This window comes from Poromitra crassiceps (genome assembly GCF_964638095.1).
Source record: "Poromitra crassiceps genome assembly, contig: HAP1_SCAFFOLD_248, whole genome shotgun sequence".
Taxonomy (NCBI): domain Eukaryota; kingdom Metazoa; phylum Chordata; class Actinopteri; order Beryciformes; family Melamphaidae; genus Poromitra; species Poromitra crassiceps.
The window spans coordinates 195,662-267,579 of record NW_028152148.1 but is presented as its reverse complement, the minus strand read 5'-3'; the positions used below and the strand labels follow the sequence as shown (position 1 = coordinate 267,579).

The 71,918-nt window shown below is 44.3% G+C and overlaps 5 protein-coding genes across 6 annotated transcripts in view; all 5 read right to left on the bottom strand.

The window, feature by feature from the left end:
- LOC310770858 (H-2 class II histocompatibility antigen, E-S beta chain-like) overlaps window positions 1–4,724 on the bottom strand; it is a 6,446-nt gene extending 1,722 nt beyond the window's left edge. For both annotated transcript variants that reach the window (XM_083663562.1, XM_083663563.1), the window contains exons 1-4: window positions 4,642–4,724; window positions 4,247–4,519; window positions 3,302–3,515; window positions 1,914–1,981 (exon numbers count right to left, since the gene is read on the bottom strand). In XM_083663562.1, coding sequence (XP_083519688.1) covers window positions 1,914–1,981; window positions 3,302–3,515; window positions 4,247–4,519; window positions 4,642–4,696 — 610 coding nt within the window. In that variant the 5' untranslated portion in view covers window positions 4,697–4,724. The remainder of the gene's footprint in view (window positions 1–1,913; window positions 1,982–3,301; window positions 3,516–4,246; window positions 4,520–4,641) is intronic.
- A 9,595-nt stretch (window positions 4,725–14,319) lies between these two features.
- On the bottom strand, window positions 14,320–16,659 carry LOC310770859 (rano class II histocompatibility antigen, B alpha chain-like). The gene is made up of 4 exons (XM_083663564.1): window positions 16,551–16,659; window positions 15,990–16,235; window positions 14,733–15,014; window positions 14,320–14,617 (listed from the first exon to the last, which is right to left on the bottom strand). Exons 1-4 carry the CDS (start codon window positions 16,606–16,608, stop codon window positions 14,496–14,498), a joined length of 708 nt encoding a protein of 235 aa, XP_083519690.1. The 5' UTR covers window positions 16,609–16,659; the 3' UTR covers window positions 14,320–14,495.
- Window positions 16,660–24,858: 8,199 nt separating this feature from the next.
- On the bottom strand, window positions 24,859–26,948 carry LOC310770850 (C-X-C chemokine receptor type 3-like; the record flags this gene model as incomplete). The annotated part of the gene is made up of 2 exons (XM_083663554.1): window positions 24,859–25,629; window positions 26,613–26,948. 2 exons carry the CDS (start codon window positions 26,946–26,948, stop codon window positions 24,934–24,936), a joined length of 1,032 nt encoding a protein of 343 aa, XP_083519680.1. The 3' UTR covers window positions 24,859–24,933.
- A 37,701-nt stretch (window positions 26,949–64,649) lies between these two features.
- Window positions 64,650–69,110, bottom strand: LOC310770855 (H-2 class II histocompatibility antigen, E-S beta chain-like). The gene is made up of 7 exons (XM_083663558.1): window positions 69,043–69,110; window positions 68,646–68,918; window positions 67,574–67,787; window positions 66,900–66,967; window positions 65,366–65,479; window positions 64,883–64,909; window positions 64,650–64,795 (listed from the first exon to the last, which is right to left on the bottom strand). Exons 1-6 carry the CDS (start codon window positions 69,095–69,097, stop codon window positions 64,884–64,886), a joined length of 750 nt encoding a protein of 249 aa, XP_083519684.1. The 5' UTR covers window positions 69,098–69,110; the 3' UTR covers window positions 64,650–64,795; window position 64,883.
- A 2,402-nt stretch (window positions 69,111–71,512) lies between these two features.
- The window catches only part of LOC310770862 (rano class II histocompatibility antigen, B alpha chain-like), a 2,473-nt gene continuing 2,067 nt past the window's right edge, over window positions 71,513–71,918 (bottom strand). Inside the window, exon 4 of the mRNA XM_083663567.1 lies at window positions 71,513–71,918. This exon is cut by the window's right edge and continues 333 nt beyond it. The gene's annotated coding sequence lies outside the window, so the exon portion shown is untranslated.

Sequence of the window (71,918 nt, the reverse complement as noted above, 5' to 3'; positions counted from 1 at the left end):
CCCAGGAAGACTAGCGGTCGTGTAGGCGTCAGCTAATGTGGATCTGTTTTAATAAACAAATAAACAAATACTGATCAGTAATATCTGATCACTGATATGACAGATTAGGATGAATAATAGGATTATTAATTATAAGTGTTATAGTGACACAGTAATGTCACACAGTACAATCCAATGGGAGGCTAAAGAAGAGTGATATGCCAGAATCTGACCTGCATGCACTACATGAGTCTCTGATTAAAGTGTCACAGTTTACAAATACAGAGGCATTTAACTTTCAAATTCTTTGTAGTGACGTTGATGCCCTTAGACCCCCTAGTGGCGACAGGTGGTAGACCCGGTGTGACTGGTGTTGATGAGGGAAACAACACTGGTGTCAAAATGGTAGCCTCCTGTGACAACTCTTAGTGAGTGTGCAGCAGTGATACTCAACTTGTGGCCCGGGGGCCAGATGCAGCCCGTGATACGGTGCCAAGTGGCCCCCTGGCCATTTTCTAATTCACAATGAAAACTATAAAGTTCGACTGAGCTCCAGATAAATTCTCAAATATCACCACCTGCTCACCACCCAGGTACTTCAATGTACTATTCTAACTTAAAGGAGGACTTACCCCCTAGATATGTATTAGAACAGTAATTTGTGAAAAAAGTGTTTTGGAGGTAAGTTCTCCTTTAACTTAACCTATCCTGTGGCTGTGTGCACCAAATTGTCAGACTAAACTCCGGCTGACACCCCAAATACCTACAATCCACTACAGAAAAATTAATATTATTAATGATCAATAAACTAATTAACAGAGATGCTCACAAGTCATTTTTTGCAAGTGTAAGTCAAGTCTCAATTCTTTGAGCTCAAGTCCAAGTCAAGTCTTAAGTCTCTTATGGATGAGCATTCTATCATCTGCTGCATGCCATCCGGTCTGCTACACTGCATAGCTAAAACCAAGGAATTCAAAGCATGTACTGTATTATCCTCACGCCTTTATCTATTAGCATACAGCAGCAGCATTGATTGGACGACATCAGTATAGATTTCCTTGATGTTAATGCACCAAAAGTATTAAATAAAAAAATTAAGATTGTTCATAAGTCCCAAAACTCAAGTCCAAGTCAAGTCTCAAGTCTTTGAGGACGAGTCTCAAGTCACTGTGAGTGAGACTTAAGTGCGACTCAAGTCCAAGTCCCAAGTCCAAGTCCCAAGTCCAAGTCCCAAGTCCAAGTCCCCATCTCTGCTAATTAATGATTATTAGTTTGTTTATTAACTGGCCCCTGGCCTCCTGTCATTTTGTAAAAGTGGTCTCCGGGCAAAGCAAGTTAGTTGAGTATCCCTGGTGTACAGTATGAAGAACCAAGATGACAAGACACACAGGCAGACAGGCAGACAAACAGGCAGACAGGCAGACAGACAGGCAGGCATGCAGACAGACAGACAGACAGACAGGCAGACAAACAGGCAGACAGACAGACAGGCTGGCAGGCAGGCAGGCAGGCATGCAGACAGACAGACAGACAGACAGACAGACAGGAAGGCAGACAGACAGGCAGGCAGACAAACAGGTAGGCATGCAGACAGACAGACAGACAGACAGACGGACGGACGGACGGACGGACGGACAGACAGACAGACAGACAGACAGACAGACAGACAGACAGACAGACAGACGGACGGACGGACGGACGGACAGACAGACGGATGGACAGACAGACGGACAGATGGACGGACAGACAGACAGACAGACAGACAGGCAGACAGGCAGACAGACAGACAGACAGACAGACAGACAGACAGAGAGGCAGACAGACAGACAGACAGACAGACAGACATACAGACAGACAGACAGACAGACAGACAGACAGACAGACAGACAGACAGACAGACAGACAGACAGACAGACAGACAGACAGATAGTTACCCCAGTCCTTGATAACAGGCTCGAACAGGCTGGGGTGCTTCACGATGCAGGAGATCTTCTCTCCAGACCTGTTCAACACACACACACACACACACACACACACACACACACACACACACACACACACACACACACACACACACACACACACACACACACACACACACACATTCTGCTGGAAGTATAAACATATATTGTTGCCACCGATGGAATATGATCATGGTCGGTCGCAGCAACCACCATAAATCTCTGTATTATAAACTGCCCTTAATAACTAACAAACTAAATCATCACAGATTAATAAAATAAATTGCACATTTCTCTCTAGAAATGTATCAAAACACATTTTAATTCCGAAACTCTCTTCGGACATTGCATTTCCACTGGTACTCGATGGAATGTCCTGAAACACCTGAGTGTGTACTCCAGCGGATCTGGACTCACCTGGGGGTGTACTCCAGATGGATCTAGACCAGTGGTGACCAATTTGGGGCGCACTGTTTGTTTTGGCCCGCCACGGATTTGGGAGTTTTTTTTTTCCTTTCTTTTTTTTAACTCTCCCCCCCCCCCCGATTTTTTATCCCATATTTTATCCCCCATTAGTGCTAACTTCATTTATTTATCCTGGTTGCTACTCCATTCTCTGCCGATCTGGGGAGAGCCGAAACTGGCTCCATGCTTCCTCCGAGACATGGGCAGTTAGCCAGCCGCTTCTTTTCACCTGCCAGGGGAAGCTTCACCGGTAGGACATAGCACGTGGGAGGTTCACGCTATTCCAACCAGTTCCCCTCCCTCTGAACAGGCGCCTTCAACGACCAGAGGAGGAACCACATTAGCAACCAGGATATTGCATGTTTTTGTCAAATTGTCATGGCAAATTGTTTACAAAAGATGGACAATAAAGCTGATTTTCAAAGTACCTTGAGGATTTTTCAAGTTGTGAATTAAGTCAAATTTATCTCTTGATTACAAAGGTGGAAAATACAACTGTTTTTAACGGGGTGTTTACTGATTAAATGTTTAAGTTGTTGATGTTTTTTTAAATATATATAACCAATTGCAAATTATTACAATTACCAAACAGATAAAAAGTAGATTATTATATTCAAATGTTATTTTAGATTTAGAATGTTAGAATTTTCTATAAAACACAATACATTTTAATGTAATTCCACAACGTTTATTTTTGGCCCTCGGCCCTCCACCCAGATTGAGTTTTGGCCCTTCATGAGAAAGAATTTGGGCACCCCTGATCTAGACTCACCTGGATGTCTACCCTACAGTGATCTATAAACACCTGGGTGTCTAGCCTACATGTGGATCTGGACTCACCTGGGTGTGTACTCCAGGTGGATCTGCAGGACTCACAAAGGTGGATCTGCACTCACCTGGGTGTGTACTCCAGGTAGGAGTGGAACTGGGAGTACCAATCGCCGTCGACCATCTCTTCAGTGGAAGAGACATCAGAGGTGACTTCCTCGTCGTCTCTCAGCCAAGTCACATCGATTTGTTTTGGGTAGAAGTCGTAGGCGCTGCACATCAGCATGGCTGTGTGTCTCCCACCATCGGGCGTCACTGACCTCAGCGTGACAGAGGGTTTCACTGCAGGACACAGTGTTAGTGTTATCATCTTCATCATCATCATCATCATTATTATTATTATCATTATTGTTGTTCTTATTATTATTAATGTTGTTGTTGTTGTTGGTGGTAGTAATAGTAGTAACTGCAGTAGTATTACACAGAAACAGTACACTAATACCACAATAATACTCCTAGTTGCAGCATCAGTGCTTTGCCCCCAGATGGCGTCACTGAGCTCCGTCTGGTTCAGAGTTTATCCGAACCAGAATCAGAATCACTTTTATTGCCACACTATGCAAAATTACATAGGGAATTTGTCTTTAATGACAAAATGAATTTAAATTGTGAAGACATTTGATATAGGCTATAGACATTTAATTTTCCTGTAATCATATTTACATTTTTCTTTCAAGTGAATATTTCCATAGATGCATACTGTCAAAAATATTTCAGTGTGGTGAATTGTAGACACAATTTTACATTTTATGATGACTGATCAATAGATAAGCTATAAACCAATACAGATGTTTAATCGAAGGTTGACAGCAGATACACGCATAGAACGATTTCATATAGACTGCATCTACATGTGAAAAAAACTCAAAATGAAACAGTAAAAACATTTAAATCTGACGGAAAGGTTTGTAAGTGTGGAAATGTAGAATGAAAGTAGTTGTTTATGTGTTAATGTGTTTATTATTATGACTGAGATTAATTTGATGTGTTTATTGACGAGAGCAGCAGCTCACCTGTCTTAGACAGAACAACTTGGTAGTCATTGTCAGCGTTGGGTTTGCAGAAGCTGTACTTGGCCAGCGTCCTCCTCCTGATCTCTGCAGGATTGTTGTTGAAGGCCTCTGCGTTCTTCAGCCCCTGCTCAGTGTAGCCGACAAACTTCCCCACACTGCTGCTGAACCTGACGTCCTCAACCTTGTTGTAATAGTGAGAGTAAATGTACTCTATGTCCTTCAGCTCAGTGGAGTTGAACACACAACGGCTCACCGTATATTCCTCAAATCCATCTGGAGATCAAAGACAAAGTCTGTTTAGTCTCACAGATGTAAATATAATTTATATTCCAACTGAAGAGTATTATCTCTGAGCTAGTTATTGATCAGTTCAGGTATTGATGTATTGATCCTACCTGCTCCATACAGACTGATGAAGAAGAGGGAGAAGAGCAGAACAGATGAAGCCATGTCCCTCTTTTGAGTTCACTAACTGACAGACTCAACCTGAGTCCTGCTATAAAAACCAATGTAGGAGCCACACACTGGTCACATGACCAGCATCACCTGTTGCCAGGCAGACAGTCCGGCCTAAAGGCTGCTGGTGGCAGAGAGTAGCCTGGTATCTAGACCCATATGAATCACAGTTGTCACTCTTCATACATCTGGACCTATGCCCATGCACAATGTTTTGGGGCTTTTTGGTGGTCCAGGGGGGTCCACTCAGTCCGGTCTCAGTGCACTTGGGTCAGGAGAAATCCAGGTTCAGGCAGATCCAGCCTATTCATTAGTCACATACACTGTGGAGGCGGTAGGTGAGGGCGAGGGCGAGGGAGAGGTCACAGTAATGCTTTAGAACACAGCCCGCAAAAATAACCATGTAAGTACAGGGTAACAAGATCTGTGTTGTACCCTGTACTTACAGGGTACTTACGGGGTACAAGGTGTTTTTCCCTGTAGTGGACCAAATATGTACTTACAGGGTACTTAAGGGGTACAATGTGTTGTACCCTGTACCTACAGGGTACTTACAGGGTACAAGGTGTTGTTCCCTGTAGTGGACCAATTATGTACTTACAGGGTACTTACGGGGTACAAGTTGTTGTACCCCGTACTTACAGGTCAAGGTGTTGTTCCCTGTAGTCACTACAGTGTAGTGGACCAATTATGTACTTACAGTTTACTTATGGGGTACAAGGTGTTGTACCCTGTATTTACAGGGTACTTATAGGGTACAGGGTGTTTTTCCCTGTACTGGACCAAATATGTACTTACAGCGTACTTAAGGGGTACAATGTGTTGTACCCCATACTTACAGGGTACAAGGTGTTTTTCCCTGTACTGGACCAAATATGTACTTACAGGGTACTGTTGGGGATTACATTCTCTTATGGAACTATACATTAGATAAGAATATGACTTAACAGTTCTCTCCAGGTTGAAACACATTTTGACCTGTCCTGATCAAAGGCAGTCTACTCAGGAACCAGGCTGATCTAATCAGGAGCCCCCTCCTCACATCCTGAGATCAGTCAGAGGGCCAGACTAAATCTAATCAGCACCAAGATGCTGATTAAGTCATCCCTCAGGTGACTTCACACCTCTGAATGGTTCAAAGCACAGCTCACCACAGGTGGGGTCGCTCCCTCCCAGTCCTCAGACTGAAAGGAGCCGGGCCACCCCTCCCCTCGAGGGATCGGGGGGGGCCCTAAGGACACTCCCTCCCTCTTAGCAAAAGAGGGTTCGGTCGAACCTTCTAACCAGACGCCATTGGCCAATCAGGTGTACGCCCACATCCACCGATTGGTCAAACTACCACAACAAAACCGCTGCACACAGCAGAGTTCAACGAGCTACCAGAAGTTTCCAGGAGCCTCGAGAGGTCTTCAAGTCTCCATCCAGCTTCACCCGTCTTCACGGGGAGGGGGGGGGGGAAAGGGGGGGGGGGGCAGACCGTGATGGAACCCTCCACGGCTCGCTCCCTCCTTTCCTTCCCCTCCAGAGGAGAGAGTTTGGGGTTTGGGTAAGCGCTGGGAGCCGCCGCCGCCCAACCTCTCTCTCTCCTGAAGATCCGGGCATGAACCAACCAAGCTGAACGACCAAACACACCGGCATTCTGACTCAGTCTAAACCCAGCTCGTTTTATTTTGTTTAGTTAATAGTAAGTCGCAGGGAGACAAGCTCGTTTGTGCCGTTAACCAGCCTAAGTGGCTTGCGTAAATACTGGAATAGTTCTACTTAATTCCAGTATAGATATTACCCGCTAGTTTTAGTAAGTCGCAAGGAGAGAAACTCGTTTGCGCGTTTTAACCAGTGTCAGAGGTTTGTCAACGCCGCCCCACAGGGCAACCAGGAGAAAAGCCGAAAGCCCACACGAAGCGCACCGCGGCCTGAATCGAATCGGCCGCTGGGGTCCTCGAGGATCCACGCTGTTACCTTGGTTCCACGACGGAGCCCGGAGGACATTCCACTCCTCCGAGTGGAATGACGTGAGACCTTCTGGTTAAATTACCTGGGCAGAGTTGTGGTTAGATACAATTGAAATGCATTATCATGTATGTTGATTACAGTATCATGTATGTTGATGTACAATGTTTCGCACACTGTTGAATGATCTAGACGCCTAAAGGTGTTGTAGGCAGCGCTGATGAGCGCCAAGTTCGGACGAACTTGGCAGCCATCTGCGGCCACTTCCCTCTCTCTCTCTCCCTCTCACTCCCCCACTCTCTCGTCTTCCCAGCTGAGCCCGTTCTAGCCGGTCAACCGGAAGGGCTAAGCTCGGAACGGTCTGGAGGTCTCAGGACTCCCACCCGCTAGAATACAGTTAAGCTGAATTAGAGAGTTTGATTAGTCACTCACACAGAGTGACTTAGGCTAAACTGTCCCCTTTTTGGCTGACCCAGTCAGTCTAACCCGGTCTGACCAGGTCAACCCTTTCCTAAATTTGGCAGAACCGCCATTTTGAAAAAGAGGCGGTCTACACACGATCAGCCCTCATAACTCATATAATGTTTATTCATATTAGTTGTTAGCTATAGATGTGGTACATTATTAGTTGTAGAATAAATGTGATGAACTGATATTTTAATCATTGTGTTATTGGCCATTGATACTGTGATTGATTAAATCTTTTTATTACATAATTCTATGAATCTTGGTTATTATTCATGAGGTATTTTATCTGTGGAAATCTGTGACAGAAGCTTACGGACTTTGACCCTTCAATTAACTGTACAATGTACATTATATCATTATGAGACTGATATGACAATTTGTTTTGGTGTCTGAAATAGTCATAACTTGACTTTTAGACAGGTCTGTAGCCTTAACTACAGTGGTGCCCCGAATCTTACAGAGAATACAATATTTTCTGTCAAATCTAATACATTTATGAATATTAATAATTCATAATTATTAATAATCATATTTCACAACCAAACCAGCTCCTACGAGCACAACAGTACTTATAGGGTACAAGGTGTTTTTCCCTGTACTGGACCAAATATGTACTTACAGGGTACTTAAGCGGTACAATGTGTTGTACCCCATACTTACAGGGTCCAAGGTGTTGTTCCCTGTACTGGACCAATTATGTACTTACAGGGTACTTACGGGGTACAAGGTGTTGTACCCTATATTTACAGGGTACTTATGGGGTACAAGGTGTTTTTCCCTGTACTGGACCAAATATGTACTTACAGGGTAGGCCTACTCAAGGGGTACAAGGTGTTGTACCCCGTACTTACAGGGTACTTACAAGGTGTTGTTTCCTGTACCACCCTTTAGGATGCATTCAGGTCCACTGCAAAAATTGCACTGATTGAAAACTCACGGTTACATGCTGACTGTTGCTGCTTCCCACTGTCCACTTCATGACAAAGGTAATAGCTTCAGTTCTTATCAATCTAAGTTCTTTGGTGCAGAATTGTCGAAGTAGTTCGAGGATTGACACAGACAGAAACCAATCAGTTGGGACTGAAAAATATGTCACCGAATCAGCTAGGCAATCTAATAGTAGGGCGCTTTGGAGGGGTCCACGCGCACCCCCCTTAATTTTTTTTCTAGTCTGGATTTTTGGCATCCATAGGACCTCTAAAATAAAGATTTTCATGATACCAAGAAAAAAAACAGTCCAAAATGTGTTTTTTTTCATTGTTTTATTTACTCCTATGCGGGATTGCCGGCAGGAACGCCGGTGAGACTGTCTTTCAGAGGCTGTGGCATGCTTAAGGTTATCTATTCATATTATAGGGACAGACAGACAGACACACAGACAGACAGACAGACAGCCAGACAGACAGACAGCCAGACAGACAGACAGCCAGACAGACACACACAGACAGACAGACACACAGACGGTCAGACAGACAGACAGACAGCCAGACAGACATACAGACAGACAAACAGACAGACGGTCAGACAGACAGCCAGACAGACAGACAGACAGACAGGCAGACAGAGATACAGACAGACAGACAGATAGACAGACAGACAGACAGACAGACAGACAGACAGACAGACGGTCAGTCAGACAGACAGACATACAGAGTCTGTAGACAGACAGACAGACAGACAGCCAGACAGCCAGACAGCCAGACAGACAGCCAGACAGACGGTCAGACAGACAGACAGACAGACAGACAGACAGACAGGAAGACAGACAGACAGGCGGGCAGGCTGACAGAGACAGACAGGAACGCAGGTAGACAGACAGTCAGACAGCCAGACAGGAAGGCAGGTAGACAGACAGGCAGGCAGACAGGTAGACAGACAAGACAAGCAGGTAGACAGACAGGCAGGCAGACACAGTGGCGTGTCCAGACTTTTTTTACCAGGGTGGCACAAGTGGGGCACAGACTTACGAAGGGGTGGCCACGGCGCCACCCGCAAGGGCGGTGCAGAAGAAAATCTTACGTTTTTTGGACTTTTAGCAAAAAAAACACGCACTCGCTCGCACTGTGCACGCACACGGCACACGTCAGAATAGCGTTAATTTACCATGTTCGTCCCAACTAGACTACATATATCTACTTTAATTAGTAACATTACAGTGTCTTACGTTCCTGTGTTTAAAGCATAATTTAAGAGAAATAGACCCATCAATCACACAGAGTAGCACCATACAAATGTAATATAAAGCTTCCCAGTTCTACACACATAATTGACAAGTTTCAACTTTAGTTGCAATGTCTGGCAATTAACCACAATTCCATTGACATCAAGGCAATATCAAGATAACTGTTTAGGTTACTAAAGATAAATCTATTAGGATTTGACAGTATATACATACAGTACGCACACATACAGCTGGGGGCTCCTGCTGTCAAGCTGCTGGCTTGACTCATCTGACTGACAAGGAGGAGAGCTTGTTGCTGCTCTCTCCTGCAGCTCTGACTGTGACTGACTGGTAGCAGTGCTGCTGGCTGCTCTGTCCTGCTGTGCAGTTTTTAATTTCTTTGTTTTGATGGAGAAGAAATCCTCAATGTTCTGATTTCTTTTCATACTGTAATAGTCACATGAAGACATACTGTATGTCACTTTTATATATCTCTTGCACAATAGATGTCCTTGTGCATGCATGGATACATTTGACATGCTCACATCAGGCCTACAAAGTTACACAAGACAGATTTACCTAGCTAGCATTAGCATTGACAACCAAACAATGACTGACGACAGGTTTGCTCATGTTAGCAACTAGCAAGCTGAGATGAAAACACACCTGCTGCACCACATTATCACGTAGCCTAGCACACAGGTGTATTGTCCATTTACCCTGTTAGTAGCAGGCTTAGTTTTAAAGACAGGGTGAAGTTTCAAGTCTACCGTAACATGTCATGATATTTTTTTTAGCGAGGGTGCTTAATTTCAAAGTGAAAATCTCTGTGTTTGTTGGCAGGTAATGTATGTTGTCTTTCTTTAAACCACTGGCACAGTAGCTATGTCATGTGTATCAAAAAGTCTACTCACGCATGCCACAATAAATAAATAGCATATAGAACACTGATGCGGAAATATACCATGGAGGGACAGCGCTTGTGCCATATCCTAATGTTATGATACCCAGTATTGATATGTAGGATAATGTTGCCCGGCCCTGTGTGTGCATGCGTGTGTCTGTGTGTGTCCGTGCGTGTGTGTGTGTACGGGGCTCTGGTGGGTATGCTGTCTAAAAATGAAACTATGATTTCTGTTCCCTGTTTATTCCAATCTCCAGACGAAAACATCCGTTTCTATAGTAAAGTTGAGTCAAATGTATATCTGAAACCCTCCTGTCTGTGTCGTCAAACTTCCTCTTTCCTTGCAGTGTTCCATCGAAAATCCCCAGATTCTCTGAAATGTATCCGATCAATTCTCTAAAATTAGGGTCACCAAAATCACATGATTCTCGTGTTAAGGTAAACATGTTGACATGTTTCCTTTGTACTGACAAATTAAGTAAAATGTTAACATTATGTGTGTCTCTGATAGAAGTAAGGGTTATAGTAAATGTTAACAAAAGGCTAATCTGCTTGCTGGCTTATAGACTGTACAGTCCATGTTTTTATCGAGAAGGCCGGAATTGGGTGGCATTCGCCATGTTGAGGTTTACCAGAAACTTATAGCAAAAGCCTGGGGTTTTCCATCAAGTCTTATAAGATATGAAAGTTTTGCATGAAATGTGGGAGCATGCATGTTTGTGGAGAAGCAATGTCACATCTGAAAGTGTAAGTCTCCAGTTCCTGATTTAAGAGGCAGTGTCACATCTGGAAGTGAAAGCTTCCAGTTCCGGAGAACATCAGCCCTCCCCAACTGGAAAAATAGGAAAGGAGAAGTTGACTGACGGGAAATCATCGTCAGAAGACAGAGGACCACCCACTTTTGTAATTGCTTATTAACACGTTCACTGCCGTGGACGAGTTAACTCGTCAAAAAAAAAAAACTTTTACATATCCTATAAAAATATGGGAGCCACCGAACGTGTATAACCCATTCCACCGGCCCACTAAGTGGCGACAGTGCTCTCCAGACTAGAGAAAGCTGAGCAAAAACAGCAGGAAAAAGCGTGAGGAATCCATTCTCATGAGAATGGATTGGCGAAAACGCTTTCGCGCTGGGAGCTGGCGCACAACGGTGGGGGATTCCAAAAATAGACTCTGGGTGCAACACACTTTGAAACACGCAGCAGAAAGCCCAGAATCGAACGCAGCTTCATCCCGGCTCACAACCAAAACCCCAGAAACGAACGAGCCCGATCCAGACTCGCCCGACGAGCGGCCGCCAGGCAGCACAGACAGGCAGCAGAGACTCACATGTGACACACGCTGCAGAGCCACCAGAGACACACCCACGGAGGGAGGAGTTTGCGGGGTGCTGTGGGGGTGCTGTTATATTGGAGGAAATTACTGTTCAGAACTATTGTTTAGATGTCTGATGTCTCACTGATGCCAAAAATAAATGGTTAAAGTGACTGTTCTGCCTGTTCTATCGAATTTCACAAAAAGGCATTTATCTCAGCTTTCCTTTTCAGATGCTGAAACCATGCTGTATTCAACTGCTAATGCCTACATAACTACTAACTCTACAAACTAACTCTTTTAGACAGAGAAAGCACACATTCTATTAGTTCTTTTGAGATATTTTGTGTTCACAAAGTCCTAGCAGAAAATAATCCTCGGCTCTTGAAAGATGAGCCAGAATCCTCAAAAAAACCCTTGGCAGAAGCAACCTACTGTATTGGAAAAACTGTTGGCAGTGAATGTGTTAAGAGGGTCTGTGGCTATGGAAAAGGGTCAATCTCTGATGGCCGATTGATACCAGGAGAGGAGTTGACCCAGATCTGTGTATTGTATTGAGCTTTTATATTCAATGTCTGTTGTCAATTAATTCTCAGAAATAAATGTCAGATATACTGTAACAAATTGTCTCACTCTATTTTACTTCACCATTCCATGGGACGCGCCGGGAAGGCAGAGTAGAGATTGGCTAAACTAACCTTCTGATAACTTATGCCTTGTACCAGAAAAAAACCTTCTTGAATCAACACACCTGGTCCATGTAGCCGCCAGGAATCAGACAGAGGACGCTTCACTTCGTCACACACACACACACACACACACACACACACACACACACGACATTGGTTTAGCGTTAAGTTGTTTGCTGCTCAGCTGCGCCAAATCCTCAAATCAAGATCTTCTTCTCTGGGCTTTCGGCAGGCTAGACACTACTATGGCTCATTACGCCTCTCGGGTTTAAGACTGGATTGCGCCTATACACGGAAGCTTGGTTTACTGACTGTGCAGAGAGCCAATCATATGGGGTGGCACCTGGGGTGGCCAATCAGATTCGAGGGGTGGCCCATGCCACCCCAGGCCACTCCCTAGACACGCCACTGGAGACAGACAAAGAGACAGGCAGGCAGGCAGGCAAACAGGCAGGGAGATGGAGACAGACATGTTAATATCACAATATAAATGAGAGTTTTATGCTGATGATAAATCATTGATTTGTTCTGATTGATCAATCAAAGTATCAATACACACTGGATACCACTCAAAAAAAAGGACAACATTGACTCAACTCCCGTCTGAGAGACAGTTTATTTTTTTCATAATAGGATGATCTCTTCACCACACTGCTCAGTCACATGAACTCCATGGACTGACTGTTGTGTTGATGTGTGTGTGAGCGTGCAACCAATCATGTGTGATGACAGACAACAGCATGAGTGACAGTCACAAACGAAGCAGCATTTTCATGCATTTTAATAACAGACAACCTAAAGGCAGAATGTAAGGTAAATATATCATATCATATTAAGCAGGGTTTACTATGTTGTTGTTATATAACATGTTATGTTTTTACATTATTTCAAGTACCAAACAGGCGAATGTAAAATTATGGTATTCTGGAAATTATAAGCTTTAGTAGGCTATAATTAATTGAATAATGTATGATACTATGCACACATACCAATCATAAGTCAAAACATTACTAATTTACTGAATGATAAAGCCAGAAAGGGCCAGTATAGGATATTAACTGAAGAGCCATTTGGGAGCCCAAAGAGGCGGCTCTCATTACTGAGCTGAGCTAAATGATCTGTATCACTAAAAAGAGACAGAATTTTCATCATGAGTGAAAACACAACTGGAGGTAATAAAGTTTACAGAGTATGTTAATGAGCCTCTTCACTCTGATTGGGTAGGCTGGTGTAAACAAACAAGTCATAAATTGTAGGTATAAATATTTGAGAGAAAATCATTGATTCAACTGTATTTATATTAGTAATAGTAAAACTCTGTGGTGGGGACAAGGCGGAAATGGTGAAATTTCAACATAAAACAGTGTAAGGAGTAAAAGCTTCTGCACACCTAAATGACAGGTGCGTCAGAGGAGGGAAAACCCGACTGGATCAAAAGAGAATAACTCCCACACACTGTCTCCAAATGCAAAAAGTTTATTTAATTTAAGTTAATAACGTTTTGGTCCTAAGAGCTTAAGAATTCTTCAGAATCTAAAGAAGGTCTTAGGACCGAAACGTTATTCTGTCTAATAAACTTTTTGCATTTGGAGACAGTGTGCGGGAGTTATTCTCTTTTGAACATAAAACAGTGTAAAAGTAGATTAAAAAAATATTCAGAGAGAATAATAAAGTCTAGGTGAGTAATAAATCATACTAAGCAATGATAACAAAAACAACATGAAAAAAAGTATTAAAAATGCATCCCAGGGACATGAAAGTGCCTGAAATAAAATAATCACCCACATGTGCGAGGCAGAAATAAGCACACAATATTTCTAGCATTATGTAATTTAATGAAAGTATGTAGGCTAAAATAGGCTACTCAGAGTGCGTTCATAAATTCAATCTGATGTTCTAAACATCTGTCTAGACCTATGGTCTAGACTAAAATGAGAGGGCGGCTGTTCAAAGAAATTCAATGCTTTATGAACGGTCCATTTTGAGTGCACTCTGGTGCTCAGAGTGACTGTTTACGAATGCACCCATAATAAAAGCAGTGCTTGACTATTCAGTCCAAATGTCACAATAACTTTGCTATTTCAAAGGTAAACAGTGGAAATGTAAATATTCATTACTAAAAAGAACAAACAGATAAAAAAGTTTAATTGATTTGTTTGTGTGAAAGTTAACATGTGAGGTGAATCAGTACAGATCCACACAGCAGAGAGAAGCAGTATAAAACCAGTATGACAGAAAGCAGTCTGTTAACTCCTGCAGCTCCTTCGGTCTGCCTCACATCATCAATAACTGATCAATAACTGATCAGTTGCATTCGATTCCTTTGATGAAGAAGAAGGTTCCTGTGGCCACGCCCAGTAGAGCCACGGTCAGACCCAGTACACAAAACACCTCAGGTCCGATCCCCGGCTGCTCCTGCTCCACATCTGAGGAGGAACCAAACACATGAACACACAGGAAGACAGCATCACTTGATAGTTTTGGTTGTTGTTAGCTAGGCTAACTGCAGTTTTAGCTAGCTAACAGATAAAGGTGCCTCACCCCAGATCTGGGTCAGCGGCTGGCTCAAGGCTTGGTGCTCCACAGAACAGCTGTAGATGTCTCCAAGCTGTGGGATGAAGCTCAGCCTGGCGACCTGGCTGAAGGTGCCATCTTTGTTGGGGTAGGGGACATTGAGGCTGGTTCCTTCAGTCACGTTCACATCGTTCCTGGTCCAGTAGACCTTGACAGGAGCGGGGTAGAACCCAGTCACATGGGAGATGAGGTGGTTCTCCACTCCCAGCTCCACATCATCTCTGGTGTAGATGAAGCTGTGAGGAGCATCTGTAGGGTACAACAATACGAGGGATCAGCCGAGCAGCATTTTGGTAAACAAACCGCGTCACTGGGGGAAAATGGCCCCAGTGCTCACTCTAGCCCCGGCTGTGCGGTTTACATTGTAAAAACTGTGACAGTTCACACAACTTTAACACGACATGTTTATATTATACACCAAACTCTTGAGCTACTTCTGCTCTCACTCAGAATGTCAAAATAGAAGCGATGTCATGTATCTTTTTTGAGGCATTAATGTTTGTTTGGCACAACTTTACCAGTTAACTGCTGCGGGCTTCCGCATTTCTGGGGGATTTGTTGTTGTTGTGACGTCACGCTGATTTGTCCTATACAACATCATATCATCATATATCATCATATAACATCATATATATATATATATATATATATATATATATATATATATATATATATATATATATATATATTATATATATTATATATTATATATTATTGTTGTATGGCCTGGCTGAGGTTAAACCCTTTAATTTAAGGGGAAACGGACGTTTTATCCAGGTAAATGTGTGTGTGTGTGTGTGTGTGTGTGTGTGTGTGTGTGTGTGTGTGTGTGTGTGTGTGTGTGTGTGTGTGTGTGTGTGTGTGTGTGTGTCCGGTGCAAAACTCGGCATAACACCTGGACAAATGCGCAAGGCACGCGCAAACAGGTGCGCAAGCGTAAATAGGGGATGTCGCCCGAAGATTTACAAAGTGCTTCACACACAATCAAAAGTAGCCTAAACAGCCTAATAATATAATACAGTAGCTACAATGAGAAATAAGAACAATCATCAGACAAAAACAATCAACATAGATCTGTAAAAAGGCTTTCCAGATGGGTTTTTAGAGATCACTTAAAGTTATTGTATATTTCTGACAGTAATGTAAAACACCTGCAGTCCTTCCTTATCTGTAGTTTAAATTGTTGAAGACAGTGGTAAATTAAGCTGTGTCATGTTTCCTTACCGAGTTGCAGAGGAGGGTTCTTGTAGGCACGCCGATCTGATTGCAGGTTTTGTTTGCAGATGGCCTGATTAACCACAGCCATCTCATAAGATCCTGTGAAGGTCATATCCTCTGCAAACTTGGGCAGAGAGTTAACTCCTTTCTTGTTGATGAAGTCTGCGTACCATCGCTCTTCTCCATCCAGTCCATACATCTCCTCTCCATCAGTTTCTGAACAGCCACTGATCACAATATCCTCATGTACAGCTGAGAAGACACAAGATGAAAAACAAAATGTCAAACTTCTTCACATCCAGAATCACAGAGTGGATTTATTTTTCACATCCTCACGTCACGTTAAAGAGTTTGTCTGTTTATTGTTTTTATATTAAAACAACCGTTTAATAATTAATAAGAGTGAAAAGTTTATTTCATCAGAGGTGCAGAAAACGTTAAATATCTCCACTGACTCTAAATGTCTCTCTGGTTCAGAAGGAGCTCAGTTCAAATGATTTTCACATCAACAGAACATTGGAGTGAGTGTGAGACTCAATGTGAGGAACAGACGTGTGATGTACTTACTGTATGCTGTGACACCAAGGAGACATGAGAGGAAGACGAGGGTCTGTGAGCTCTTCATCTTTACAACACAACTTAGCACCGTGTCGACTTCACACTGACTGCTGCCTGCAATCTGAAGTAAACACTGAAGGAACAGCGTTGTCTTACACGCAGCTCCACCAATCACATTACAGCTTTGACTTGCATCATCAGTCTCCAGGTAGACACAGTTGAGAAATGCTGAGAAATGAAGTGATGATGGAGAATAACACTCACATAATGTCTGACTGTTGAATCTATAATGACTATATAGTCAGTCAATAACTTCCAAAGTGTTTTATATAGTAAAACATCTATAATGACTATATAGTCAGTCAATAACTTCCAACGTGTTTTCTATAGTAAAACAGATCTATAATGACTATATAGTCAGTCAATAACTTCCAAAGTGTTTTATATAGTAAAACATCTATAATGACTATATAGTCAGTCAATAACTTCCAACGTGTTTTATATAATAAAACATCTATAATGACTATATAGTCAATCAATAACTTCCAACGTGTTTTATATAGTAAAACATCTATAATGACTATATAGTCATTCAATAACTTCCAAAGTGTTTTATATAGTAAAACATCTATAATGACTATATAGTCAATCAATAACTTCCGAAGTGTTTTATATAGTAAAACAGGGGGAATAAAATCTGACAGAAACAAAGGAAACAGAGATAAAAACCAGAAAAACAATTCTAAAAATTAGCTGTCTGTCTGACCGTCTGTCTGTCTGTCTGTCTGTCTGTCTGTCTGTCTGTCTGTCTGTCTGTCTGTCTGTCTGTCTGTCTGTCTGTCTGTCTGTCTGACCGTCTGTCTGTCTGACTGTCTGACCGTCTGTCTGTCTGTCTGTCTGTCTGTCTGTCTGTCTGTCTGTCTGACTGTCTGTCTGTCTGACTGTCTGTCTGTCTGACTGCCAGCCTGTCTGACCATCTGTCTGTCTGTCTGTCTGTCTGTCTGTCTGCCAGCCTGTCTGACCATCTGACTGTCTGTCTGTCTGTCTGTCTGTTTGTCGCTTTGGATCTGTCATTCACCTTCGTTGAATCTCAAAGCATTGTACAGCTGGTGGCTGCTTCATCTGCTTGCTTGTCATCCAGAGAGGTCTGATGATCAAGATTCAACATTTGTATTGTCACTCTGTTGTACAAGTTCACACACGTGTGACATTCTTATGCTGTGGACTCCATTACAGACAAGGTGCAGAAGATAAATAGGTACAAAATCACAGCAAACAACAAATAGAGCACACAATCACAACACAACGATAGGGCAATATAGCTAAATAGCACATAATGTAAACAGTGTATGTAAGGCAGTTGAGGTAAACAATAAAGTAAGAAAGGTAATAGGGTAAAAGTGATAGGTAGCCTATTAAAATAGAATAAGATAGATTACATATAAAGGTCCCTATCGTTGCATCGGCGCTGTTTCTAGGCCGAACGCCTGGCGCAGCTCAAATCAGTGGGCGTGGACCAGCGCACTTGATATCGTCGTGCTGGCGCTAGACGCAGCCTCAACCATTACAACCACGCCTTTTAAGCGTAAAATTATGCACCGTCATGCTCATTGGATAACTGCAATAAACGAATCGCACGCTTGCCTTTTTAGCTCCAATTCCAGTGATCCCGCAAAACCAGACGAAAGCCAAACGCTCTGCCCCCCCCCCCCCTCCCTTCATCCAGTCTGTCTGTCTGACTGCATTATAGGCTATTATTCCATATTATTATGCTTCTCAAACCAATCTAACTGCAGTTTCAATACTGCAAGCATGTAAATACGCTACACTATAGCAAGATCAAAGTGAAAATAATGTACTAAACGCATCAGCTAGAAAAATATAGCCTATTAGATTGGTGAAAGTTTGTCCAGAAAGATATCGTTTTCTCTCCCCTGCTGCAGGTAGAATGATCGATGCACATAAATATACCCTACATTATGTAAAGTCATTGCATAAATGTGTTTTTATTGTAAAACTAAATGTCAAGTAGGGCCAAGTTATTGGAGCGGACATCACAGTATAGCACATCACAGAAGCGCGTTCCGCTGTCACTTATCTAAATCACGTTAAACCCACAAGGGGTATATATAGGCTTAAGAGGACATATATGTTTCACATAGGGTGGTGTTTCATTTCGATGTTTTATTTGGTCCAATATTGAAATGTTCGACAATTGCAGGTTGTCTTACCATTACACATTATTTTAGATCTACCTTTTATATCTATTTCGGCTCATTTGGTTGCTATTTAGTAGCGAAATGGAGGACCCAATTGCATGCTGGGAGTGGACATTCACAGGCAGTAAACTTACAACTGCTATTTCCTATGGGAAGCTGGGTGCTGCTATGTGTTGTGTCTGTTTGAGCGAGGGAGTCAGAGAGAGAGAGAGAAGGGTGACTCAGAGGCAGAAGAGCACTGGCGCACTGAATAGGCCTGGTTTCAGAGAGAGACAGAGAAGGGTGACAGGGGAGAGGCACAAGTGCACTGGCGCACTGAATAGGCCTGGTTTTCAAAGGCGCAAAGCGCTAAATGTAGGCCAGGTGCGAAGATAGCACTACGCCGGTAGTTAGCGCCGACACGCCCACTTTGGCCCATTCTGGGACTGCGCCACGCCCATTCGGCATTGGGCAGCCTAAAGCCATATTGATATCGTCCCAAAACAGGCGCAAGGCACGTTTTTTTGCGTTTAAGGCCCGTTTTAGCGCCGAAGGCTTGTAGGAGAATAGGGCCCAAAGTGTCCAGTGTCCAAAAGTGTCCACTTGTCAGTGTGCAAATGTCAATAATACAGGTGTTTGTGTTATTTATTGAGGAGTCTCGTTGCCTGCAGGCTGCAGGAAGAAACTATTCTGCAGACGTTCGTGCTTTCAGGACCCTGTATCTTCTCCCTGAGGGCAACAGGGAGAACAGGCTGTTGTGCGGGTGGTTCGTGTGCTTGATGATCTTCCGGGACCTCCTGAGGCACCACTGATTGTACAGTTCCTGCAGTTTTGGCAGTTCACATCCTGTCACGTGCTGGGCCGTGCGCCTCACTCTTCTCAGTGCCTTGTGGTCCATGGTGCTACAGTTCCCGTTTCAGGTACAGCGCTTCCCCTCCCTCCGTAGCGAGCAGTAGGTTTTATAGGTGATTCATATGCAAATGAGCACAATGTCATAATATTATGCGCACTTCTGTCGGCTTTTTGAGCAGCCAATAGCTACTCCCCTTGGCAACAGTTGTTATAATAATGCCAGGTCACATAGATACTGGGGTGGTGAGAGCGTGGAGGATTTTGTAAGTGATGCAGGACTTGACCAGGAGCCAGTGGAGGTGGATGAGGGTGGAGGTGATGTCTGCCAGGGCTTGGTTCAGGAGAGAACCCTCAACCTGGCAGCTTAGTTCTGCACATGGAGCCTGTCCAGGGCTTTGCTGGCTACCCTGGACAGGACTCCAGATGGGGGGTCTCTGCTACAGTAAAGTAAAGTAAAGTAAAGTAAAGTAAAGTAAAGTAAAGCACATCCACTTGATTAGCAGGTGCAGGACAAACAAATAATCAGTAACCGGTAAGAGAAGTAGAGTCTGCACACTGCTAGGGACTTCTCCAATTACATTTATTGTATTACGTTTAGCTTACAAACGACCTTCTTTGGAATGAATCATTCATTCTGAAGAAGGTCATTTGTGACCACAACAATACAATAAATCTATTGGAGAAGTCTCCAGCAGTGTGTGGATCTAACTCTTCTACTGTCTCTGCCACAGGGTCACGGGGTCAAAGAGAGATGACCGGAGTTAGGAAATGTTTTTGAGCTGATAGAAGGCAGATTTTGTGATGATTTGATGTGTGACTGATAGGAGGGGATGAAGAAAGTAACTTTAGTCATGCTCAACCACATGAGTGTGTGTGTGTGTGTGTGTGTGTGTGTGTGTGTGTGTGTGTGTGTGTGTGTGTGTGTGTGTGTGTCTGTGTGTGTGTGTGTGTGTGTGTGTGTGTGTGTGTGTGTGTGTGTGTGTGTGTGTGTGTGTGTGTGTGTGTGTGTGTGTGTGTGTGTGTGTGATGAGCTCAGGTGAGGATGGGAGCGTCCACACTAGGCTTCATATATCACAGCATCATCATATTCTCGTTGTTTTAGAGTGAACATATTTTATTTCATCTCTTTCCATTTACATCCAATTTCTATGCTGTTAATAATAAAACATAATTTGCTCCTTCATGTTATTTCCAGTCTCCTGGGTTCATGTGAAAATGCAGATGAAAACATGGACACCACACAGGCTGTTGACCAGGTCCATGAGGACATCATCTCACCCCGTCACTTTTCAACATGCAGAGTAGATCAACAGACTCCTATAGATCCCACGTGTGAAAACAACACCACAGGAGTGTGACAATGACACAAACCGTTGGCCAGTAAGGGTGTTGTGGTCTTTGACATCAGAGACCGGGGTTCGATTCAAAGTCATTTCAACCATAAGTCACATTTAACTTTTTGTTATTTATGCTGAACTGAAGCCAACCATTTGTCTAACCTTAACCAAGTTGTTTCATGTCTAAATAGATATAACTGTAACAGAGGTTTTTGGCTACGGTCTTGATGGAAAAGGCTCCCCTGTGTGTTCAGAAGTGAAGCCAAGGTGAGAAATAGTCAACATAGAGAGGACATGCTATGTTGTGAATAATGAGAATGTGTTGAGATGATGGAGCCTCTAAACCAGGGGTGCCCACATTCTTTCCCATGAAGGGCCAAAACTCAATCTGGGTGGAGGGCCGAGGGCCAAAAATAAACGTTGTGGAATTACATTAAAATGTATTGTGTTTTATAGAAAATTCTAACATTCTAAATCTAAAATAAGTTAAAACATTTCAATAATCTACTTTTTATCTGTTTGGTAATTGTAATATTAAAAAAACATCTGCATTTGTGGGGAGCTTAAACATTTAATCATTAAACACCCCGTTAAAAACAGTTGTATTTTCCACCTTTGTAATCAAGAGAGAAATTTGACTTAATTCACAACTTAAAAGGTACTTTGAAAATCAGCTTTATTGTCCATCTTTTGTAAACAATTTGCCATGACAATTTGACAAAAACATGCAATATCCTGGTTGCTAATGTGGTTCCTCCTCTGGTCGTTAAAGGCGCCTGTTCAGAGGGAGGGGAACTGGTTGGAATAGCGTGAACCTCCCACGTGCTATGTCCTACCGGTGAAGCTTCCTCTGTCAGGTGAAAAGAAGCGGCTGGCTAACCACCCATGTCTGGGAGGAAGCATGGAGCCAGTTTCGGCTCTCCCCAGATCGGCAGAGGGTGGAGCAGCAACCAGGATAAATAAATTAAGTTATTGGTAATTGGCAGCTGCTTTTACATGCGTCAACCGACATGAGGGAGGGAGGGGGGGAGAGTGAAAGAGAGAGAGAGTGAGCTGAGAGAGAGAGCGAGCGAGAAAGAGAGAGAGGGTGCTTTTATGGGTTCATGGCGCCTCCGATGCGCAAAAGTCCGTCATTGTTCATCCAGGAATGTTTTCTAGATGGCATTTGGCATTTGTCTGCCCAGTGCCTAATTCGGTGTCTGCTCTTTGATTCCTGCTGGGAATCTTTTGCATTGGAAAAGGATGTCTCTGCTGACTGCATGGATTTCTTCTGTGCACAATACTGTGCTTTTTTCCTCTGTGTCCCCTGCATTATCACCCTAGGCCTATACAAATCTTTATCCAATCCAAGCAGTAATTCTCAGGGGATTCTCTATTCTAGTCTGAGCAGATGCCCTCTCTCACCTCAAGAAGAGAGGCATCTTACCATGGAGTCATTATGCCAAAGAACTAGTCGCCATGCTGCCATGCCATCAGAATTAGCTGCCATGCCGTTTCATGCCATAGATCTTATCGCCATGCCATACTTGAATAAAGCTTGCGTCTGGTCTCTCATGATTGAAATGGTGGTCTCGACCTAGTTTCAAGATGAAGACCAGACACGCTGCCTCGCATCTGTAATCCTAGTGACCTCATCATAGGCCCTAATCCTAGTGTGACGACAAGTGTAATCCTAGTGTGATGTCCGTGTGACGCACTTGCCTATATGACGCCGATAATGTCGTCAGTGCCGAGGCTATGACGTGGCAGCCTATTTATAGCCATGCTCAGCGTGTCATCATTCTCTTTCCCTGATCTCTGGTCGCTGTACCTGAGCTGATCGCATCCCATTCTCTGAAAGCTGTGTTTGACCCCACCCACCTCCCCAGTCCATCACCAATGTCTTGACTCCTGAAGAATCCCCTATTTACTGTATATATTCACTTTCCAGACGGCTTCTAGAAAAATATGCTTTTAAATGAGCTGTTTGATAAAACTATTTATAAACCTATATTAATAAAAAATGCTTATAAATGAGCCATTTATAAGTCAATTAAATTAATTAAATTGACAAATGGAAGACTGATGAATTCATGCTGATTTGCAAAATGCAATGTAAAATGTGTCTTTCTTTAATCCATTTTCATATTCTTGCTTATTCATTTTCACATTATTTGTCATTTGCATAATTCATTTTCGCCTTTACTTTACCATTGGACAACTGTTTTACTTAAAGCACAATATTGTGCCACACTACTTTATACAGGTTAATTAAGTAGGCTACTAACTTACACAATTTAAATAAACCATTTGCTATATAGACTACATGATGTCACATGTTTCTAATTTCTACACCATACAGGTGTTAAAAAATATGCGTGTGTTCAGTGACGCATGAAGCTGGGGTGTGTATGGAGAGATATATGTGTCTTTATTCTGTGACTGAAAGTTTACATCCTGTAACCAAAGACAGTGTATCTGTGAGAAAATAAATCCACTTTGTAATAAAAAAAATAGATCCGTATGCAAAAAAATAGATTTGAAAACAAAACTATCAACAATCCAATCAAAGAAAATTTTAAAAATAAAATAAAATAATTTAGATTTAGATTTAGATTTAGATTTTTCATTAATGTGAATTAAAAAAAGTTGCATGCAAACATAAACATTTTGTTCTCAACTCCAAAACATTTGTTTGCGAAACCATTACCTTTGCTTACAAAGCTCAACTTTTCTTTTGCGAAATGAAAAGTTTTGTTTGCAAAACCTGAGTTTTGCAAAACTTTTTCTGTTACAATAAGGGTGGGACCTACAGCAGAAAGAAGTAACGCACGTCCCTATTGGCCAGTGTCGATCGGAGTGATAGCTTGGCAACATCCAATCCAGTACGAGACAAGGCGGAGGGCGGGCACTTGAACGGAAGTATTTCCTGAAGGAATCTCCATGCCATTTCAGCGCCAGTTATAACCACAGATTGAAGAGAGAAGCCGTGAGTATGTTCACACCAATGTTTTTATGTTTGGTCAGGTTACATGCACCGGTCCAAACATAAAAACAACATAAAGAAATAAAAAGTCTGCAGTTTGGCTGATTGTTGACTCCTCCTGTAAGGTGAATTATTGTTCCAATAAAGTGGATTCAGTTTTAAAAGGAGCTGGTTAACCAGGTTGTATGTCACTTTTTCGGAACTGGTGTATGAAAGTAATAGTAAAGTAGCGAGTATTACTTTTGAAAGTAATAAGTAAAGTAATTGTATTACTTTTTAAAGGAGTACTCAGTAATACGTAATATACACTTCCTGAGTAACTTGCCCAACACTGCTCACGGTACATAACTGTGGATAAGAGCCAAGTGATTATATGATTATCATAGTGAGAGAAAGAGAAAGGAAAGAAAGCGAAGGAAAGAAAGCGGTCTGAGATGTGTTAGGTTAGGTGCCGTCTGTTTTTGAAGGAAAAAAGCATAGCTAAATATAATGTTGTGCAAGTTCACACTTCACAAGAGCTCAAAGTTCAGTTCACAGTCACAGAGTAATATGGAAACACTTTACAATAATGCAGGTCACAAAATTATTGCTAATGCTAATAAGCATTAATACGCATTAGTTAATGCTTATTAAGAATTAACTGACCCTAAACTATTAAATAATGCATAAAGTAATTCCTATAGTAACATGAACACCATTAGTAAATTATTACTATAGACACCATTTTGTTAAATTGGAACAACATTGACAGGAGTAAGATATTCCCTAAAATTCCCAAAGTTATGGCATTAACTTTATGATGAATATGTGTAACAGTTGGAAACTAAGTAGATTCATTAATCCAACAGTTCAATATTTACGGAGCAAACAGACACCACTTAACCAATATTAACTCGAGAAGAAGAAAATTGCTCGAGTGACATCACTGATGACATCACAACTGCCTGATGACATCACAGTTGATACACACACACACACACACACACACACACACACACACCTAACAGCAAAATCGGCATAGGTCATGATGATGTGTGGCTCTAAAACCTTCCCATCTGATTCAGCTCTTCCCTCTGGCCAGTCTGGTCAGGGGATGTGACACCCAACTCCCACAGAGAGACAGCCTGTCGCCCTCTCTCACACCTCAGCATCTTCAGCACCCGCTTCCTGAAGTTTCCGCACAAGCCGAGATAAAGCAGAGGGTTGAGGCAGGCGTGAAAACAGCCCAGAGCAGAAGTGACCAACAGACCGGTTCCCTTTCCATACACACCATCAGTAGATGTGTATGGTGCCTCATTGCTGCTCTGGAAGGTCTCCACCATGAGAGTGATGTTGTACGGCGTCCAGCAGAGAAAGAAGACCAGCACCAGGGCCAGGATCACACTGATGGTCCTGATGAAGGAGTAGCAATAGAGCAGGACAGCCGAAGGCAGGAGAAAGCCCACTATATGGAACAGCAGGCGTGATGCCAGCCGCCAGTCAAATGCTGACAGAGAGGCGTGCGGGTAGCTGTGAGTGCACACCGTTTGTCCTTGTGTTGTATTCTTCAAGGTCAAAGCCTCTAAAAAGATGTAGTCAGGGATGATGAGGAGCAGGGAGAAGAGCCAGACCAACAGGCAGCTGATGTGGACTAACCGGGGCTTTGTGCTGGAGTACATCTGGACAGCGTGGACGATGGACAGGTAGCGGTCCAGACTGATGCAGGCCAGCAGGAAGATCCCACAGTAGAAGTTGATCTTGGAGGACAGAGAGAGAGAGAGAGGGGGGATAAGCAGTTATTCTCCTTTTACACTTGAGTTAACCAACACAACACATCTGTATTTCCACCCCCCTTCTCTGGTCCCTTTCTCTTCCTCTTCTCGTGAATGTTGAACTGGCTGGCTATCCAGAGCGGAGTATGCTATAGTTCAAAAGCAGTATGAAGTACTTTGACTCTGGTCTGTTGAGTCTCGCTCGACTTGGCAGGATATAATGGCCTACAGTCTAATCACATTTCATCTATCTATCTATCTATCTATCTATCTATCTATCTATCTATCTATCTCGTATCTACATGTATCTATCTATCTATCTATCTATCTATCTATCTATCTATCTATCTATCTATCTATCTATCTATATATCTATTTATCTATATATCTATACATTTGGCAATGTGGGCTCTGTTTGTTCTCTGTCTGTTTGTAATCTGTTTCAATTTTTGTCCCACTGATGATGTCATCAGTGATGTCATAAACCACTGATGATGTCATAAGTGATGTTATCAGAGATGTCACTTGATAATTGTACATTGATGTCATCAGTGACATCATCGCTCATCATTTTTGTCATTTGTCCCACTGATGATGTCATCAGTGATGTCATAAGACACTGATGATGTCATAAGACTGATGGATGTAAACTTAAGAGGCACACGCGCACACACACATGTAAACTTAAGGGAATAACATTTTGTGAGCAACACACACACGCACGCCAATAGGGCAGGCGAAGCCACGCAGCAGCCGAGTTGTGGGCGAGGCCACGCAGCGGGCGAACTGCATGTGAGCTGCAGGGCCAGCTCGCGAGCTGCAGGGCGAGCCTAGGAATCAAGTCTGCGTAACACGCGAGATCCCTAGTCCAAAAAACTCCCCCACACTCACAGCTAAACTCAAATTAACTTTCACTTTCTTTTTGTCCTCACCTGTTCTGTATACTGTATACACTACCAGGCAGCTACATTGAATATGGCTCCAGTGACTTTGCAGAAGTGTGTCCCGAAGCTCCATCCCTGAGTGCTCTCCACAGCCCGGAAGGGCAGTGTGACCAGCAGCAGGCAATCTGCCACACTCAGGTGGAGGATGAAGGTATCTGTCACACTCCAGGCCGACCTCCTCTGAGCCAGAACCACCAGGAGAAGCCCGTTCCCCAGAAGACCCACGACCAACGCCAAGGAGTACACAACTACTTCCAAATGACCACTTGGCTTGTCGTCCGCTTCACCATACACATTCTGGTAGTCGAAGTAGTCGTAGGTGTAGTTTTGGTCAAATATCCCAGTAAGGTCCACATCCATGACCATGTTTGTCTATTGTTGATTCACAGGTTTAACACTGAGAGAAATGTTTATTCAAAATGTTATCGTGCCTCAGAAGTCAAGGCAGTTGGGAAAAAAACGGCAGCTTAAACACTGGTCTGCTGCTCTCTGGTTCCTCGCTTGTAACTGTGACGTCTCAAAAAGGGCAGCCGAGGCTTCTAAACACATTCAGAGCCACATAGAACTCACATCGTATCGATGTCACCTAGATGAGGTAATACTGGATTAGGCAGTTAGACTGGAAAGTGGGCTATGCCTACATAGTTCCCTTTAGTGTGATCACACTCAGTTTGAGCCCATAAAACACACATCCACAGTGGCTGCCACTTTAATCACAAGCTACATAAAGCTACAAAATCAGAAATACTTGGCAGGTGACACTGAGGTGTATATGGGACATTTTTATTTATTTATGTATTTATTTTATTTATTTATTTGATAGCGACAATGAATATCAAACAAGATGTAAACATGCCGGATTTAGCCATGCTGCTAATTTCCATCCGTAGTCCCTGGATGACAGAGAGAGCAGTGCATACATACACTTACAGTAACACAATCAAAGAGGTAAAATAATGCAAAATACTGCCAATTAAAACAAAAACATAACTACAATACAACGTAGAAAATACAATAAAAACACTTAGAAGTAGTCAACACTGATCAACACTTTTGGAGCCATAATGTACTTTTTTTGTTCTTTTATTTTCTTCTTTATTATCAGACCTCTTCTCTGACACTGTGCGTGTGTGGGTGTGTGTGTGTGTGTGTGTGTGTGTGTGTGTGCCTGTGCCTGTGTGTGTGTGTGTGTGTGCCTGTGCGTGTGCATGTGCGTGTGTGCGCGTGTGTGCGTGTGCGTGTGTGTGCGTGTGCGTGCGTGTGCGTGTGTATGTGTGTGGTGTGTGTGTGTATGTGTGCGTGTGTGTGTGTGTGTGTGTGTGTGTGTGTGTGTGTGTGTGTGTGTGTGCGCGTGTGTGCGTGTGTGTGTGTGTGTGCGTGTGTGTGTGTGTGTGTGTATGTGTGTGTGTGTGTGTGTGTGTGTACATGGAATTCTGGCATTGAACGCTGGGTGGAGCATTGATGAGGAAACTGAATGTGAATGGAAGGAAGGCCCAAATCAGTTTATTAACCAAAGTCGTCAGTTTCCAGCTACATGTTGGCAGATTTGGAGATTTGGAGATTTCAAGATTTCTCACTGGGAAACAGTTTTACAATCTGCCAATGGTTTACACTCAGAAGAGGATGCCGGTGAGCACACATAACATCAAAGAAGAGGAAGTGGCTCAGTGGACATACCTGGATGGTGTCAGCATTCCTCATTCAGGCCGACGTGGAGTTGTTGTTAGGAACCGGCGGCTCCAAATTGCCTGAACCCTAGGAAGTAGTAAATAGTCATGGAAACGAACCTTATGCCGTTTGGTCCCTATTGGGGTGGACTGAGAACTGAGTCTACTATTGGGGTGGCTTATTAATGGTCCCAGTCAAGGACACAGTGACGAGTGGTGGGAGAGTGGCTACCCCGGTGCTACTGTGAACAGGATCTCCATATCAAACCTGGAGGAGTTCCATTCAATTCCATTTATTGTTCTCCACAATGTGGGCATTTGTCTTTGGCTTCACAGGTTTGCTTGCACACATGCAAGTCACAATACATGTCAAACACCACAATACACAATATACACAACACACGAAACGACAGAATACATAATATACACAACACAGGAAACAACAGAATACATAATACAACAAAGAACAAGATGCACAATACAGACAGCGATAACGGACATGGTTCTAAATCTGGATGATGTTTATGAATTTAGCAGATTTATTGCGTTTGGTTTGGTATGAAAGATGTTTTGTAGATGTTCTTGGTTGCTGCAGGAACTCTGTAGCGTCTTCCCGAGGGCAGTTTTGTGAACTCTGTGAAACGGAGATATACAGGATCAGACACAATTTGCCTGGCTTTTATAGATACATCCCAGTTGTTCCTGCTCTTTCCCAATAATTTTACTCGCCATGTTTGTAATTCGGCACAGTCTATTTCTGTTCTTAGCCCCTAGATTCCCATACCATGTACACATGTCAAAGGTCAAAACACTTTCAATAAGACTCCTGCAGACAGTCTCCAGAATAGCTTTGTTTATTTTGTATGAATCCAATTTCCTGATTAGATCAAATGCATTGAAAGATGTATTTTGTGTTGGCTGTGAAACTTAGATTGCATTAAAAAAAAGGTTCCTACGTATTTAATCTCTTCTACTGTTTTAACAGGCTGGTCATCAAACAAAACAGGTGTAAAATCATGACCTGCATTGCGGTGACTCACAATAACAAGCTCCCTAGTCTTCTTTTTTTTTAAGATTATTTCGTGGGTATTTTGCCTTTATTTATTTTTATATAGGACAGTAGGCAGGGAGAGAGAGAGGGGATGACATGCGGCAAAGGACCGCCGGTCAGATTCGAACCCGGGGCGGCCGCGTGAAGGGCCGAGCCTTCGTGGTATGCGTGCTACCAGGTGAGCTACGAAATATGTAGATTGATTAGCTGTGTCCCCTGTCTTCATAAGGCCAGCTAGCATCATCATCATCAGCATATTTATACAATTGGCAGATTGCATTCATATACTGTAATGTGCATTGCATTAGTGTACAAAGAAAATAAAACAGAAGACATGAATACAATTGGGCTCATAATCCACAAGAGTCTCAGCCTTCAAGTCATACCAAAATGATATCATTCTAAGAAGGACCTACCCCAGTATGCAGAAATATTCAAATAGAATGTGAAAATAACAAATGTAAAAAACGGCATGTTTTTACCAAAAGCTGCATGGGATTAGCATAAAGTGGTTATGTCTGTAAAGAGGAGACTCATGGGGACCCATAGAACCATATTCTCATTCAGATATCTTGAGGTAAGAGATCAAGGGGCCCCTTTGAAAACAACCATGCCAGTTTCTCCCTCGCCAAAATGTAGCTTAACTTTGGAGCGTTATTTATATTTTTTTATTTATATTAAGATATCAGTATCTTCCCTCTAGCTTTAAAAATGAGTCTGCTACAGCCTCTGAAACACAGTCATGTTGGCCGTGGACGTGTCTTGCAAAAAGGGCATTAATCCTTCAGAGGGTAAAAGGGCAGGTGCTTGGGCACCACCTGGTGTCTTATCTGTGCACATCCCTGCTCCCCTCCTTCTCTCTCTTCATCGCTCCCTCGCTTCATCCCCTCTTCTCATATTCCTCTTCGGTCCCCATGACTTTACCTTCCCTCCATCCCTCTCTTCATCCCCTCTTCTCATATTCCTCTTCGGTCACCATGACATTAGCTTCCCTCCATTCCTCTCTTCATCCCTCCCTCCATCCTTCCTCCTCAGACTTCATTACTTTTTCTTCTTCCCTCCCTCCTTTCTAGGCCCAATACCATTTATTATTATTATTATTATTATTATCTATCAAAGTTTTTATTCCCCCTCATTCATTCAAATCTTTTTTTTTTTACAATATTTTAAAATTTTACACACAGAAAACATAAACATGCAAAGTCAATAAACGCCACATAAAATGCTCATACCCATAAAGAAAACAGAAGGTTTGACATAAACGGGTGGTTAAAAAATGTTTGAATACTATAATAAGAATGTGAATGTGTTAGCAATGTGTTAGCAGAATTGTGTTGGGCCACAGCTATGCCATTTTACGTGCGATCGGGCTGAATCTTTCAGGAAGTTTAAAGAGCAGACCTGCAGGTGCTTTTTTAAATGAGGTAATCAGGAGACACAACTGTTTTATTATAGTATTTTATTAGTTGCTGAATCGCTGAACATGATTGTAAATAATCATAGGCTATTGCAATTGGACATTGCTTGACCACATTAACCTGATTACATTTACACCTGGTACGGTATTAGTAACGTGGAATTAATAATATTATAATTATTGTATGTATGACGGGAGTGTAGGAAGTGAAATATGTCTCAAATTGTACATACTGTATTAGGTTACAAAAACAAAACTATTGCTGTGGTACTTATTGTTATTTAATATTGCCACCTTTTTAGAGTAGCAGAGGCAGCTCTAAATTATAGCTATAGGAAAAATGTAGCCTATAATAGGCTACATTTTTCCTCCCAAAATATGTTTCCTCTTGCTATTGCATTGCATTATGATGGTCCATACCTGATGTTCTAGTCATGTGATCTTCAAGTTGTTCTCATCAGGCTCTATTGGCACTGTAGGTTTTTGTGCCTAATTGTATATTTTCTCAAGGGAGCTTTGTATAAACATGTGTGTGCTTATAATGAAGAAAGTGTGTTTTTATAAACATGTGTGTGTTTATATGAAGAAAGTGTGTTTGTATAAACATGTGTGTGCTTATATGAAGAAAGTGTGTTTGTATAAACATGTGTGTGCTTATATGAAGAAAGTGTGTTTGTATAAACATGTGTGTGTTTATATGAAGAAAGTGTGTTTGTTTAAACATGTGTGTGCTTATATGAAGAAAGTGTGTTTGTATAAACATGTGTGTGTTTATATGAAGAAAGTGTGTTTGTTTAAACATGTGTGTGTTTATATGAAGAAAGTGTGTTTGTATAAACATGTTTGTGTTTATATGAAGAAAGTGTGTTTGTATAAACATGTGTGTGCTTATATGAAGAAAGTGTGTTTGTATAAACGTGTGTGTGCTTATATGAAGAAAGTGTGTTTGTATAAACATGTGTGTGCTTATATGAAGAAAGTGTGTTTGTATAAACATGTGTGTGTTTATATGAAGAAAGTGTGTTTGTATAAACATGTGTGTGCTTATATGAAGAAAGTGTGTTTTTATAAACATGTGTGTGTTTATATGAAGAAAGTGTGTTTGTATAAACATGTGTGTGTTTATATGAAGAAAGTGTGTTTGTATAAACATGTGTGCTTATATGAAGAAAGTGTGTTTGTATAAACATGTGTGTGCTTATATGAAGAAAGTGTGTTTGTATAAACATGTGTGTGTTTATATGAAGAAAGTGTGTTTGTATAAACATGTGTGTGCTTATATGAAGAAAGTGTGTTTGTATAAACATGTGTGTGTTTATATGAAGAAAGTGTGTTTGTATAAACATGTGTGTGTTTATATGAAGAAAGTGTGTTTGTATAAACATGTGTGTGTTTATATGAAGAAAGTGTGTTTGTATAAACATGTGTGTGTTTATATGAAGAAAGTGTGTTTGTATAAACACGTGTGTGTTTATATGAAGAAAGTGTGTTTGTATAAACATGTGTGTGTTTATATGAAGAAAGTGTGTTTGTATAAACATGTGTGTGCTTATATGAAGAAAGTGTGTTTGTATAAACTTGTGTGTGTTTATATGAAGAAATTGTGTTTGTATAAACATGTGTGTGTTTATATGAAGAAAGTGTGTTTGTATAAACATGTGTGTGTTTATATGAAGAAAGTGTGTTTGTATAAACACGTGTGTGTTTATATGAAGAAAGTGTGTTTGTATAAACACGTGTGTGTTTATATGAAGAAAGTGTGTTTGTATAAACATGTGTGTGTTTATATGAAGAAAGTGTGTTTGTATAAACATGTGTGTGCTTATATGAAGAAAGTGTGTTTGTATAAACACGTGTGTGTTTATATGAAGAAAGTGTGTTTGTATAAACATGTGTGTGTTTATATGAAGAAAGTGTGTTTGTATAAACACGTGTGTGTTTATATGAAGAAAGTGTGTTTGTATAAACATGTGTGTGTTTATATGAAGAAAGTGTGTTTGTATAAACATGTGTGTGTTTATATGAAGAAAGTGTGTTTGTATAAACATGTGTGTGCTTATATGAAGAAAGTGTGTTTGTATAAACATGTGTGTGCTTATATGAAGAAAGTGTGTTTTTATAAACATGTGTGTGCTTATATGAAGAAAGTGTGTTTGTTTAAACATGTGTGTGTTTATATGAAGAAAGTGTGTTTGTATAAACATGTGTGTGCTTATATGAAGAAAGTGTGTTTTTATAAACATGTGTGTGCTTATATGAAGAAAGTGTGTTTGTTTAAACATGTGTGTGTTTATATGAAGAAAGTGTGTTTGTATAAACATGTGTGTGCTTATATGAAGAAAGTGTGTTTGTATAAACATGTGTGTGCTTATATGAAGAAAGTGTGTTTTTATAAACATGTGTGTGCTTATATGAAGAAAGTGTGTTTGTTTAAACATGTGTGTGTTTATATGAAGAAAGTGTGTTTGTATAAACATGTGTGTGCTTATATGAAGAAAGTGTGTTTGTATAAACATGTGTGTGTTTATATGAAGAAAGTGTGCTTGTATAAACATGTGTGTGCTTATATGAAGAAAGTGTGTTTGTATAAACATGTGTGTGTTTATATGAAGAAAGTGTGTTTGTATAAACATGTGTGTGCTTATATGAAGAAAGTGTGTTTGTATAAACATGTGTGTGCTTATATGAAGAAAGTGTGTTTGTATAAACACGTGTGTGTTTATATGAAGAAAGTGTGTTTGTATAAACATGTGTGTGTTTATATGAAGAAAGTGTGTTTTTATAAACATGTGTGTGTTTATATGAAGAAAGTGTGTTTGTATAAACACGTGTGTGTTTATATGAAGAAAGTGTGTTTGTATAAACACGTGTGTGTTTATATGAAGAAAGTGTGTTTGTATAAACACGTGTGTGTTTATATGAAGAAAGTGTGTTTGTATAAACATGTGTGTGTTTATATGAAGAAAGTGTGTTTGTATAAACATGTGTGTGTTTATATGAAGAAAGTGTGTTTGTATAAACATGTGTGTGTTTAAATGAAGAAAGTGTGTTTGTATAAACATGTGTGTGTTTATATGAAGAAAGTGTGTTTGTATAAACATGTGTGTGTTTATATGAAGAAAGTGTGTTTGTATAAACATGTGTGTGTTTATATGAAGAAAGTGTGTTTGTATAAACATGTGTGTGTTTATATGAAGAAAGTGTGTTTGTATAAACACGTGTGTGTTTATATGAAGAAAGTGTGTTTGTATAAACACGTGTGTGTTTATATGAAGAAAGTGTGTTTGTATTGTAAGAAATCTGGGTTATTTTTATATCATACCACAGTGAGATCACCATCCTCACTCCCATGTGATTTTTCCTGAGACCATCTGGAGATGGTTTAAAGACAAAGAACAACAGACTTGTTTCAAAACAGCGTCATTACTCACACATTTTAAAACAAGAATGACTTCTTATCTCTTGGGGCCTTTTGGCCAGGCTCCGGGCTTCAAAGGGAGCATCGCCAGCAAGCCAGGAGTAAGGCCGTTTCGGGGTGTTAAATCAAACATCCTGTCACCCCTAGAGTGATTTGAACATTTGAATATGCGTTGAACCCAGACAGGAATTTCCATCTGGTTTCACTCCAAGAAGTCCAGGAAAGCAGAGTATGTTAAATGTATGTGAAGGAACTATGTTCAATTATAAAATGAAGGTTCATGTTATAGGAAATGTCATTCTGATAAACTACACGTGGTTTCTGTTTATTTCGGACGTTCATAGGCAGAGTTGTGTTTTGGTGCAAGTCTCACACTTTTGTAGGTGGTACCATAGTGCCCCCTAGTGGGGAATATAATACACTGCTGCTTTGTCAAATGTCCCTGAGTGAAAGTGTTTTCTCTCTCCTTATTCGTGATATTAAGTGTATCCCAAGGCCTATCTTATATATATGAAAGGCATAGTTATACTTTGACTGAGTTTGAATAATATGTGTTTTCATACCACAGACTATGCAGGAGGATTGTTAAAACTGATAAACTCCTTTAGGGAATAACTGTTTTTAATGTCCTATAAACAGAAATATGATTCATGCATAACTTCAATGATTGACTCTATTTTGAATGGGAAAATTTGGAGACTTAGACTTATTTGGTATATAAAGTGTTTAAAAGTGATCTGAGTTATGTCCTATAGGGACGTCCCAGCTAATCTACATATCACTTTTGGGGTATTTAAACCACACCCGAGAATGATACAGATGCTCTTCAACTGAAAACGGAAAAGAAAGGAGGTTCCAACATTACCCCTTTTTGCCAAACCATTCCAAGGCCTTGTCTTAACTTTTGATCCCTGCGGCCGCGGGACAAAGCAGTGACAAAGCCGACCGCTTAGTATTGTTTTGTTTATTTGTAGCTTGAAAAGGTGATTCCTGTAAAATCGCAAGAGACGTCTCGCATTTATAGAGTATCGCTTATTTTATAGCTTTTTATTATTTTCTTAACAAGTTTAAAACGAGTATAGACTTTTCCTCCTTTTCTCGAGAGGAAAAGAGGTGACCGCTGCGATAAGCATCCAAATAGAAGGCTCTCGGACCATTTTCGGCCTGCACGCATCAGACGCCGACTGTACCAGCTGGGAGAACACCAGCCTCTCACCGAAGTGCCTAATGGAGCCATCCATTCTTCAAACAAAGTAAGAAAGACAGATTTGCTAATCTGAGCGACGGTGTGTGACGGATATGATCCAACCATGTCCTGTTACAGCCGAGACCGTCTCAGGTGGTAGACTGATTTCTGATACTGTATGATTCAGTGCGGTGAAATGAGTCTGTGTGCAGTCCATGAGCTTTAGAACGGATGAGAAGGTCAGGGTTAATTATCAGAAAATTAGCTTCTTTCCAACTAGGCTAATTCTTCTTATTCCCCCTTCTATTAGAATTAATCATCGGGCGAGTCTTACAATATTAATGAATATATATATGCCTATAACCTGTGTGTGTATAATCGACCTATGCTCAGTGTGATAAATCAATGAAACCATATGTGTTATTTGTAGAATGAATCAGTGTGTTTTTCAGCTATGAGAAGTTGGCTGAAAATGTAATGTTTCAACTGGTCTATTTGAAATAAACGCCATATGTTTTGAAGATAATGATTCAGCTGTTGTTGCTTTTACTTTGAAGTCAGATACCCAGAAGCTTTTCATCAGAGAAAAGAATTCATATTTTTCCTTCAGCAAATGCATTGATCGTGCAAAACCTGTGACCCAAGGCAGGGTGTGTTTATAAATACATGAATCGGGGTGGTGCCCTAATGGTTTGATGGACAGATTAAGCTTATTAATGTGCATATCAAATTAAGTCAAATTAAATAATTCTACATAAATGGTGCCTCCGCGCGAGGCTTTGATAGAATCGGTTCTGGGTGACTGAATGGCTGATCATTATCGTCAAGGCAGTGTTGGTTAAAAAAACGCAGTGTTGGTTTGAATTGATGCAATGCCGTTTAATTAACACCAATGCTTTTTCCCCTACAAAAAAAAACGCAGTGTTGGCTTGAATTGATGCAATGCCGTTTAAATAACACCAATGCTTTTTCCCCTACAAAAAAAACGCAGTGTTGGTTTGAATTGATGCAATGCCGTTTAAATAACACCAATGCTTTTTCCCCTACAAAAAAAACGCAGTGTTGGTTTGAATGGATGCAATGCCGTTTTAAATAACACCAATGCTTTTACCCTAAAACCACGCAGTGCTGTTTTGAACCGCTAAATAACATTTAAAGCAATGCCAGGATAAAGCGGTGTGTTTTTTCCCTTCAGTTGTTGGCCCTCCATACTAAAACGTTGAGCGGTGTGGCTTAAAAAAGCCCCGCAAATTGAACCAATCCTGGATGTAACAGACGTGAGCCGTCTGTAAACCCAGATTTGGTATTACCAAAATAAACAGATCTTATTACGAATAGGCGCGTTTGCCCGTCTATTTGAAAAGAGTTGTTTTGGGGTAAAATTTGGCTAAGCGCCACGTTTGTCTGGCTTTAGGCATTTTTCCCCCAAATAATTAGTAGGCTTAATTACCCTGCTAATATTACTCTCTGTCTGATCTGAAAGATAGACAGAGAGGACTCGGTCTCCGTCTGTTTAAACCAGACGCGACCATTTCGGCTTGTGAAAAAGTTGACTCAGACTGCCTGAAAGGCCACTCCACAACGATACGTGCTCTACATGTCCTCACAGACAGACTGAGCACAGCGCAGCAAAACGCTCAGCGTATATCGAGGGGCGGAGCCTAAAAGGCGTCACAAGCCCACAGGGTGTGCTGCACACTTCCTGAAGCCGTGTTTACAAGTTAGCATGCCGGTGGCTAGCACTTAGCTCAAGGCTAAAACAGTAGCTTGTGCTAACAGATGCATCCCCAAAGCATGTATTAACTGTGTATGAATGCGTGCGTTGTTTAATCGTTTCTTTTTCCCAAATAAACGAATGAATGACAGGTACTGCAACAGTTAATGACTCATTAAAGCTGGAAACGCTTACGATTGTGTAAACAGTGGTATGACATAAGAACTCTGTGGTAAACCTCAAACAGACAATTGCATTTAGCTCTCACTGAAAGGAAAGGAAAAAGAAAATTCCCTTTTTCCTTGTTTTGGGTTGTATTGTGTAATTACTGACCTCCTCTCATTGAGAAATACAACTCAATGTTTGTTTAAATGCCCACAATCCGGAAGCTGAACAGAATTGTGCTTTAAGCTTGATTGTGATAGCGGCTTTTACGATTGTGGTTATTTGAAAAATAAATCGCCGGCCTGTTTGTTGCACAGACACAAACACATTCCACCCTAGAAGTGGAATGATTTGAAGTCAGTAGCATAAACACAGCTGTTCAGTGTCATTAAACCACTGTTTAACACAAGGTTTTCCCAGCTGTGTATTCAACACGCGTTGCAGCGGACGACTTTTCCCACACAAAGGGTAAGTGCCATCACCTGCCACACCTATTCCTCTTGTCCCGCGAACAGGTACCGCTCTTGTATTGCCTAAACCACAAACAATAGCAGACATGGAATATGTTATGTGGCTGGCCAAAGAAATACAAACAGTTACCAAAGATTCCATGGGTGACTTTGCCACTGAATGTAGCAAGTACCCTGAGGCAAAAGTGAACGAGGAACTACAAGCAGTAGTAGAGACGCTGGTTAAAGATACTGAGTCTGGCCCCAAGGAGAGCAAGAAGCTTGTGAAGGTTATGAGTAAAATGCTCATATTATTGACAGAGAAACTGAAAATTACCACAGATCAAAATGCTTCAGCTACCAAGCAAACTCTTGAACTACAAGCTACAGTAACCAAGCAAAACCATCACCTTGCTAAAATGAAAGAGGAGAACACACAAGTTATTTCTCAACTACAGCAGGCTAAAGACCTGGTTACTGACAAAGATGAACAAATCTCCCAGTTACAAGCTAATGCTCCGCCCACTGGCGAAACATCAGAGCAGTCAGTAGCTGACAGCGAACTGTTAGAGCAAACTCAGATAAAGCTGACAGCTGTAGAAGATGAATTAGAGAAGAGTTCAAGCTTGTTACTGAGGTCTCTAGACAAAATAGATTCATTTAAAAGGACTCAAGACGAGGATAGGCAACATTTGATGCTAACTCGATCCTCACTTGAAGAGTACCAAAATGAAGTTATAAAGTGGCAAACCCAGCACAAACAAGCTATGAATAGTTATGACAATGTTCGAAGAGACTACGCTGACCTCGAGAGAGATGCGCAAATCTCTGCGAAGTCATATGAAGAATATGAGACAACCACCAAAAGACATATAGCTTTCCTCCAGAGGGAGCTGGCAAAAGCCAAAGAGGGACAACAGCCCCCACAGCCGGCTGCTGTACACCCAGGTGGTACGCCACGTGGGCCCTCACAGCCCGCTGCTGGATACCCAGGTGGTACGCCACGTGGGCCCTCAGCAACAGAACCACAACCTGATACACCTGTCCACCCACAGGTATCCTCCAGGTTCAGGCCTCCGGCTTTTCCCTCTCAGTCTGACCCCGAGATGGGGACAGATCATACAAGTCACGGGGGGGGAGTAGGCCATTCTTCCCTGGCTAGGGAGGGGTCTCAAACTCCCCACGTGACGCTCCATCGCCCTGGTGGAGAGTTAGACAAGGTGGCTAAAACGATTATCAAGTTTGAGCCAAATGCTAGCGGTGGAGATGTTGTTTCATATCTCGAGGATTTAAACTTCCATCTCAATAGGCTGGGATACACATCTATGTCAGACAGACTGTATTTGATCAGAATAACAAGCAGCCGCGATGTTATGTCGTTCTTGCACTGTCAGCCCCAAGATGTGTTATTTGATTGGCAGTCACTCTGCTTGGCCCTGACTACTGAATATGGTGAGTCCCGAGGGAAAACTGGTCTGATGGCTGCTATGTCTGTGAAACAGCAACGAGCTGAACACCCCAACGCGTATTACCAACGTCTAAAACGCGCCTTTTTTGGGTCACGCACACAACCAAATATGGAAGATGATGTGCATTTCAGGTCGCTCTATATGAGCAACCTGCATCCCAATACAAGCAGTAAGTTGCTCTTTCTAGCAGACCCGTATGTGCAAAACATACAGGCCCTACGTAGTCTTGCCGTAAGAAGCTTTGAAGCTTCCAAAGCTGGGCAAGGGGGCTCAGACACGCCCACATTGTTTAGTGTGGACGCGTCTGATCCCCCTTTAGAGTTGGAGGGAACTAAAACCTACCCCCAGCCTAACCCAGATAGTTCGGCCACGGCCAACCAACAGAATCATAAGTCTCGTCCCAAACAAAAGGGGGAAAATAACTCTTCCACCCAACAGGAAGTAGGAGACAATGGCCGTCAAAAAAAAAGCAGATACAAGAAGTTTACAAAAAAGAACTTCTATGACGAACGCAAACGTTCTGATGATGAGAGAGAGGATCAGACCAACTATAGCGATCAACGATCTCATCGCAGTAGTAACAGCAACCAAAAGAGTGGCCGCCAATCTTCTAATGATCACGATGGGTCCCATAAAACTAGGACCAATCGGAATGATAATTCCCAAGCATCAGAGAAGTCTGATGACCGCATTGCTACAAAGGTTCGACAACTGGGTCTCTCTGAGGAGGACCTAGACGTTGTTGCACTAGCCATGAAAAACTTGAGAAAAAAAAGAAAGGCCAAAAAGGAAAACTACCATACAGTGACCTCCATCTCCACAGGGGAGCAGTATGGTGATTTCGGAGACACGGTGAGCTGTTGGGAGGAGTTGTATCTTAGCGGGTCCTCGGAGGAGGACAACTCCACCCCTCTTGACTTCCCGGTTAGAGATGACCAGGAGTCAAAGCCAACTAGCCAACGGGAAAATACCCCACCTCAACAGGAGGGAGGGTTCCCTTTGGTGGAGACTGGTGGAGGGGTGGAGCCTAAACCAATTCCCCAGAGCGCGGTATTGGTTGTGCAGCTAGGACAAACTCCGGACACTCGCAACACTAGCGACTCGTCTGTACAAGGAAGTCCTCCTTTCCATCAATTTCTGTGCCATCTCACTGAAAAAGGAGTGGCGAGGAAATTTTACATATCTACCAGGTTAGAGAACCTGTTAACCTATGAGGCCCTCCTCGATACTGCCGCTGACATAACCCTAATGTCTCAAGAGCTCTTTAACGAGCTCAGAGCCCGTTCTCGGCGAGTCAATCGCGATCTAAAACTGCAGGCATGTTCACTGGACGTGCAAGCCTACTCAACTACGGGAATCACTTTGCCTTACAGGACACTAGTACACTTTCAAATTGGCCCTATGAAATTGACGCATCCTGTGTACGTCTCACCATTAAACACGATACCACTCCTGATTGGCAAAGATTTGTTGAACCGCTTTGAGCCACTGATTGATTTCAAGCATCTAAGCATCTGGGCGCAGGTGCGAGAGCCTCTCTGTGACCCTCTCAGGGACACAGCCCAGGTTCAGTGCTGTGTCATTGACGCTGAGACAGCGTCTCCACCGCCGCCCAACTCCCCAGAGCCTGGGGAAAGCGACTATCTAGGGTCAACCAGGGACACATTCCTCTGTGCTCTCAGTGCATCAGACACCGCCTCCCATATGAAGGTGCTGAATGGCATCGTCCTAGAGGAGACGCCTGTCCACGATGTGGGCTTGGCGCTTTGGGCTGACAAGTCAGCCATTAGCTTGGAACTTTTTGAGTTCCTGAAAAGGGAAGGGGGAGTCCTGCCTTTTGAAACAAAGACGTCCCGTTTCCCATTGGATCCCACACCAACGACTGTGGTAACTGCAAGGGGGGTTTGTGCACTGCAAGTGAAATGGAATCACCGGGCACTGACACACTACTTCCTAGTTGTGACAGACCTGGCGCACTCGGTTTACGTCGGTGCTGACCTGTTAGTTAGACTAGGAACCCAGGTAGATTTGATCAATGGAGTACTGTGGACATTGACTGGGGCCCCGTTAGAGCCAGACCCGGTTAGCTTACCTAACTTGAGGTCAGGACAAACGATTCCTCAGGCATGCCTAGTGTCTAACGAACAGGATGTTGTGGTCCCAGCGAGGACCAAAGATGTTTCTATTAGGATGAAAATAGAGCCTGGGCAGAGCTTGAAACATCACCGGGCGGTGTTCCAACCATCGCCTGTGTTCTTTGAACTAGGTCTCTCTCTTGAGGCCACACCTTTGGTGGAGGTCCCGAATCGGACCACCTACTTACTGGTTCAGAACACTTCTGTGGAGGACGTGGTGATTCCAAAGTCCACATCACTAGGCTGGTTAGTCAGCACAACATTCCATGACTTCGAGCTCCGACTTCCTGTCATAGGCACCCTGCCAAAGGACATGCCTCTTAAACAAGCTGCTCTGGGGGTCGCGTGCCAAACTAACGCAGATGCATATTTCACACTCCCATCAGGGACAGTAGCAGTCTTCCCCGCCACTCAGTTGGGGACTGACACTGTTTGTCGTGTTGACCTCACCTCCGAGGGGGGTATGGTCATTGACGCCGTTCTGCACCAGGGGGAATGCCCCCCTGTGGCACCCACGGTGCTCAACATCCAAACAGTGACAGACCAAACAGTGGGTGAGCCCTATGTGGGGTTCCTAGACCAGATAGAACACATAGTACTAGAGGCTAATGCACTTCAGACTGAGGAAGAAAGGGACGGACTACGTTGTGTATTGACAAAGTATGGTCCGTCATTTGCAAAAGACTCGCTTGACTGTGGCCTCACGCATTTACATACTGTGCGCATCCCAACTTCAGCAGATGCACCGCCAGCGTACGTCCGGCAATACAAGATACCTTTGGCGTCCTATGAACCTGTACAAGAAATCATAGACGGGCTATTGACCAAGGGCGTCATCCGGCTGTGTAACAGCACCTACAGCGCCCCTCTGTGGCCGGTCTTGAAGCCTAATGGCAGCTGGCGTGTAACAATAGACTATAGACAACTGAACAAGCAGGTTCCTTTATCTAGGTGGCCCATGACCCAGCTAGAACAGGATTTGCCGAAAGTCAGAGACGCGCGCTATTTCAGCACGCTTGATGTAGCCTCTGGCTTCTGGACTATCCCCGTGGACATCGCTGATCAACATAAACTGGCGTTTACATTCGCACGAAGGCAGTACACCTTCACACGCTGCCCTTTTGGGTATTCCAACTCGCCTGCTGAGTTTAATATCTTCCTGAACAAAGCATGCCCTGACGCTAACGAGCGAGGAACATTGATTTATGTCGATGATATCCTCATGAGAAGTGCCACATTCCACAAACACATGGAAGAAATAGACCATGTACTGGGACAGCTCACTCAGGCTGGCGCTAAAATTTCTTTATCCAAGTGTCAGTGGGGAAAGACCAAGGTTAACTATGTCGGCCTCTCAGTAGGAGCGCAGGGGGTGGAGCCTCAGGTTAGCCGAGTCCAGGGACTGTTGAACATCAAAACTCCTTCCAACATCTCTGAACTGCGAAGCTTCCTAGGGGTATGCAACTATTCGCGCCAGTTTATTGAGGACTTCTCTGACATTGCGAGACCAATGACAGGGTTGCTCAAGAACGAGGTGCCGTTCATTTGGGGAGAACCCCAACAGCGAGCAATGAAAGAAATGCAGGCTCGGCTATGCTCCGCACCTTGTTTGGTCTACCCAAACGAGGCAAAGCCATTCCACCTAGAGGTGGGGTTTTCAGGAGAATGCCTGAGTGCTGGTTTATACCAGATGCATGACAAAGACAAACGAGTAGTTGCATACGCCAGCAGGACACTACTGTCACCAGAACGCCGGTTTTCAGATTGTGAGAAGGCATTATTGTCCACAGTGTGGGCAGTAAGGCACTTTGCCAACTATATAGGCGGGCAGAAAGTCATCGTAGAAACCTGTCACCAACCCGTGGTGTTCCTTAACAGTCAACGTTTACGCGATGGAACAGTGACCAATGCGCGGGTGGCTAAGTGGATGATGTCACTGCAGAGCTTTGACGTCCAGGTCAAATACGCACAGAACAACAGGCTGCCGCTTGGCACAGGCCTGGCAGCTTGTCAGTCCTGCGTTGACACTGAACACGTAGCCACACCCCTGAACGGCCCACCCATGGCCTGGGTACCGCCCGTCGCAGAACACTCTCGTAATCATTACTTTGATGCAGACGTGTGCGAGCCATTATGCATAGCCTACATAGATGGCTGCTCTTACCACCATGAAAGCAAGGTGCAAGCGGGGGTAGGGCTAGTTTGGGTACGGGACGAGCCAGGCCCACCCCAACAGTTTATGCTGGGCCCACAGACATCTCAGTACGCTGAAATTGCAGCAGTACTCATAGTGATACAGACAGCGGTCAAGCTGGGCCTCCAGGAATTTGTGGTTTGCTCAGATTCCAATTATGCAAGGCTGTCATTTATTCTCCACCTGACACACTGGCGCCGGAACGGGTTTGTCACTTCCAGCAGGAAGCCAGTCAAACACAAAGAGCTGTTCATGGCGTGCGATCAGATGCTGGAGCACCATGACATGCAGCTGTACTGGCGAAAGGTCAAAGGTCATTCGCGCACCCCGGGCATAGACAAACTTTTGAACGATGAGGCCGATGAACTGGCAAAGAAGGGAGCCATTTATGGCGAGCCCTGGTCTTTCGAACAACAGGTGTTTCCCTCCCTCCCAACCCACGCTGTGTGTGTAGTTACCAGGGCACAGGCAGCTATGCCGACGGTAGCAGAGGAGGAGGGGCCGTGCTCGGCGACGGTGGAGCCCGCTTTTACGGGCTCCGACCTGGTGGCACTGCAGAGGCAGGACGACGCCATACTCGCCATGATTTCACACCTGACCCCGGAATCCGACAGTACGCTTTCAGCGACTGATCTAGATAGGGGCTCTGACCTACGGGTGCTATTCGCCGCAAGGGCGAAGTTGAAACTGGTAGATGGGCTGTTGGTTCATGTCTCCAAGGAACCAGAATCCTGTTGCTTTGTGGTTCCGAGGAGCCAGAGGGGGGTGATGTTAGCCCATGCGCATGATGTGCCCCCTGCAGGCCACCGAGGAATCAAAGCAACCTATGAAGCATTAAAACAGGTAGCGTACTGGCCTTGTATGCAGCAAGATGTTGCTGAATACATTCAAGGCTGCTTGGTTTGTTGTCAATTTCAACCGACAAACCCAATTCACAGAGCACCCTTACAAAGAAAAGGGATTGTTTTTCCATGGTCCGATCTCCAAATTGATTGGGTGGGACCACTAACAAAGTCCAGCAGAGGTAACAAGTATTTCCTCACAGTCACATGTGCCTTCACAAAGTGGCTGGAATGCCTACCAGCGCCGAGCGACACAGCAGAGGCAACCGCTTGTCTGCTCATGAACCATGTCTTCTCACGGTTCGGACTCCCTTCGCGTATCGACTCGGACCGGGGAACACACTTCACGGCCGATGTCATGAGGAAACTCTGGCAAATGCTAGGGGTGGAAGTCAAGTTCCAAATTTCTTACCATCCACGGGCCTCTGGCCAGGTGGAGAGAGCGAACCGAACCGTGGTAACCATACTGAAAAAGTATGTGGCTAATAACCACAAAGATTGGGACATCAAACTGCCCCTGGCACTGATGGCAATCCGCGCTACTCCACATGCGACAACGGGGATTTCCCCATTTGAAATGATGACAGGGCGACAAATGACACTTCCGCTGCACATACTGTACCAGCCCGGCGAGGCTAATTTAGCCACCGCCTACACAGGTCATCAGTATGTCACAGACTTGAAAGAACACTTGAAAGCCACCTTTGCTTTTGCACAGCAAAACTTTGACCAAAGCGCAGAAGGCAGGAAAGCTTTCTATGACCGCAAGGCTTCTCACAAGGAACTCGAGGTAGGAGACAAGGCATGGTATTACATCTTCGCACCAACCACTGGGCGAGAACCCAGAGGATCTCGTAAGATGGCCAAAAAGCTAATGGCCCGATGGACAGGTCCATTTCAGATTGTGGAAAAGCTCTCCCCTGTTGTATATCGATTGAAAATCCACAAGGGAAAGAAGGAACCCACTTTCAAGTGGGCACACCGTAACCAAATCCGCCCTCACAGGGATGCCCCTGACTGGTAGGAAGGTTTCAGTCACTTGTGAAGAAAAGGGGGGAAGACTCAGTCAGAAAAGAACTGAGCAGGTCCAATAGTAAGCTGACCTAACAACTTAGGAAGAGAAATAGATTGATTGATTTAGATTCTTTCTCTTGTTTTTTTTTTTTATTATTACCAATATTAATGTACTTTTGTATTACCGTGTTTGGCATGTGCAAAGAAGAAAACCTTCTAGTCATGACTGCCGCCACACATGGAATGTATAATCTTATTATAAAAACAAGTATAATCCAACTGCATGATGCATCCCTAACCAATGATTGCTTTGTAATATGTGCTTGCTTTGTCAGGATGTGGATGTGCATGTTGATGTCCGTCTGCTTGCTGGTCCTCATCCGCGGGGAAACCATTGAACCAGGACCTAACTCCGGCATCGTGCTTCGTGACCAACCCGGGCTGCTTATCACAAATTGTCGAATCCATACTCAGAGAGTATTTGTTCGACTAAATCCAAATGATGTTGCAAGGAAACATCTCAGGCCTACTGGAGGATTGACCAGTTGGGCAGGGGTGCACTGGACCCAAGATGTGCTCAGACATGCAGAGTTAGATACCACCCACATGCTACAACAGCTCCAGAAGTTTACAGTCACGCAGTCTGAGTTAAGTGGCCACAAGCCTATTTCCACACGATCCAAACGGTTTCTAGCTGGTTTGCTGACAGCAGCAGCAGCTGTGGGATCCCTGTTCAGTTTGGGAGTCTCATCGGCAAATTCCATTAGCATAGCGACCATAAGACGCCAAATAGGAGAGTTGCATGAAGAGATACCAAAGATATTTGACCAAATGAATGTTCAGGAACAACAATTGGAGACTGTAGGCCAGACCCTAAAAGGCACAATTCTGGTCCTGAACACTCACGCTACTCAACTTAACAAAACTATGCAGAGCGTTAACAAACTATTGTCAGTAGTAAATCGAGACGTTGCCCACACCCAGGTTGTAAATATGCTAATGGGTGACATGTTAAGAGAAATTGCTTCGAGCATGGATAGTCTGGCTATGGGGAGAATCCCTGCGTACCTGGTACCCTTATCACTGGTTCAAAACATCATCGCGGTCGCAACTTCGTCAATAGTGTCACCCTTACAGGCTCACCTTGCCTACTCGTTGGGAAGTGCCATTCCAATCTGGGTGGAGCCGGAGATGAGACAAGTTGCTTTTCTGCTCAATCTTCCCGTCATAGAAGCAATGAATATATATAGATTAAAAGACGTCGTTAATGTTGGATCCTGGCACAGCAATGCACACGTTAGAGTGCGTACCCCCCCAGTCGTTGCATACCATGACGAGAGTCCAGACTTATATTTAGCCCCAAACCTACACATGTGTACATTGACAAGGGAAATACACTACCTTTGCCCGAGTAAGCCTTTTGTCAGAGATACTACTTATGGGGTTTGTGGTCTTAAACCGATGACTGATGAGTCACGCTGTCCAGCCACAATTACCCCAAGGTATGAGATCACAAGCACCCAGGCAGAGGTTGTAACGAACCGTTGGCTTGTAAATACCCCCGCCACACAAGCCACCCTGACCTATGATAAACATGAAACAGAGACGCGAGTTCGACTGCCCAACCAGACCTTTTGGGTCGATGTTCCCCCAAACGCAATATTACACATAGACGAACTCGCTTTGTATCACCTAGACCCTGAGCAATATGAGGGTGAGATTGAGATCTCTGAGTTCTTCAGTAAGCACACACTCTCTCTCGACGCCAAGACCCTTTCACTCCTTCAATATGAGGGTGCTCAAACGGTAGACTTGACCCCACTTGAGAGTGTCTTGGTCGACATTAACCGACGCGACAAGTCCCGCCCCAACTTCACAGATAACTCCTGGGGAACCCCGGACGCCATTGCCATCGTTATCGTTTGCGTGGCAGTTGTCGTGATCTGCATTGGAATGTGTATCACTCGGCGAAAATTCATGGCCATGCAATATCAGATAGACAGATGTAACGCCCGTAGAGACATCCCCGCTATTTTCCGCAGGAGAAACAGAGATGTGCCTGAACTCCTGCACGTAGAACGCCCACTAAACCCAGCAGCCGACGAGCTCCGTCGTAACTCACTCCCCGCTGTGCTCGACATGAGCGACGATACACTCTTTGAGGTCCCTATACCTCCCCCTAGGGTACAGAACCCTTTTTCCATTTAGAAAACTCCACACAGTTTCTTTCTAGACCATAGGCCTAGTTAGGGACTGCACCAGGCTCTTTTCCCCACAGGAAGATCCTGGACCGAGGTTGGGTCCAAGACCATAGACTGGGGCCTGGATGACTTCAACCAACCACCATTGCAACCCCAGGGCCTCAACCAGATGGTCTGCTACCAAGGGGATGCTCGACTCATCACCGGCTGGCGAGGAGTCTCTGCTGTACCCAGGTTCCGACCAACTCTCACCGGATGGTGGGGGGTTTCTGCTGAATCCCTGGGATGATCGATCCTCACCGGACGGCGAGGAGTCAATGCTGAGTCATTGGAATAACTGACTACCACCGGCTGGTGGTGGGTCTTTGTTGATCCAAGAAGAAGGCCTACGGGGGGCCGACCTTGGAGATAGGAGAAGCGTACAAGAAGCGCTCTTCTTCCTCCAAGGGGGGGGATATGTAAGAAATCTGGGTTATTTTTATATCATACCACAGTGAGATCACCATCCTCACTCCCATGTGATTTTTCCTGAGACCATCTGGAGATGGTTTAAAGACAAAGAACAACAGACTTGTTTCAAAACAGCGTCATTACTCACACATTTTAAAACAAGAATGACTTCTTATCTCTTGGGGCCTTTTGGCCAGGCTCCGGGCTTCAAAGGGAGCATCGCCAGCAAGCCAGGAGTAAGGCCGTTTCGGGGTGTTAAATCAAACATCCTGTCACCCCTAGAGTGATTTGAACATTTGAATATGCGTTGAACCCAGACAGGAATTTCCATCTGGTTTCACTCCAAGAAGTCCAGGAAAGCAGAGTATGTTAAATGTATGTGAAGGAACTATGTTCAATTATAAAATGAAGGTTCATGTTATAGGAAATGTCATTCTGATAAACTACACGTGGTTTCTGTTTATTTCGGACGTTCATAGGCAGAGTTGTGTTTTGGTGCAAGTCTCACACTTTTGTAGGTGGTACCATAGTGCCCCCTAGTGGGGAATATAATACACTGCTGCTTTGTCAAATGTCCCTGAGTGAAAGTGTTTTCTCTCTCCTTATTCGTGATATTAAGTGTATCCCAAGGCCTATCTTATATATATGAAAGGCATAGTTATACTTTGACTGAGTTTGAATAATATGTGTTTTCATACCACAGACTATGCAGGAGGATTGTTAAAACTGATAAACTCCTTTAGGGAATAACTGTTTTTAATGTCCTATAAACAGAAATATGATTCATGCATAACTTCAATGATTGACTCTATTTTGAATGGGAAAATTTGGAGACTTAGACTTATTTGGTATATAAAGTGTTTAAAAGTGATCTGAGTTATGTCCTATAGGGACGTCCCAGCTAATCTACATATCACTTTTGGGGTATTTAAACCACACCCGAGAATGATACAGATGCTCTTCAACTGAAAACGGAAAAGAAAGGAGGATCCAACATTACCCCTTTTTGCCAAACCATTCCAAGGCCTTGTCTTAACTTTTGATCCCTGCGGCCGCGGGACAAAGCAGTGACAAAGCCGACCGCTTAGTATTGTTTTGTTTATTTGTAGCTTGAAAAGGTGATTCCTGTAAAATCGCAAGAGACGTCTCGCATTTATAGAGTATCGCTTATTTTATAGCTTTTTATTATTTTCTTAACAAGTTTAAAACGAGTATAGACTTTTCCTCCTTTTCTCGAGAGGAAAAGAGGTGACCGCTGCGATAAGCATCCAAATAGAAGGCTCTCGGACCATTTTCGGCCTGCACGCATCAGACGCCGACTGTACCAGCTGGGAGAACACCAGCCTCTCACCGAAGTGCCTAATGGAGCCATCCATTCTTCAAACAAAGTAAGAAAGACAGATTTGCTAATCTGAGCGACGGTGTGTGACGGATATGATCCAACCATGTCCTGTTACAGCCGAGACCGTCTCAGGTGGTAGACTGATTTCTGATACTGTATGATTCAGTGCGGTGAAATGAGTCTGTGTGCAGTCCATGAGCTTTAGAACGGATGAGAAGGTCAGGGTTAATTATCAGAAAATTAGCTTCTTTCCAACTAGGCTAATTCTTCTTATTCCCCCTTCTATTAGAATTAATCATCGGGCGAGTCTTACAATATTAATGAATATATATATGCCTATAACCTGTGTGTGTATAATCGACCTATGCTCAGTGTGATAAATCAATGAAACCATATGTGTTATTTGTAGAATGAATTAGTGTGTTTTTCAGCTATGAGAAGTTGGCTGAAAATGTAATGTTTCAACTGGTCTATTTGAAATAAACGCCATATGTTTTGAAGATAATGATTCAGCTGTTGTTGCTTTTACTTTGAAGTCAGATACCCAGAAGCTTTTCATCAGAGAAAAGAATTCATATTTTTCCTTCAGCAAATGCATTGATCGTGCAAAACCTGTGACCCAAGGCAGGGTGTGTTTATAAATACATGAATCGGGGTGGTGCCCTAATGGTTTGATGGACAGATTAAGCTTATTAATGTGCATATCAAATTAAGTCAAATTAAATAATTCTACAGTATAAACATGTGTGTGTTTATATGAAGAAAGTGTGTTTGTATAAACATGTGTGTGTTTATATGAAGAAAGTGTGTTTGTATAAACATGTGTGTGTTTATATGAAGAAAGTGTGTTTGTATAAACATGTGTGTGTTTATATGAAGAAAGTGTGTTTGTATAAACATGTGTGTGCTTATATGAAGAAAGTGTGTTTGTATAAACATGTGTGTGTTTATATGAAGAAAGTGTGTTTGTATAAACATGTGTGTGCTTATATGAAGAAAGTGTGTTTGTATAAACATGTGTGTGCTTATATGAAGAAAGTGTGTTTGTATAAACATGTGTGTGCTTATATGAAGAAAGTGTGTTTGTATAAACATGTGTGTGTTTATATGAAGAAAGTGTGTTTGTATAAACATGTGTGTGCTTATATGAAGAAAGTGTGTTCATATATTAATGTATTCCTTGTACTTTACCATGCTTTTTTGTTTTTATTATTATCAGCCGTTTCCTCCTGACTGTGGTTCAATCATGAGAGGCCAGTTGGTAGGATTAGACAAACTTTATTTAGCAATCGGCATGCATGGCAAATACTTTGGCGCTTGACTCCATTGGCCAGTGGCGCTGCTCTTGAGGCAAGAGGAGGGCACCTGCATAGGCTTGACTCCATTGGCCAGTGGCGCTGCTCTTGAGGCAAGAGGAGGGCACCTGCATAGGCTAGGAGATCCCCCCCCCCCGGGGGGATCAGGAGTCAAGACTCGTTGGTGGCGGACTGGGGAGGTGGGTGGGGCAAAACAACGCTTCGGAGGACGGCTTCGAGGGAGATGGACTGCCGTGAAGCTGCTGCTGCTATGATCGGCCGGAGAGAGAGAGGTGACGTAGAACCCTTGCTATATATATGAGGATTAACTGACGTCATATTTGACGTCATAGCAGACGTCATACTAGGACTTTGACTGACCACGTTATGCTAGGACTTGACTGTCGTCAGGGGATGATCGGATTATGCATGTGTGGCCTTCAGCTTGAACTATGGTCGGGAGACCTCACTTCAATCATGAGAGGCCAGTTGGTAGGATTAGACAAACTTTATTTAGCAATCGGCATGCATGGCAAATACTTTGGCGCTTGACTCCATTGGCCAGTGGCGCTGCTCTTGAGGCAAGAGGAGGGCACCTGCATAGGCTAGGAGATCCCCCAAAAGGAAGATCTGATTACCGGAAGTTAATTGAGATCTGCAGGCGCCAGTAGTTGATTGTACTTTTCTGGCCTTCGACCTTTTAGCGACTTACAGCTATTTGCGGCTGGCGCTCCCAACTCGGTCGGGCCTTCGATCTTGATACGTTAATGTTTACTTGGTAGGTGCTTATCCTGCCTTCGACCTTTTTTGCGACTTACGGCTATTTGCGGCTGGCGCTCCTAACTCGGTCGGGCACCTCGCGATAGCGCTTCCCAGCTTGGCCTACCTGGCCGCCTTGGCGCTTCGCGATTGTACTTTTCCGGCCTTCGACCTTTTTTAGCGACTTACGTTATTTGCGGCTGGCGCTCCCAACTCGGTCGGGCCTTCGATCTTGGTACATTGATGTTTAGCTTGGCGCTTCCCGGCTTGGCCTACTTGGCTGCCTTGGCGCGACTACCCTGACTTTCTCCGGCTCTCTCTTTCTCTATCCCTCCACCAAAAATTCCCGGCTTGGCTCTTTCTGGCCGCCATGGCGCCTTACCTGACTTAAGGCGCTTCCCGGCTTGGCCTTCCTGGCCGCCATGGCGCCTTACCTGACTTAAGGTGCTTCCCGGCTTGGCCTTCCTGGCCGCCATGGCGCCTTACCTGACTTAAGGCGCTTCCCGGCTTGGCCTTCCTGGCCGCCATGGCGCCTTACCTGACTTAAGGTGCTTCCCGGCTTGGCCTTCCTGGCCGCCATGGCGCCTTACCTGACTTGGCGCTTCCCAGCTTGGCCTACTTGGCCGCCTTGGCGCCTCACCATTTTAACTTGGCCTTCTTGGCCCCCTGACTTGGCCTTCTGACTGACCCTGACTTTCTCTGGCTCTCTCTCTTTCCCCCCCCTTTTTGGCCCCCTGACTTGGCCTTCTGACTGACCCTGACTTTCTCTGGCTCTCTCTCTTTCCCCCTACTCTTTGTCTATCTCCTCTTGTTGTGTTAGTGCTTGCAGCGAGGTGGATGAGGGAAGCTGCACCGTTGAGAATCCCTGCCCTCCCAGCGCCCTCCAAAGAGGGACACATGAGTTGGGCGAGGGCACCGACGTGCCTACCCCCGCAGCGGTTAGAGACAATGAGGCGGTCAGCCCCCTCCCGCCCAGTGCCTTCTTCGATTCCGTGGGTAGGTAAGGGCTAGCCAGATCACCGCTCTGGTTTGCTACTAAGAGGCAGAGCCGGACAACACTCGTGTGATGCAGATCCTCCCAGCACCTTGATGGCTCCGCAGCCATCGCACCCCCTCTGTAGAAAAGGCCCGAAAGTTGAATCATGTTACCGGGTGGGCTTGTATTCTTGGTTAATATTTTGATAGGGTGAGCCAGCTCACGTGATGGTTTTAATTGGATATTATTGCATCAAACGGGAAAGCCGTCAGTCGAGCATGGGGAGTTGAACGCATCAGTCGCTCAGTTGTGCAGTCTGCAGTCATCGTGTTGTGCGTCTATGAAAGAGTGAGTACTTACCTGTTGCTTTGCCCGTCCTGTATTCCGTTGTGTGTATGCTGCTATATGTTGTCCATATGTAGAAGTAATATGTGTTTGTGAGGCTCGTCATGTGGCTGCTACTCGGTGTAAGTTAGGACGCGCGGCGCACTGTTTGATGGCTGTCTGCTCACCCTACCTGACGCAGCACGTCAGTTAAATATGTTGTTTAGTTTTAGGCATGCTATTACGTGTGTTGCATGTTATTGTGCTGTTTCATAGCAGTTTAAGTTGGAGTTAACCTACCGAAGTGGTTGTTGTGCGCTGCATATCGTTTAGTTTATCGAACGTTAAGTTACGGTAGTTAGCCGCAAACCGGAAGTAGATTTTCAGAGTAAAGCTCGGCAACCGGAAGTTAATGATAAATGTTTATAATGACTTTGTCATTTATTACTGTGTTTATTTATCTGCCTCTGTGATGGTTTAAAGAGTAATGTGTATAATGATAGGGATATAACTTATGTTTATGTTTAAGTTTCTCATTACTCATTGTATTTTTGTTATTCTTTCTTTGTTGTACAGAAAACCACAACTATTACCTGCTGTATGACTGACAACAACTCCATATATAAAGACAGTCAACTCTTTAACTCTCTCAGCCTCAATTTATCATACCTGGTGGCCTTAAGTGGTGTTCTGGCCGACACACCGGCGTGAATCTAGTGCTATACAACCTTCAACCAGCGCCTAGTAATTCCCTCCACTACATTTATGGTCCCTCGAGCCAGAGAGCCACTGGATTTACGTCAGAGATGGATCGAGTGCCAGAGTATGAGGCTGGTGGTGCACGCCCTAGACGACGGATTCGTCCCCCTGCACATTTGGCAGATTTTGATGTGCCATATTTGGGCTATACTCAGAGCTACAGAGAGGAAGTAGAGAGAAAGCACCAGGAGGGCAAGGCCAGGATGACCCCCCTCACCTCCCATTATGACTCTCCCCCACGAAGTCACCAGCAGAGACGGGATGCTATTCTTCACGAGACGGACTTGAGCCCACGGCACTTCCAGGAGAATCAGCTAGCCCCCCCGCTGTTACCAGAGAGACAGTTACAAGATTACTCTACTCCCTTAGCTGCAGCGATGCACCCCAGATATTCACAGGAGGATAGTAGAGTTGAGTTGGATGACATTCGCCAGGAGAGGCATCTCCTGCAGCAGACCCAGCGTCACATGTCATCTGATCTAGCTGAGCTGAGATCAATGCGAGCAGAAATGAGAGAGTTGGTGGATGCTGTCCATAACCTACGCGGTCCATCCGTCATTCAGACTCCCAGACCCGAGGTCACGGTGAGTCCGTCACCGCCACCAGCTGAAAGCGAAATTGATGATGAGGAAGAGGAGGATTGGCCTGCACCACCACCATGGTCTGCCCCACCAGAGGAAGAGTTGCTGCTTAGTGACCCTCCAAAGCTACAGTTGCCATATGCAGTGCCACCCCCCACTCCTAAGCAGTCTGTGGGCCAGACACAGGTTCCATACTCGGTCCGCTACGCCCCTCAGACTACAAGGTCATGGGCAGACGCTGCTCCTTATCAGCCCGCTGAGTTCAAGCCGGTTCAGCCTCCGCTGAGACCACACAGTTGTCCTCCCGTTGAACTTAAGTATCCAACAGTGTATGCTGGTCGCAGGAGTGCGCCGGGCTACCTCCCAGTACCGCCACAGCAGTATCCCGGCACGTCTTTGCCACAGCCACAGCCACTGCCGTCTGGACGGTCTCATGGCCAGTATCCCATCACCTCTGTGTCAAGCTACCAGGGGCCACACCCAACTATTCCCAACTTCTCAAGTCGGGACCCAAGTGAGTTTGCACGGCTGAAGATCTCACTGGAGAACCTCCTGCCACCTGATACCACCGAGATGTTTAAATACCAAGTGTTGGTCGATCACCTGCATCTAGAAGAGGCCAAATTAATAGCCGACGCTTACCTCAACTCGCAAATGCCCTTCTCAGACACGATGAACGCCTTGAATGACAAGTTTGGCCAACCACATCAGATAGCACTGACGCGCATTGCGTCTGTGATGGACTCACCAGACATAAGGCGTGGAGACTTCGTCGCATTCGAGAGGTTTGCGCTCCAGCTACAGTCACTGGTGGGAATGCTAAGAACATTAGGCCCTGAAGGAGAAGTGGAACTACAGTGCGGCTCACATGTTGCTCGTCTGCTGAGTAAGCTGCCACCTGAGCAGAGAGCAGAGTTCCGCCGCTGCATGTTCCATCAGGGCACCCGAGCCCACACCTTAACAGATTTTGCAGAGTGGCTGAAATATGAGTCCTGGTGCCAAGACTCCGAAGGACAGGTGGCCGTGAGAGGGGCTAGGGAGAAGCCGGTGTCCAAACCTGAGGGACGTCAGGGTAAGCGAGTTACCACTGTCCTTCATGGTGTGAATGATGCAGCTAAGAAACCAGAGGTTCTAGTGCCAGGTAGCACCGTCAAAGGGAACAAGAGCAAACCATACTGTCCGTTCTGCAATGAGGAACACTGGCTCAGTCAATGCACCGCAGTGACCAAGCTGACCAGGGATCAGCTGACAGAATGGATAAAGTCCAACAAGAGGTGTTGGCGCTGTGCACGACCACACCAAGCGGCTCAGTGCAACTTGAAGAAGCCATGTAGCCTGTGCCAAGGGAAGCACCTCCAGGTGCTACATGAGGTAAATGTGAGACCACCTAAGGACTCAGCAGCAAGATCATCAGCGGAGAGCTATGGCCCCAGGACCACGACAGAGGTTCTGTATCTAGATAGACCCACTGAAGGCAGCCGAGTCCTTCTGAAAGTTGTTAAGGTCCGGATTCACCATGGTAACCGAACACTCAACACCTACGCCATACTGGACGACGGCTCCGAAAGAACCATGCTGTTGCCAGATGCAGCCAAGGAGTTAGGTGTGCAAGGGACTCCCGAGGACCTACCGCTACGCACAATTCGACAGGATGTGCAGACCCTCCCTGGTGCAGCAGTGTCGTTCTCCATTTCATCTCCTTTCCGGCCAAAGACAAAGTTCAAGATTATGGGAGCTTTCACCACTGCACGCATCGGATTAGCGACCCATGCGTACCCCATGGAGCAACTCCGGAAGAGTTACGAGCACCTTATTGGCCTCCCCATACGGACTCTAACCGATGTTCAGCCCATGCTTCTCATTGGGAGTGATCACCCTCATCTCATCACCCCCATTGAACCGGTCAGGTTGGGACCTCCAGGAGGGCCAGCTGCCATCCACACACGGCTGGGCTGGACTCTACAGGGCCCAGCTAGTCTAGTCGGCCACCTAACCCGACCACAGCAGTGTCTATTTACGACAGTAGTACCCCAGGTGAGCGAACTGATGGGACACGTCGAGAGACTTTGGCAGGTCGATACTGTTCCATTCCGGAGTGAGAAGCTGGTCACTCGTTCAAAGCAAGACCAAGAGGCTATCGGTATCCTCGAGACCAAAACCACCAGAGTAGAGGTCGACGGCATTCTACGATATGCCACCCCACTGCTCCGCCGGAGGGACATGCCGCTCCTCCAGGCCACCAAAGAAGCGGTCATGCCCACTCTACGGAGTGTAGAAAGGCGACTGGCCAGAGACCCTACAAAGGCCGAAGCCTACCGAGTGGAGATGGAGAAACTGATCAAAGCAGGCTCGGTCATCAGGTGTGACACTGAAGTACCAGTCAAGGAAGGCCGGGAGGCATGGTACATCCCTCACCACATGGTGAGCCATAACGGCAAGAACAGGGTGGTATTCAACTGCTCCTACCAGTACCGGGGGCAGAACCTGAACGACTACCTCCTGCCTGGGCCAACCTTAGGAGCATCACTTCTGGGAGTATTGCTACGCTTCAGAGAGCAGGCAGTGGCAGTCAGTGGGGACATCAGAGGCATGTTCCACCAAGTTCGCCTCCTTCCAGAAGATCGGGCCTTGCTCAGGTTCGTTTGGCGGGATGCCAGTCAAGGAGAGCTTCCGGCGGTGTACGAGTGGCAGGTACTACCGTTTGGAACGACGTGTAGCCCCTGCTGTGCTACGTTTGCCTTACAGCGCCATGTCATTGATAACAGCCAACCAGACGAAGAGGTGAGGACCTCTGTCGAGAGGTGCTTTTATGTGGATAATTGCCTACAGAGTGTCAACACCATCACTGAGGCCAGGCAACTGATCGACAAGTTACGAGCCCTCCTAGCATCAGGCGGCTTTGATCTGCGACAATGGGCCAGCAATGAAGCAGATGTTATAAGTCACCTCCCAGAAGAGAGCCGCTCAGCTAGCGTTGAGTTGTGGCTAGCTCAGAACAGGACGGATGCCCCAGAGTCCACTCTAGGACTAAGCTGGCTCTTCCACACGGACGTCCTAGGCTACAAGCATCGCCATGTGGAGTATGGTGTTCCTACGATGCGCAACATATACAAAGTGCTGGCGAGTCAGTATGACCCCTTGGGGTTCATCTTACCCTACACTTCCAGGGCAAAGATACTTGTCAGGCACCTTTGGGACAAGCACAGGGGCTGGGATGACCCACTGCTACCGCAAGAGCTTCTGCAGCAGTGGGAAGCATGGGAGGAAGAACTGAAGATCTTGCCTCAAGTCACCCTGCCTCGACCATACTTGTCAAAGGACGTGGATGTTGTCGGACTTCATAGAGAGGTACATATCTTCTGTGATGCCTCCGAAGAAGTTTACGGATCGGTGGCATACCTCCGGACCACTGACAGGCATGGTGGAGTGTATCTGTCGTTCCTCATGGGTCGCTCCAGGGTTGCTCCCAAGCGATTCCATTCTATGCCACGACTAGAGCTCTGTGCCGCGCTCACAGGGGCACAACTCTCACAGGTGCTGGGGAGGGAGCTGACCATCCCCATTGAGAAGACGATCCTGTGGTCTGATTCCACCACGGTGCTGACGTGGCTGAAGTCTGAATCCTGCCGATTTAAGGTCTTCGTCGGTGCCCGCGTGGCTGAGATACAGGAGCTGACCGACAGGCATGCCTGGAGGTATGTTGATTCAGCAAGGAACCCCGCTGATGACGTGACACGGGGAAAGACGCTGAAGGAGCTCGTTGAGCACAATAGATGGAGTCAGGGACCCTCCTTCCTCCTGCTAAGTCCAGACTCATGGCCAGAGGACCCTGCTGTGGACCAAGGAGAAGATGCTGCAGAGCTACGCAAGTCTACGTTCTGTGGGGTTGCCACCACAGCCTCAAGCCAGTCAACTGCAGACCTGAGCCAGTATAACTCTTGGAAGGAGCTGCTGGAGGCGACCGCGCGGGAGTTGCATGGGGCGGCCGATGCTAATGCTCATCTTACGGCTGAAGACTACCGCCAAGCTGAGCGGTTGATCCTCCAGAGGGCTCAGAGGGACAGTTTCCAGCAGGAGTACAGCCTACTGAGAGCTGGTAAGCCAGTCCTTAGAAGCAGTCGACTTCTCACTCTGTCGCCAGAGCTGGATGCGAAGGGTGAGCTTCTATGTGTTGGAGGCCGACTTCGTCATGCAGAGCACCTTGAGCCAACCGCCCAACATCCAGTCATCTTAGATCCAGGTCATCAAGTGACTAGGCTTCTGATCCAAGATTTTGACAATCGTCTCCACCACCCAGGCCCAGAGCGGGTATTTGCTGAGCTTCGACGCTCCTTCTGGATCCTGCGAGGGCGTGAAGCTGTTCGGCGCCACCAGTCCAGCTGCGCTGACTGTCGGCGATGGAGAGCTAGACCCAGCGTACCGAAGATGGCAGACCTCCCAGTGGCCCGTCTGCGCCTGTTCAAGCCTGCTTTCTATTCCACGGGGATGGACTGCTTCGGGCCATTCGAAGTCAAGATGGGCCGGCGGGTGGAGAAGAGATGGGGAATCATTTTTAAGTGCCTTACAACCAGGGCGGTGCACTTAGACCTCCTCACCGCCATTGACACGGATGCCTTCCTCATGGCCCTTCGTCGGTTCATCGCCCGTCGAGGAACGCCTGCAGAGCTGTACTCCGATCAGGGGACAAATTTCAGAGGAGGTGAGAGAGAACTCCGAGAGGCCTTCATGGAAATCTCTCCGGAACTAGAACAGCTCCTCGCCCCACAGAGGATCATCTTCCGTTTCAACCCCCCGGCTGCTCCCCACTTCGGAGGGGTGTGGGAAAGGGAGATACGCTCAGTTAAGAGTGCGCTCTACACCGTCGTGGGTGCGCAATCGGTCTCCGCAGAAGTGCTCTACACCGTGCTTACAGAGGTGGAAGGGATTCTTAACAGTAAGCCATTGGGTTACGTATCTTCAGATCCCAGTGACCCAGATCCCGTGACTCCCAATGTTCTTCTGATGGGGCGGCCTGATGGTTCACTGCCTCAAGTAGTCTACCCTGAGAGTGAGCTCCTCACCCGCCGCCGATTGCAGCACTCCCAAGTTTTAGCCGACCACTTCTGGGCCCGTTTCATCCGGCTCTACTTGCCAAGTCTCCAAGCTCGTCAGAAATGGCAGGCTACACCAGCTGACATTGTCGACGAATGTGTGGTGATGATCGTCGATCCACATCTTCCCCGAGCACTCTGGCCCATTGGGAGGGTGGTCAAGACCCATCCCAGCCCTGATGGACATGTCAGATCTGCTGACGTGAAAGTAAAGGAGAGAGTCTACACTCGGCCGGTTGCCAGGCTGGTGGTCCTTCCAGCACTTCCTTCCGGAGAGGATGGGGACACTTCTACTCCTGCAACCTCATCTCAACCTTAGAACTTTGTTGCCTTTTATTGATGAGCAAAGGTATTAGATACCTTTGGGGGCGGCTGTAGAAAAGGCCCGAAAGTTGAATCATGTTACCGGGTGGGCTTGTATTCTTGGTTAATATTTTGATAGGGTGAGCCAGCTCACGTGATGGTTTTAATTGGATATTATTGCATCAAACGGGAAAGCCGTCAGTCGAGCGTGGGGAGTTGAACGCATCAGTCGCTCAGTTGTGCAGTCTGCAGTCATCGTGTTGTGCGTCTATGAAAGAGTGAGTACTTACCTGTTGCTTTGCCCGTCCTGTATTCCGTTGTGTGTATGCTGCTATATGTTGTCCATATGTAGAAGTAATATGTGTTTGTGAGGCTCGTCATGTGGCTGCTACTCGGTGTAAGTTAGGACGCGCGGCGCACTGTTTGATGGCTGTCTGCTCACCCTACCTGACGCAGCACGTCAGTTAAATATGTTGTTTAGTTTTAGGCATGCTATTACGTGTGTTGCATGTTATTGTGCTGTTTCATAGCAGTTTAAGTTGGAGTTAACCTACCGAAGTGGTTGTTGTGCGCTGCATATCGTTTAGTTTATCGAACGTTAAGTTACGGTAGTTAGCCGCAAACCGGAAGTAGATTTTCAGAGTAAAGCTCGGCAACCGGAAGTTAATGATAAATGTTTATAATGACTTTGTCATTTATTACTGTGTTTATTTATCTGCCTCTGTGATGGTTTAAAGAGTAATGTGTATAATGATAGGGATATAACTTATGTTTATGTTTAAGTTTCTCATTACTCATTGTATTTTTGTTATTCTTTCTTTGTTGTACAGAAAACCACAACTATTACCTGCTGTATGACTGACAACAACTCCATATATAAAGACAGTCAACTCTTTAACTCTCTCAGCCTCAATTTATCATACCTGGTGGCCTTAAGTGGTGTTCTGGCCGACACACCGGCGTGAATCTAGTGCTATACAACCTTCAACCAGCGCCTAGTAATTCCCTCCACTACACCCTCGCTTCCGTCTAGATCTCTCAGCTGGACTGCATTTTTTGCCCCTGCATTCCCATAGGCTATCCGTGTTCTTTCGTCTGATTGCCACCTCTGTATTCCCCTCTATTAAGATACAACTTCGATTACCGGGCGAGGCCCGGATTTACTCAGTGAAAGTGTGGTGTTAGGAATATTTGATTGGGTACTGCTTCATCAATTCATGCTAGAGATAAACCCCCCCAAAAATAACCGGGAGATTTACTGCGCCTTACTGGGCGCCGTGCTTTTCGGGGGGCCACCACCAACGAGACATTATTTGGCACGGACGTCCGGGACACTGTTCGTTGCCATGCTTGCCGATGAAGGGAGGAGGGTCCTTTGGGCCGCCGGTATGGCCACCCGCTCCGGGCGGATGTGGCTGGAGAATGCTGATGAAGACCGGCGGCCCGTTTGCTGGAGGGAGGCGGAGGACACTCCTTGCACGGCGGCTGAGGTGGCCGCTCCGATCCTGAAGGAGTGGCTGGAGAAGTTCTTCGTCGGGAGGTTGCACTTCTGGAGCGTCTGCTTGAGGTGCAGGACGAACCAGGATCTTGTCATGTGGTGACGAGCGGCTTGGAGAAGCGCTGAAGCTGGGGTGCCGCAGCCTCTCGGGCACTCTGGGCAGACCGAAAGGTCCATGGGGCGAACGGCTCACTCTGGCGGCAACAGCTGAAATGTAGTGCTTAATGCATGAGATATAAAGAAACTGGTTAATAAACAAGTGAGAGAAAGCGATGGTTTCACCGCCTTGCAAGTGCACCATGGACTGCTAGTTGCAACTCGCAGTGATATGTTATGGTTGGCCACATATAGCGATGGGGTTCGCAGCCTCTTGTTACCTGACTAGCGTGACACTGTATCAATTATTTTAGCTTTGGTATTGTTTATGGTTAAGAAGGGGCAAAGCCGTCTCTACTTTCTGAGACGGCTGAGGTCCTTCAACGTCTGCCGGACCATGCTGAGGATGTTCTATGAGTCGGTAGTGGCTAGTGCCTTCCTGTATGCTATTGTGTGCTGGGGCAGCAGGCTGAAGGCAGCGGATGCCAACGACTCAGCAACTGATCCATAAGGCCTGGGGCTGGATCTGGGCTCTCTGACTGCGGTGTCAGAGAAGAGAACGTTGTCCAGGCTACGTTCCACCATGAACGATGACTCGCACCCACTCCACGGCGTGCTAGTCGAACACAGGAGTACGTTCAGTGAGAGACTGATTCCGCCTAGATGCAGTACGGAGAGGCCCGGGGAATCATTCCTGCCTGTGGCCATTAGTCTATTTAATGCCTCTCTTAAAAGAGCACCTCGGAGACGCTCAGTCTCCCTGAGACTGAGCCAGTCGATAGGTTAACTGTGCCTGGCTGAGCCACGTGTAACGTATAGGGCAAGCCGACTTAATATGGTCCAGGGTGCAATAATGATAATTGACACGGAATGTATTCTTGCCTGACGTATTTTGTATTTTTGCTACTTACATTCCACTTATTTTTGCTTCTAGTGCATTTACTAGTTATTCTATGCTATGTTGTGTTTTTCTGCTTATTGCTTACTACTGCATTTGCATTGCATTTACTACTGTTTATTTTAAGCTGTGTGTTCTGTGAGCGAGCTACTGTAACGTAAGTAATTCTGATTCTGCTTCTGAAGAAATGCCAGAGGCATTTTACTTTGAAATTCGTTGAGCACAGGAAGTGGTGTATTAAGACCGGGTAGCTTGACACGGAAAAGACGTCAGCATTTCCCTGGGCCGTCTGGGTTCGGTCTGAAAGTTGTGCAGTCATTCTAGCTGATGCTCAGACAAGCTCCACGGGCCAGGGGTGTTAGAATGGCCCCTTGCGTGGTTATTATTATTATTATTATTATTATTATTATTATTATTATTATTATTATTATTATTAAGTTGTGACTCCCGCTGGCCATTTGCCAGAAAGCGATTTCCGCCAGCGTTGCCAGACGTACGATAATTATCGTATGTGTACGATAATTTCGACCTCTGTACGGAATACGTCTGAATTTTACTGGACTGGTAGATTGCCCGTTTAAATACTGAAGTAATGATACTTTCCTCATGGGTCCTTTCGCGTCCGCGGGTGGCTGGTCCTCCGGGGTATGCTCGGTGTGCTGTGGTCGTCGACCCTGTCCTTGGTAGAGCCTGGGGACGCGATGATCGCGGTGCGGAAGCCTGAATGCTTGGACGCCTGGACATGCTGCTTGCTGAACGAAAATGTTAGTCACTGATTGTCAGTCTGAAAGTCTGTTGTTGACTTGGGGCGGACTCCTGACTGGAGGGAAATGGCCGCTTTGCTTGAGCCGATTTGCTCCGTGAATGGAGATAGCAAGGAAAGATTGACGACGTGAGAGACAGCGTCGGCGGCCCCTCGCAGTGGAGCGCCCCGCGTTGGCAGCCTGCAGCCCGGCCGTCTCGGAAGGCCAATGCGCTCCGTGCCGACCCGGAACAGGGTATGCAAAACAACGCTTCGGAGGACGGCTTCGAGGGAGATGGACTGCCGTGAAGCTGCTGCTGCTATGATCGGCCGGAGAGAGAGAGGTGACGTAGAACCCTTGCTATATATATGAGGATTAACTGACGTCATATTTGACGTCATAGCAGACGTCATACTAGGACTTTGACTGACCACGTTATGCTAGGACTTGACTGTCGTCAGGGGATGATCGGATTATGCATGTGTGGCCTTCAGCTTGAACTATGGTCGGGAGACCTCACTTTATCAGGACTTTTCAAAGTCTGAGGGTGTGGGCCTCCCCACAGACAAAAATTGGGGACAAAGCCCCCCCACACACACACACACACCAGTTTACTTGTTGATGTCTGTAGTTTTGCTAAATTCCTGGATGCCTATGGGATCAGATTGGTATTTGGCCGCAGCAATTATTTGATCCATACAATTGAGACAAGATAGCTTCAGACTATTTAAATAAAGGTCGGTCTGAAGGCATTTATTTGTTTCTGACTCTGGCAAATTGGGGAAAATGGTAAAACCCAAAACTACTGTATCTCTGAACTATCTTTAACCAAATCACACACATTTAGGCTATTCTATGTGATCTCCCACTTTGAAAACCTCTTATATGGTTCATCACATGAGTTGTCAGGTGACCCACTGAGAAGGATATTTGTAGGTCAGATCAGAAGCATCAGAATTCTTTATTCACCAAGGTATGTTTTCACATACAAGGAGGTTCAGGTGCTGCATGTAAACTCTAAACCTGCTAATTTAGTGTTGGTGAAAACACTGAGAAACCAGCATGTTTCAGGATCAATCCTCATTTAAAAGGTGTTTTCGAGGTTTTCATGTCAACAGAAGTGAATATAAAGTTATGGAATATTACAGTAATCATAAGTGCTATGGGTTTACTTTATAATCAGTGATGGACTGCAAATATGGACAGAGCTTCATAATCAATTATACAGATACTATGATAAATATAGAACTACTAAATATGTAATGATGACATGGGAGACTTTTCCCAAGGATCTTTCATGTGATGCTGACACAACACAAACAAACATAAGGAGAGTCTCAGCTAAAATAACAAAGTGATAGAGTGCTTCCCAAAGATTTATTGTAGGAAAAGACATCTCACTCCAGTAGATATATGAGAATCTAACACTCAGAAAACCTTAAAGCAGATAACATCTTGAAGCAGTTGATGTGATTTCACAGATGAAGTTAAAGGACAAAAGTCTTTCATCTGACTCAGTTTGAGGAAGTTAGTCGCTGAGAAAGAAGCATGTCACACAGGAAGGCGAAGCCTCAAGTCACAAATACATTCGACTCGAGTGACACTCAGATACACGTCATGTGACATACATGTGCTGTATGTCATGCTACATATGTGTGCTGTATGTCATGCTACATATGTGTGCTGTATGTCATGCTACATGTCTCAGTACATACACTATGTGCCGTACATCACATTATGTCACACACATTTTCACTGCCAACTCCTCACATATACTGACGTTCTGTCAGGACTTTTTTCCAAATGTGTTCGACGCCTACTTTTTGAGGCTTATAATTCGTCACATAAGACTCTAAATTACATAGTTGAAAGGTTTTGGTGCATTTTGCTTGGCAGGGTCTTTAAGTTCCTCCACCAATTTGAAAATGTCGCTGCATTTGGTTCTGATTAGGCAACTAAAACAAGTTGGTTAAGGTTAGGGTTATGGTTTGGGTTAAGTATGTGCCATACATCATGTATATCACATTAGCACAGTACATAGACGACAGTAGCCTATATGTATATCACCAAACATGTATGTGCTGTAGATCATGTGTCACAGCACATGTGCAGTGTATCACAGAAGGCTTGAAGCAGAAACAGCGGCTTCTCCTCTCCAGCAGGTGGCAGCACTGAAAACAAAAGAAAGCAGGTTGAGTTCCCCGCTGACTTTTTATTCCAGGAGACACAACAGGACTCCTACTATCAATGATTCCTACCTCAGTTAGTGGGAACCAGAACCCGACCTGATTTAAAACAAGAGAAGAAGAGGCTGTTGTTATTTAGTCATTATTATGTTATTGTTCTGCAAAGTCTGAAGAGTCTGAACTGGTCTGATGTGGTCTCAAGTGGTCTGAAGTGTCTGAAGTCTGAAGTAGCCTGAAGTGGTCTAGTGCAGTTACAGTTCTCAAAATCTTTCACGTGAAGGACCCCTAAACTGACAAAAATTAGACCACGGACCCCCATTTGATAGGATTTTGTCCCACGGTGCCCCATATGATAATAAGATTGATGCATTTAAATGTTTTATTACAGAAAGTGTATAAAAACCCATGAACAAAATAGTCATTGTGTTACTTATGAAGGGAATTATAGCGCAAAGAAATTACCCCCCTTTTGGCTGGGGACCCCCTGGAACCCCTTCAAGGACCCCTGGGGCTCCCCGGACCCCCATTTGAGAACCACTGGTCTAGTGGACTGACCTTGGGCCTTCCTCCTGTAGAAGATGAATCCAGCCAGAGGTAAGATGAGACCCAGAGCCAGTCCTGAGGCTCCGATGGCCATCTTGTTTCTCTCAGACTCAGGCATGGAGGGATCTGTGGAGACATTGAGATGGTTGATTTCAGACAATCCAGTGTAACTCAATCTGACTGGCTTGTCCAAGGAGGCGTGTTTTAGCTGGTGACTGTGTGGACACGGCTCAGTAACATGATTCACTTTTATTACTGTGATGACTTCACACTTCACACTCTGGAATAGCTACTGTTATTTTTTATTTTGTAAAATAAAAGCACAGATTCAGAGATTACATGTCCAAGGCTACTAATGATGAATGGACCTACTAACAACATACTCCTAAATGTCTTAATAATAACATAATTTATAGCTCAAGTATTGTGTATTCTATTACATTGTCTGTTATGTAATGTATATATTTTCTTGGACCTGCAGGAAGACTAGCGGTCGAGTAGGCGTCAGCTAATGTGGATCTGTTTTAGTAAACAAATAAACAAATACTGATCAGTAATATCTGATCACTGATATGACAGATTAGGATGAATAATAGGATTATTAATTATAAGTGTTATAGTGACACAGTATAATGTCACACAGTACAATCCAATGGGAGGCTAAAGAAGGGTGATATGCCAGAATCTGACCTGCATGCACTACATGAGTCTCTGATTAAAGTGTCACAGTTTACAAATACAGAGGTATTTAACTTTCAAATTCTTTGTAGTGACGTTAACTTTGATGCCCTTAGACCCCCTAGTGGCGACAGGTGGTAGACCCGGTGTGGCTGGTGTTGATGAGGGAAACAACACAAAATGGTAGCCTCCTGTGACAACTCTTAGTGAGTGTACAGCAGTGATACTCAACTTGTGGCCCGGGGGCCAGATGCAGCCCGTGATACGGTGCCAAGTGGCCCCCTGGCCATTTTCTAATTCACAATGAAAACTATAAAGTTCGACTGAGCTCCAGATAAATTCTCAAATATCACCACCTGCTCGCCACCCAGGTACTTCAATGTACTAACTTAACTTAACCTATCCTGTGTGCACAAAATTGTCAGACTAAACTCCGGCTGACACCCCAAGTATCTACAATCCCTATCCCTGGTGTACAGTATGAAGAACCAAGATGACAAGACACACAGGCAGACAGGCAGATAGGATGCAGACAGACAGACAGACAGACAGACAGGCAGACAAGCAGGCAGACAGACAGACAGACAGACAGACAGACAGGCAGACAAGCAGGCAGACAGACAGACAGGCAGACAGACACACAGACAGACAGACAGACAGACAGACAGACAGGCAGACAGACAGGCAGACAGACAGACAGACAGACACACAGACAGACAGACAGACAGACAGACAGACAGACAGGCAGACAGACAGGCAGACAGACAGACAGACAGACAGGCAGACAGACAGACAGACAGACAGACAGACAGACAGGCAGACAGGCAGACAGGCAGACAGACAGACAGACAGGCAGACAGGTAGTTACCCCAGTCCTTGATCACAGGCTCGAACAGGCTGGGGTGCTCCACGATGCAGGAGATCTTCTCTCCAGACCTGTTCAACACACACACACACACACACACACACACACACACACACACACACACACACACACACACGTCAGTCAGCAGTGGCACTGTCTCCTCTCCTCTGTGCCATGTACACGCTGGCTGGTGGATCCTGGTCGTAATTCTGCTGATCTCTGTATTATAAACTGCCCTTAATAACTAACAAACTAAACATCACAGATGATTAAAATAAATTGCACATTTCTCGCTAGAAATGTATCAAAACACAATTTAATTCAGAAACTCTCTTCGGACATTGCATTTCCACTGGTACTCAGTAGAATTTCCTGAAACACCTGAGTGTGTACTCCAGATGAATCTAGACTCACCTGGGTGTATAGCCTACAGGTGCATCTGGACTCACCTGGGTGTATAGCCTACAGGTGCATCTGGACTCACCTGGGTGTATAGCCTACAGGTGGATCTGGACTCACCTGGGTGTATAGCCTACAGGTGCATCTGGACTCACCTGGGTGTATAGCCTACAGGTGCATCTGGACTCACCTGGGTGTATAGCCTACAGGTGCATCTGGACTCACCTGGGTGTGTACTCCAGGTGGATCTGGACTCACAAAGGTGGATCTGCACTCACCTGGGTGTGTACTCCAGGTAGGAGTGGAACTGGGAGTACCAATTGCCGTCGACCATCTCTTCAGTGGAAGAGACATCAGAGGTGACTTCCTCGTCATCTCTCAGCCAAGTCACATCGATTTGTTTTGGGTAGAAGTCGTAGGCGCTGCACATCAGCATGGCCGTGTGTTTCCCACCATTGTGCATCACTGACCTCAGCCTGACAGAGGGTTTCACTGCAGGACACAGTGTTAGTGTTATCATCATCACCATCATCATCATCACCATCATCATCATCATCATCATCATCATCATCATCATCATCATCATCATCATCATCATCATCATCATCATCATCATTATTATTATTATTATTATTATTATTATTATTGTTGTTGTTGTTGTTGTTGTTGTTGTTGTTGTTGTTGTTGTTGTTGGTGGTGGTGGTAGTAATAGTAGTAACTGCAGTAGTATTACACAGAAACAGTACTAACAGTAATAATACTCCTAGTTGCAGCATCAGTGTTTTGCCCCCAGATGGCGTCACTGAGCTCAGTCTGGTTCAGAGTTTATCCGAACCAGAATCAGAATCACTTTTATTGCCACACTATGCAAAATTACATAGGGAATTTGTCTTTAATGACAAATTGAATTTAAATTTGAAAGACATTTGATATAGGCTATAGACATTTAATTTTCCTGTAATCATATTTACATTTTTCTTTCAAGTGAATATTTCCATAGATGCATACTGTCAAAAATATTTCAATGTGGTGAATTGTAGACACAATTTTACATTTTATGATGATTGATCAATAGATAAGCTATAAACCAATACAGATGTTTAATCGAAGGTTGACAGCAGATACACGCATAGAACGATTTCATATAGATTGCATCTACATGTGAAAAAAAATCAAAATGAAACAGTAAAAACATTTAAATCTGACAGAAATGTTTGTAAGTGTGGAAATGTTTTCTTCAAATTAAATAATGTTAATTGACAAAGATGTAGAATGAAAGTAGTTGATGGGGTGTTTATTATTATGACTGAGGTTAATTTGATGTGTTTATTGTAGAGAGGAGCAGCTCACCTGTCTTAGACAGAACAACTTTGTAGAGAGCGTCAGCGTTGGGTTTGCAGTAGCTGTACTTCTGCTGCGTCCTCGTCCTGATTACTGCAGGATCCTTGTTAAAGGCCTCTGCTTGCTTCAGCCCAAACTCAGTGTAGCCGACATATTTCCCCACACTGCTGCTGAACCTGGCAAACTCATCCTTGTTGTAATACATAGAGTAAATGTACTCTATGTCCTTCACCTCAGTGGAGTTGAACACACAATGCGTCACATCATAATTCTCAAATCCATCTGGAGATCAAAGACACACAATCTGTTTAGTTTCACAGATATAAATATAATTTCTATTCCAACTGAAGAGTATTATCTCTGAGCTAGTTATTGATCAGTTCAGATATTGATGTATTGATCCTACCTGCTCCATACAGACTGATGAAGAAGAGGGAGAAGAGCAGAACAGATGAAGCCATGTCCCTTTGTTGAGTTCACTAACTGACAGACTCAACCCGAGTCTTGCTATAAAAACCAATGTAGGAGCCACACACTGGTCACATGACCAGCATCACCTGTTGCCAGGCAGACAGTTCAGCCGGCTGCTGGTGGCAGAGAGTAGCCTGGTATCGATCCAGACCCATATGAATCACAGCTGTCACACTCTTCATCGTCTGGGCACCTTTCACCCCGCTTTTTGTCATGGGGCGTAAACCACGGAACCAGAATGAACACCGGAAGGCAGTGCGCCAAAAAACGTCTTTGTTGCCGTTAGCTTGACGTCTCTTTCCTCGATTAATTGTCTGATGCAAAGCTTCTGTATTGGCTTAAAAGATGTGAGATTGTGAATCCGCAATGTTTCTAAAATAACTTCTTCAAAAACTTTGTTCGGTACGTCCATCTTTTGTTTTGTTGTTTGCCAAGTTAACGTAAAAGTTGACGAGCTAGAAACGTTGCCCATCCGGTCTAGGGCGGGCTCTAACGTGATCTAATGTTACCAATAATAAGTTAAGTTAAGTTAAGTTAAGTTAGTTAGTTATCATTTATTTCCTTTATTTATCCCCATGGGGAAATTCATAATGCATTGCAGAGCACTGCTAGCTCTATGTGGCAGTATTAAAACGCCACTGACCAGTTCTATATAACTGCCAACCATTTCAAGTCACGCTCTTTCCATAAAGCCCACCAGCTTTGATATCTGTTGGCTAGTTGTCGATATTTATAACAATATTATGGCTCTAAAATAAAAAATAAATGTATTGAAGCGGGCAAACTGTCATGGCAGCTGTCTCCCGTAACTGTTTCCGGTCTTCCAGCTCTGGATCAGACAAAGTGAGAACTGACACATAAAGATAACAGCGCTGCTGTCATTGGGCTGCAGCATGGCTGCAGTGATAATCGGTGGAACAATAAATACCCTAAGTTCTTATCAATTTAAGTTCTTTGGCAGAATTGTCGAAGCAGTTCGATGATTGACACTGACAGCAACCAATAATTTGGGACTGAAAAATACGTCACCGAATCAGCTGGGCAATCTACGGTCGGTGACATAGGGACAGACAAGCAGGCAGACAGACAAACGGGCAGGCAGATAGGCAAACAGGCAGGTAGACAGAGAGACAGACAGGCAGAAAGACAGGCAGGCAGATGGAGACAGACAGACAGACAGGCAGGCAGGGAGGCTATAGACAGACTATAGAAATATCTAAATGGGACAGATTTATGCTGATGATAACATTGATTTGTTGATCAATCAAAGTATCTCAATACACACTGGATACCACTCCACTGACAGTATTTAACTTGCACTTTATTTTGTGATCAACAGTCATTCTGTGTTATTTTGCTGTTTTACTTTGAAGGGCTGTGATCGAGCTGGTGTAACGGCTGTAGAATGTTCACAAAAATAAAATGGACAACATTGACTCAGCTACACTGGCTCCTGTCTGAGAGACGATTATTCCCCCTAATAATAATAGCATCTTTTCATCACACTGCTCGGTCACATGAACTCCATGGACTGACTGTTGTGTTGATGTGTGTGTGAGCATGCAGCCAATCATGTGTGATGACAGACAACAGCAAACAAGATGAGTGACAGTCACAAATGAAGCAGCATTTAGATGCATTTTTAATAACAGACAACCTAAAGGCAGAATGTAAGGTAAATATATTATATCATATTAAGCAGGGTTTACTATGTTGTTGTTATATAGCCTACATCATGTTATGTTTTTACATTATTTCATTACCAAACATAGGCTAATGTAAAATGATGGTATTCTGAAAAGTATAAGCTCTAGTATAATTAATTGAATAATGTAAGTGATACATATGCACACATACCAATCATAAGTCAAAACATTACTAAATTTACTGAATGATAAAACCCAGAAGGGGCCAGTAGGACACTAACTGAACAACCATTTGGGAGCCCAAAGAGCCGGCTCTCATTACTGAGCTGAGCTAAATGATCTGAATCACTAAAAAGAGACAGAATTCTCATCACGAGTGAAAACACAACTGGAGGTAATAAAGTTTACAGAGTATGCTAATGAGCCTCCTCACTCTGATTGGGTAGGCTGGTGTAAACAAACAAAGTCACAAATTGTAGGTAGTTAAATATTTAAGAGAAAATCATTGATTCAACTGTATTTATATTACTAATAGTAAAACTCTGTGTTGGGGACAAGGCGAAAAGGGTGAAATTTAAACATAAAACAGTATAAAAGTCGATAAAAAATATTCCAAGAGAATAATAAAGTCTAGGTGAGTAATAAAGCATACTAAGCAATGATAACAAAAACAACATGAAAAAAAGGATTAAAAATGCATCCCAGGGACATGATTCAAGATTCAAGATTCAAGATTCAAGATTTTTATTGTCACTCCGTAGTACAAGTATCACGTGTGAAATTATTGTGCTGTAGACTCCGTTACAACATGAATGAAAAATGAAAGTGCCTGAAATAAAATAATCACCAACATATGAGTGTGCGAGGCAGCGAAACATGCTAGAAATGAGCACACAATATTTCTAGCATAATGTAATATAACAAAAGTATGTAGGCTAAAATAGGCTACTCAGGGTGCGTTCATAAATTCAATCTGATGCTCTAAACATCTGTCTTCTAGACTGAAATGAGAGGGCGGCTGTTCAAAGAAATTCAATGCTTTATGAATGGTCCAGTTTGAGTGCACTCTGGTGCTTGGAGGGACTGTTTACAAATGCACCCATAATAAAAGCAGTGATTGACTAGTCCAAATGCCACAATATAGAAAGCTTTGTAATTTCAAAGT

Coding starts and splice junctions, on each gene's coding strand:
- LOC310770859 (XM_083663564.1), bottom strand. CDS start 16,608: ATGAAGAGCTCACAGACCCTCGTCTTCCTCTCATGTCTCCTTGGTGTC. Junction 15,015..15,989: donor GAACCCTCCTCTGCAACTCG/GTAAGGAAACAT, acceptor TGTACCCTACAG/ATGCTCCTCACAGCTTCATC. Junction 14,618..14,732: donor GCCGCTGACCCAGATCTGGG/GTGAGGCACCTT, acceptor GTTCCTCCTCAG/ATGTGGAGCAGGAGCAGCCG.
- LOC310770855 (XM_083663558.1), bottom strand. CDS start 69,097: ATGGCTTCATCTGTTCTGCTCTTCTCCCTCTTCTTCATCAGTCTGTAT. Junction 65,480..66,899: donor GCCTGTGATCAAGGACTGGG/GTAACTACCTGT, acceptor ATGTCTCCACAG/ATCCCTCCATGCCTGAGTCT. Junction 64,910..65,365: donor CTACAGGAGGAAGGCCCAAG/GTCAGTCCACTA, acceptor GTTTTAAATCAG/GTCGGGTTCTGGTTCCCACT.